Here is a 72089-nt window from a genome sequence, read left to right on the forward strand (position 1 = left end):
CTCCCTGACCTCAGTACTTAACCAGGAATCACAGGGAGAACTCTAGCACCAGGAAGGGAAAGCATGATTTCAGTTTCAGGCAGGTGAGCAAGGGCAGAAACAGAGAAAAAATTTAAGGTGATCATTGATTTAAAAGACCGGAGAAAGGAGAAATATAAAGGGATCTCCCTCTTGACAGACTATTATATTTCTGAACAATTCTGCAGTCATTAACTATGGACTATGGTTAACATGATGTGTTAATATAGCTTCATCTTTGGTAAAAAATGTACCTTTCTGTTGAATGATGCTGATAATGGGGGAGGCTAGACATGTATGTAGGCAGAGGTTATATGGGAAATCTCCATACATTCCTCCCAATTTTGTTGTAAACCTAAAAATGCTGTTAAAAAAAAAGTCTTAAAAAAAAGAATGTAAAGCAAATTATGAAGCCAAATTCAAATTGATTTATTTCTCCTTAAATCCAGTTCATTTTCCCTCTATAATTCATTTTTCTTTCATTGCTGAATAGAACTCTCCCTTCAATTTTGCTCTATAACTTATAGTTTACCTTAATATATGTAAAAGAATAATGATTCAGAAAGTCTATAACACAAAATTATGTATATATAGATGCACATATATGGTATATACGCGGGATCTTACACATGTGAATGCAGTGGTGGTTATGGTAAATAATGTTAGGAAATGTTTTAATTGGAATAAGGTGGCAAATGTTTGACTTGTAATTATTTGACTTGGGTGTGTGTGTTTTTAAAGGAGTTTGCAGCGTGGCTGATTTCTATTTGGAAAAAATTAGGTGATACATATTAATGAATTTCTCATTTCCTTAATATTATGAAATAATTAAGGATACAGCTAACTATGAGAAAACGAAGGACTGATTATTAAAGAAAAAAAAAGCTTTGACTTTATTCTTTACAGCTGAGTACATATAATACCAGTGTAACGTATAAAGTTATATCTTCTCTTTTGCCATTATTGGTAGAGTTTCAGAGAGCTGTAATTGTGAATTTTTAGTTTAATAATGCAAACCTGACAGCAAAAATGGACTCTGTCACTGTGTTAATGAAGACTTTTTGCAGAACTTGAAAGATAACATATCCAGCAATTGTGAAATAATGTGGATTCTGCAAAAATCAGTGAAAGTAAGCAAAATAGCTTCAGAACAATACAATGTGGGTCTCAGGGACAGAATATGGCTTGCTGTGCTGTTTATCCACTTGTCATAGATGATGCCATTTTCCTAACAAGTTAAGTATTAATGTCCCTAAAGCTCTTTCTCAAAGATAATACTATATTTCTTATGGGAATAAATGATTTTTTAATTAAAATATCTGCAATTCGATCTAGACATCAGAATGTGTTCTGCCTTCAGTAAGGGACTTCATGATCTTATCCAGATATCAGGAAAAGCTCCTGTCTGGTTTGTTGTCTGTTTGAAGGATAAAACTGACAAGTTCTTAAGACAATGAAAATTAATATAGAGCTAGTGATTTTTATTTTAAATAATTTAGACTACTTAAGGAAATTCATTTCAAGATAGATGCAAAAATTTAAAATGAAAATCTGATTTTTAAATATTTTCAGTAAGGGAGAAAATGCATCCTCTTATAAGCAAGCAAATAGGCCCACACAGAAATCTCTAATTTTAAATGAAGTGTTCAGACATTGGAGAGAGGATTCCTAGCAGAAAATGAAATATAATGAGTAACCTGAGTCTATAACTATAATATAAGAACGATTTATTGTATTTTTTTCTTCCCTTGAGCGTTTTTTTTGGTTAGCAAGCTGCAGATCGGGAGTGTGAAAATGAAAGTTTACCAAACTGAGGAAGAAGGCCTCTGTGCTTAAACAAATGTTAAATCCGGTCATATCATCCTCAGTTAATAGTTACCTTAAAATATAAGATAACAGCAGTGCTTGTGTTTTGTTTCAATTCTGCAATAACCCAAGAACTTAATAAAATTTTACCTTGAGCCACATGTAAAGGGACTGAAAAAACAACAAAACAAAAACAAAATTTTCACAACAAAGGATAATTAAAAAAAAAAGTGAGAAAGATCACAAAACTATGTCTATGTTTTAGAATATTTAACCTATATTTTATTTGCAATTGAAAAACGAATCCACACATGGATTTTAGTAATAGTCTAACAGAATAAGCATTAAACAATGAAAAAGAAACCTAATCCTTCTCTGCCGTGACTCTTTCAGACTTCTTTACCCAGAGGCAAAACAAACACCCTTCTTCCCTGAATACCCTTCCCCTTTCTGATCTGGGCTGCTATTTCTCTACCACACTAGGAATCAACCACCTCCATGCCTTTAGGGCTCTTCACAGTATTAAAGTAAGCTTCTCATCTCCATCAATCTTGGTTGCAACAATCCTCTTGTTTGTCATTATTTCCCTTGACTTGGATTTGATGAAGAGAGCCATCAATATACAATAAATCACCATTTTGTCAGGAACACCAGAGGTCTCTCTTTCAATATATTGATCAATATAAGGATAAATTACTAGTACATAATATTTTTCCTACCTCCTGAATAAGTGGATATAGTTCTACATTTATTCAAGTTTTATTTCATTTCCATCAGTAGAGCTTTAAAGTTTTTTCTCCTCTAAATTGCTTCATGGTTCTCATTCAGTTTTATTGCTAAATCTTTATGCTTTTGAACATATTTTGAATTGAATATTTTATTCTATTATATTCCCCAAATTGTTACTGTATGTGTATAATATACTTTTAAGTGGTAACTTAATAATGGACCCCTTGCAATAATTAGTCAATTATTTACAGAAGTTCTCTCCCTCCCCAACTGATGATTTAATTTTTCTAGATGTGCAGTAATAAATAAAGATAAACCTACTTCTTTGGGAGAACTCAATATCAATATTTAACATGGAAAATACTGACAACTACATGCCAATTTTATTTTTTATTTTCTACTAGGGATAAGTTTATTTATTTTTTAATTTATCCATTTGTTTATTTTTTTTTATTCACTAGGGTGCTGGTTGTGTGCCAGACACTATTCTAGGAGCTATTTACACTAAAGAACAAACATAAAAATCCCTAACCTCCTATATCTTATATTTTAGTGAAAGAGAAGCCAAATAAACAATGGTTAATACACAGTGAAAGGGAGAGATGCTGTTTTTTTGTTTATTTTCTTTGTGGGTTTAGTGCATGTTTTACAATTTTCTCTATCATGGTCAAGGAAGGCCTTGCTGAGAAGGTGACATTTGAGAAAAGACCTGATGAAGACAAGGAAAGGAGCTCTGCAATTGTCCAGGAAAAGAGATTTCCAGACAGAAAAACCAGAAAGTGAAGTCCTGAGGCAGGGGCATGTCTGGCAGGTTCAGAAAATAACAAATTTCAATGGGGCTGGAGCTGAGTGCAAGGGGTATAAACTAGGCAACATGTAACAATAGAAATCTAGAAAAATGAGAATAGGTTTTTGAAAAGAATAAATACGGTCTGTGGGCCCTTGCTTCAAATGTCAAACATAATGTGAATTGGCTTAGTTCTAGGAAGAATAAATTATTGGAAGGATGCTGGAATACTTTCTCTAACAAGAAGAATAGGTTGCATGAACCTGAACCAAGAGAATTGGGCATCTCCATCCTCCTCACTCTCCATCTCTCTTGTATGTTTCTCTCTGGATGTCTGCATCATTCTCACAGACTAGGTTCCTTCACAGCTCCACCATCAGAGAAGGACATCTTTCTTAATTTAGTTCTGATTTTTGAAATCACAAAAACGGTCTCTGGACTAACTTGAGACATTTATCAACTCCCAGACTGATTAATATGGTCAGTGGGTAGAGGGTGGAATGCTTTGTATGGTAGACCTAATAGCACTAAATGTTTAAAGTGATCATTAGGAGCTATTCTCTTGTGGAATGGGTACACTGCATATAGATTTTTACTACATATTGTTCAGATTTAACTGAATCCTAAGATAGTGTAAAACTTACATATATCCATTTACAATGGGTTCATATCTTCATATATTGCTGAATAATTCTCTGTACTCAAGTGGCTTCTAGATATGACTAAAGTCTTTGAAGATGTATCTGTAATCATTGAACCTTCATTCAAAGTAACTTTTTGACTGGTATCTTATTTCTAAGAAAGCTGAAGATAATGTTATTTCTGTAGAGAAATATTCTTAAGTAAGAAGTTATGTTGTGATTATTTTTGATTAATCAGAAATTCTCTTTTCTTCTCACAAATTTACTACTACAGTCCATGTATTATTTCTCTACCATGTCAGGATGCATTCTTGTTATTGCATCCAAAACAGTAAATACAATAAAATTGGCCTTTGCCCTCATGGAGTTGGACTGACAGATGATATTTAAGTACTGTGTGATTAGCATTACAAAAAGTGTTACAAAAATGTGATGTGTTGCAAAGAGAGAAGTATAGCATGACTGAGATTAAAATAGGAAACATTTTCCATCTATTTGTGTCATCTTTGATTTCTTTCAACAATGTCTTATAGATTTTGGAGTACAGGTCTTTTGTCTCCTTAGGTAGGTTTATTCCTAGGCATTTTATTCTTTTGGATGTGATGGTAAATGGGATTGTTTCTTGAATTTCTCTTTCTGATCTTTCATTGTTAGTGTATAGAAATGCAATAGATTTCTGTGTATTAATTTTGTAACCTGCAACTTTACCAAATTCATTGATGAGCTCTAGTAGTTTTCTGGTAGCATCTTTAGGATTTTCTACTTATAGTATCATGTCATCAGCAAATGGTGACAGTTTAACTTCTTCTTTTCCAGTTTGGATTCCTTTTATTTCTTTCTCTTCTCTGATTGCCATAGCTAGGACTTCCAAAACTATGTTGAATAAAAGTGGCAAGAGTAGACATTCTTGTCTTGTACCTGATCTTAGAGGAAATGTTTTCGGATGGAAATATATACCATATTCTTGGATTGGAAGAATCAATATTGTCAAAATGACTATACTACCCAAGGCAAATACAGATTCAATGCAATATGTATCAAATTACCAATAGCATTTTTCACAGAACTAGAACAAAAAATCTTAAAAGTTGGAGACATAAAAGAACTTGAATAGCCAAAGCAATCTTAAGAAAGAAAAGTGGAGCTGGAGGAATGCAGCTCCCTGTCTTCAGACTATACTACAAAGCTATTGTCATCAAAACAGTATGGTACTTGTACAAAAATAGAAATATAGATCAATGAAATAGATAGAAAGCCCAGCAAAAAACCCACACACCTATGGTCAATTAATCTATGACAAAAGAGGCAAGACTATAAAACGGAGGAAAGACAGTCTCTTCAATAGGTGGTGTTGGGAAAACTGGACAGTGACATGTATAACAATGAAATTAGAACATTCTTTTACACCATACACAAAAGTAAACTCAAAATGGATTAAAGACCTAAATGTGAGACCAGACACTATAAAATACTTAGAGGAACACATAGGCAGAACACTCTTTGACATAAATTGCAGCAATATATTTTTTGATCCATCTCCCAGAGTACTGGAAATAAAACAAAAGCAAACAAATGGGACCTAATTAAACTCAAAAGCTTTTGCACAGCAAATGAAACCATAAACAAAATGAAAAGACAACCTACAGAATAGGAGAAAATATTTGCAAATGATGTGACTGACAAGGAGTTAGTCTCCAAAATTTACAAACAACTCATTCAGCTTAATGTCATCAAAACAAACAACCCAATCAGATAATGGGCAGAAGCCTAAATAAACATTTCTCCAAAGAAGACATACAGATGGCCAAGGGGCACATGAAAAGATATTAAACATCACTAATTATTAGAAAAATGCAAGTGAAAACTACAATGAGATATCACCTCACACCAGTCAGAATGACTATCATCAAAAAATCCACAAACAATAAATTCTGGAGAGGATGTGGAGAGAAGTGAACCCTCCTACACTGTTGGAGGGAAAGTAAATTGGTATAGCCTCTATGGAGAACAGTATGGAGCTTCCTTAAAAAACTAATAATAGAGCTACCATATGATCCCACAATCCCACTCTTGGGCAGGTATCCAGAGAAAAACATGGTCAGAAAGGATACATGTACCCCAGTGTTCAATGCAGCACTGTTTACAAGAGCCAAGACATGGAAGCAACCTAAATATCTATTTACATAAGAATGGGTAAAGAAGATGTGGTACATATATACAATGGAATACTACTCAGGCCTTAAAAAGAATGAAATAATGCCACTTGTAGCAACATGGATGGACCTAGAAATTGACATACTGAGTGAAGTAAGTCAGACAGAGAAAAAGAATTATCATATGACATCACTAATATATGGAATCCAAAAAAAATGATAAAAATGAAACAATTTACAAAACAGAAACAGACTCACAGACTTAGAGAATGAACTTATGTTTACCAGGGGCGAGGTGTGTGGGGAGGGATAGTTAGGGAGTTTGGGATTGACATGCTCACACTACATTTAAAATGTATCACAAACCAGGACCTACTGTATAGCACAGGGAACTCTTCTCAATATTATGTAACAGCCTAAATGGGAAAAGAATTTCAAAAACAAATAGATACATGTATATGTATAACTGAATCACTTTGCTGTACACCTGAAACTAACACAACACTGTTAATCAACTATATTCCAATATAAAATTAAAAGTTAAAAAAAATAAAATAAAATAGGAAGCTTTTTAAAATGTATTAGCTTAAAATTAATTTTATCTTATTATTTGAAAGTAGTTATAATACCAATTCATGGGATTCTATTTATATTACTATTAAAATTGTAATTACTCATGTTTAACTATTCTAATCATTATTAATTAGTTAAGACCTTAGAGCACTCCACAGTTGGCATGTTTAAAACAATTATCATATAACTTTATGAATGTTACACTTAGGGAAGTGTAGAGTAGTAGTGTAAGATTAGAAAATAAAGGTACTTCAGGACATTGTGACACTAAAGTAATGCAACTTACCTTAATGTTTATAATATCTATAGTTAGTATAAGTGAATATATATGTGTATGTATATATATATGTATACATACATTTCCTATATTAGTCCTATTACCTTATTAGATGGAACAGATTAAAATATGCATATATCTTTAAAAGTTAAGAACAATGAAAAAAATGCATGCCATAAAGATCTGAAGGGATATCAGGTGATACTGCCATATTTCTATGTACATCCTAAGATTTTTTGGTGACACAATTGGGGATTAAATACTGACATGAGCATCAGCATCTACATTATTATAATTATCATCTAAAACACCATTGTCTACCTACACAAGAACCATTCTCATTTCTTCTATACCTAATGAATCTCAATTTTGCTCAGTTCTCAGGGGTCAATACCCTCATAGAAGGTGAGTCTATCCCTAGTCCTAAGGGGTGAATGCTGGCAAGTGTAAGATGGTTGTAATATACCGATCATGGTAATTCTGTTCCTTTTGCCATTGGTTGTCTAGGCATAGGTCTGTGATTCTACTCTGGGTAACAATTTGTTAGGGGAAGTCTACCAGATAACTTACTGAAAGTGTTTTTTCCCTACTCTGAAGAAGACAAAAACAGGAACGCTTCTTTTTCTGTTTAGGTATGTAATCCCAAGAGGAGGGGATAAAAATTCTAGTTAAGAATTGTTACAGGCACTTTAAGATTATCATGAGAGAAACGGAAAACACCCTGAAGGTGTCAGGACAGAAAAAGGTAAAGTGTTAAGGTATGTGATAATTTTGCTATTCCACAGACTTAACCATCTCTGACAAAGATTACTTCTGAATTTATTATTTATAATTAAATAAAACCAAATAAACTTTATTACTTAAGCCACTTCTAATCAAGAACTAAGAAACTTACTACTAAAGATCATAACTGATGTAACCATGGTGTTTGTTAAAAAAATTTCTATGTGCCAGATCCAGTGGTAATAGCTTTACATGGATTATCTCATTAAACTTCTTAAGTAAGATTATTATCCTATTTTATATATGCAGAAAGTGAGATTTATAGAGGTAAAATAGCTACCCATGATCACACACCAAGTAAGCAGCAGAGCTTTCAAATATAAATAAAGCTACTCTGATTCCAAAGTTATTCTTCTCTGAGAAAAATGACTTCTTCTTGCCCAATTTTTAAAATATACAGCACATTACATTTATATTTAACAGTTTTCAGTTTGTTTTCTTACACGGGAATACAAAATATAAAATCTGTTGTATTTTCAGAACCAATTTGGTTCAATGATATCTAAATTCCCACATATATGATCCTAGGTCTATTTATAATTCTATTTATACATTTCTATTTATACTTCATTTAGAGAAATTATCTAAGGTGTTAAACCACTTTATTTTTCAAAATAAAAATACTTCCTCGGGTTCCCTGGGGGCGCAGTGGTTGAGAGTCCTCCTGCTGATGCAGAGGACATGGGAAAGTGCCCCAGTCCGGGAAGATCCCACATGCCGCGGAGCGGCTGGGCCCGTGAGCCATGGCTGCTGAGCCTGCGCGTCCAGAGCCTGTGCTCGGCAACGGGAGAGGCCACAACAGTGAGAGGTCCGCGTACCACAAAAAAAAACTAAACAAAACAAAAAAAAACACTTCCTCATATTCATAACTATGTTTTATTATTGATCATTGTGCAAGCAGCACCTGGTCAAAATTGATGACAAAGAGCTATGTTTTTGTAAGTTCCTCTACTGTGTTCTTTTTCTTATTACTCCAATCCACTTTCCTTTTATAAAAAAAATAATAATTTATTTATTTTTGGCTGTGTTGGGTCTTTTGTTGCTTCACGTGAGCTTTCTCTAGTTGCAGTGAGTAGAGGCTTTTCTTGTTGTGGAGCACGGGCTCTAGGTGTCCGGGTTTCAGTAGTTGTGGTAAGCAGGCTCAGTAGTTGTGGCTCATGGGCTCTAGAGCACAGGCTTAGTAGCTGTGGCTCAGGGGCTTAGTTTCTCTGTGGCGTGTGGGATCTTCCCAGACCAGGGCTCAAACCCAGGTCCCCTGCATTGGCCAGCAGATTCTTAACCACTGCACCACCTGGGAAGTCCCCCAATCCACTTTCTGCATTGCTTCTGGAGTTATTTTTCTGACACGTACTCTATTCATCTCATTTTAGACTTTAAAATTTTTGAATATTTTCCCAGAATAAATTCAAGGTTCTTCAACGTGGCTCAAGAGACTTGTAATATAGCCTTAGCAGACCTTCCAGTTTTCCTCTGTGTCTCCCTCTGTATGTGTGTATATGTTTAGATATATGTGTTAACTTTCTACTTGTTTCTTTATTGTGTTCACATCCTTAGTACCTAACCTTATATCTGGCATATAGTAGGTGATTTGTAACTCTTTTTCGAATGAGTTCCTATAACAGAAAGCATTCATTCAATTCAAACCATATTAACCTTACACAGAGAATGCCATTTGGAGCCCAACCTAAGCATCAGTATTGCCAATTGCTTCTCATCTAGGAGCCAATTAAAATCAAATACTTTCTTAGTATTAGATGCAGAATGGGGCTATAAAATAGAATTCCTGTGTGAAGCATAAAATGTTGTGTTTTTTCTTCCCTGTGTGAGCTGTAAAACTTGACTTTTTAGAGTGTAATGGACAGGCAAAAGCTACTAACTGAACTGCTTACAAGAAGTCAATATCATCAGCGATAGAATAGGGGTGAAGATCCCGTTTATAAAAGACAGCTTGTGTATAAGGTAAGGGTTACCTCACTATTGGTCTATGGGGACTCTGTGCTAGTTTCCAGTGATGATTGTTGCCATGATACTAAACTTTGCACATAACAGGAATGAAAAATATTAACTGGTAATTCATAATGTTCTATTTAAATACTGAAACACCCTAGGATGTTTTTTGTACCAGCTTGTTAACATTGTCTACTCAAAATGTGTAGATTGATGTTAATATTTGTTTTATTATATCTAGTCACACTGCCTGGTTTTGCAGTATAAATGACCCCTCAATAACTTGAGCTTTGGCTGATAAATTTATGCACTTATCTGAATGACCTATTATCTGGAGACAAAGCACATCTTGTTGGACCAAGAGAGAATTCTAGAAGCTTCACTTACATGATCCAGATTTTACTAATATTTGTCTTATACTTCCTTACTTCTGTTGCTGGGAACCTATATATGCAACTACATTATATATACATGTATTCATATTCATTCTACTAAAAGATGAGTGGTGTTACCTTGGCAATAACGTTAAGTACTCAGGCTTAACCAGCATACCTATTTCTCTCCTGATTCACTGAGCTCTGAGAATCCTGTGACCCTAGTGCTCTGATAACCATGTCTTCATTCACTCTGTGATGTTGGTTGTCATTTAGGCCATCAAAATTATAGTATTATTTTCCTCATGAATAGCTCAGTTCACCCATTATCTGGAATTACTGAGGAGATTAACCTGCTTTTACAAACTGTTACTCTTAAAAGAGAACTAAATAAGTGTGAAGTGACTATATTTTATTCTCAGAATGCATTCTATTTGTGACAGTAATCATGCAGGTGGATTTTAGTTTCAGCGGCTTTTTGACTTTATGCAAAATCAAACAAAAGGGAACATGATGAATTCAATCATCAGAGAGTGTGGTAACATGAAAAATGAGTCATGTGTGATTTATATTCAATATTGAATAACAAAACTGACTGCATGCATTTTAAACCAGGTACTTAATTTGAGAAACTACAAGGGTATAAGAAAATAGTCAATATTTTAAAAAGTTATCTTATAACCTTTGGCAAAAACAAGGCTATATTAAATAAATGAGGAATGAGGTTCGTTAAGTTGAAAAAGATAAAAATGAACTTTGCCAACAGAATTGAAATGTAAACAACTTTCAAGGAATTTGGATTTCTGAAAGTTAAAAATTATATTATCAAATCAGTATTTATGTCCTCTATCCTGACGCTGTCAGCTATATAGAATCCTGGCTCTGCAGATAAAGTCTTTGGATCTTTATTTAGCAAAATAACATTAATGGGCAGGAAAACAATGTGACGGTCTAAAAATAGCTACACATAGTCACATTAAAAAAGGGCAGAAAATTACCTGAAGGAAGATACAATACAGATGATAAGGAGGAAGATATTTTAGATATTTGGAATATTTGGGGAGAATTGGGAAGAAAATGCTCTTCAAGGCAGATCACACACACACACACACACACACACACACACACATGCACACACACATTTTATTGCCTCTCATTTGATGTTCACTTCAGAAGTCAATCTATAATGCAACATTATGTAGAGTCTAAATACCTTTTATATATTTCTTGTTAAGTTATAACATTGGAGGATGAAAATCACCTCTTAAATCCAAATGCCCTGAAGTTTCCCTCCAATATTGAAAGGGAACATAATTTTTCAACATGTGTACCCGTTAAAACAGCTAGAATTTAAAATTGTGTGAATAATGCCAATTTTTCAATACTAGGATCACATTCAGTATGGTAAGATGTTTCAATAAAATGAAAGGCACAAATCACTTAGGACATATTCATAATCATTTTATCAAATTATGAGTAGACTTTACTGTAAATCTTGGCTTTTTTGTCTCTCTTATTTATGTTTTGCTTCTGTCTAATCTTGATTTATCTTTCTCATATACCTATTTCTAACCAAGGAAAGATACTAGAGAAAATTTTAAATAAATTCTCTTTCATGTTATTAAATGACATCACACTTTGGCATTTTATTCAGTCTTTTGTAAGAGTGTATATTGTTTTAATATTTTTCATTTTTGAAGTGGAGTCTCTTATTAACACTGTGTTAAGACTGAGACACAAGTTAGTATTTCTTCAAAAGGGTTACATTTTATTAAGTTTATTGCCGACTAAATATATCACTTTACCTAATATAATCCAAATATTTTACAAAAAGGGAGTATTTTGAGGGAATGAGATGTGCACTTCAATCTATGTTGGGTGTATGAGGAAACTAAAAGACAAGGGTGAAACTCTGCTAAAATTACTAAGTGGAATTCCATCCTTATAAATATCTCTAAAGAGGGTAGTGGGAAGAGATCATAGTGTTCATAATATGGGAGTGAGTATGCATCCTAAAAATCACTGATAGATAAAGAAAAAAAAAATCTAAACATAAAAAAAAATGTGGTTAGGTAGACAGGTATCAGGACTCTATAACGAAGTGGCAGTTTCTAGACATTTAATTTGAAGTGAAAAAAAGAGTACAGTTCTTAAGGAGGGCTAAGAAGAAAAGACCACAATCAAACAGGAACTCTCTATATAAAGAAGAAATACCTATACAGGCAACAACATAGTGAGAAGTTTTATTATTAGTGCTGATATATAAGAGGTGGCTGTGTATATTAGGTAGCTATCAGTATATAATAAACCACTCCTGAAACCCAGCAGTTTAAAACAACAATTTATTGTTGCTTACATATTTATGTGTTGATTGAGCAGTTCTACACATCTGAGCCTGTCTCAGCTGATTTCAAACAGGCTCTTTCATGTACCTGTAGTCAGCTGGCAGATAGGCTGAGGGCTAGCTGGTCTGGAATGGCCTCACCTAGGACAATTTGACATTTTTCCATGAGAGGTTTTCTTAGACCCCTCCAGCAAACAATCCCAGGTTTATTTTTGTGTTAATGGCAGAGATCCAAGAGTGGAAGCAGATACTTGTAAGTGCTTATTAAAGCTTCTACTTGTGTCAATTTTGTTATTGTCCCATTTGCCAACACATATGGCCAATCCCAGAGAAAATGTGGTAGGCCAATACTAAAGAGGATGAATACAGTGTTACCTGAGATATTGAGAACAATTAATCCAGTCATCCTCTCAAAATGGGTGTAAGGACAAAATGGACATTCAAATCTAAAAAATGGAGTGTGAAGTCAAGGCCAGATTAACAATAAACTGGATTTGATACAGAATCCCAGAGGGATTCTGAGAGTGCCAAATACCTCCACCAAAGAACCAGAATAACATTTTAAAACAGTTAGAACTCAAACAAAAGGTAGTGCTAAAACAATGCTATGGAGAGGAAGAAGAAAATTGGCCAGGAAAGGTTTCTATGAGACAACTAAATACCAAACACATTTTATCTGGTCATTTGTTTACAGAATTTTAAGGACACTTTTAGTAGATACGCGTGTCCTCTCTTTATGGGAACACAGGAAGAAAACATTTACTCTTCCCATTGTAAATGTATGTGGCCAATGGGTTGTTTTTATAAAACATTTAATTGCTAGTAAAATATTCTTATTATTCCCTTCACTTCTGCAAAAATCAGAAAAGATTCTTGATGGATGATAGTACCACAAGATCAGTGGGGCCTGAGTTTCTGCATAAAGAATAGTTGGTATGGAAAAATTTTTGTAATTACAGTAGACTTTCCTTGAATATAAATTAATATCTTTGTGTTAGGCTATTGAAATTTTTAGGGTTGTTAAAGTAGCCAAAGGTCTCTTGTAATCACTAATAAAGAAAAGCAATTAGCCAGATGAAATATTTTACAAGCTCACTGTTAACTGTTTTCTTATACAATATCAATGGCTATTCTTATTGCATAATATTAGAGGGTACATGGTGTATATATATATATATATATATATATATACATACACACACATATGACATTGCAAAAAACTTAACTATCATCACTTGGTTAAGGTAGTGTTTACTAGGTTTCTCTGCTGTAAAGTTACTCTTTTTCCCTTTCCCTACTCTCTTCTTTGAAACTGAGCCACAAAGTCAAACTCAGCCTCAAGAGAGTGCAGGCAGATAAGCCCAGACCCTGGCTGAGGGGATATATACACACACTATTGGAAATTCTTCTGTGAGAAGCATATAATAGTTTTTATAAGTTCCTATATTCAGTGTGTCAATATTTTGTTAAGAATTTTTGTTTTTATATTCATGAGAGGTAGTTTTCTTTTTCCCTTGAGATGCTTGTTTTTTTTTTTTTTCCTTGTTTTGGTATCAGAGTAACACTAGATTCACAGAATAAGATGGTGTTATGGGCTGAATGTTTGTCTTCCCATGTAGAAATCCTAACCCCCAATGTGGTGGTATTTAGAAGAGGCTTTTGGGAGGTGATTATCTCAGGAGGATGAAACCCTAATGAATGAGATTAGTGTCCTTATAAAGGGCCCCAGAGAGCTCTCTTGGCCCTTCTACCATGTGAGGACACAGTGAGAAGGTAGCCATCTATGAGTCAGAAAGTGGGCTTTTCATCAGATAACAAATCTGCCTGTGGCTTAATTTTGGATTTCTTATCCCCCAGAACTGTGAGAAATAAATATTGATCTTTTAAGCCATCCAGTCTATGGAATTCTGTTACAGCAGCCCAAACTGTTTAAGACAAAGAGTGTTTACTGTGTCTATATTTTCTGAAAGAATTTGTATATAATCTGTATAATTTCTTCATTGAATTAACAGTGAAGCCACTTGGGCTCAAGCTCTTATTTGTAGGAATATTTGAAATTCAATTCCATTATTTTTTACGTCTATTCAAATTTTCTGTTCATTTTTTAGTTTTAATGATTTGTTTCTTTCTAGCAATTTTTCTACTTTGGTTAAGTTGTCTATTTAGCATAAATCTGTCCATAATATTTTCTTATGATAATTTTAATTACTATAAATTAGGTAGAGATATTATCTCATTCCTCATTTTTTAAACATGTATCATACATTTTGTTGATTATTCTAGCTGAATGATTACTGATTTTGTTGAGTATTTCCAAGGATAAAACTTTAGTTTCATTGTGTCTTCATAGTTTCTATATAATTTTTCTGTTTTCTGTTTATTTATTTTGACCCTTATTATTTCCTTCTGTCTGTTTGCTTTGGTTTTACTTTGCTCTTGTCTTCAAAGTCCTTAAGGGGCTGTTTAGATGTTGATTTAATACCTTTCTTATTTTCTATAAGAGATACATTTAAAGTTTTTGATTTTCCTCTTACTATTTCTTTCATTGCATTTCATAAATTTGGATGCTTCATCTTCCTTCAATTTAAAATACTTTCTAATATATCTTCTGATTTTTTTTTGACCTGTGGGTTATTTAGAAGTGTGTTCAAGTTTGTTAATCTTTAAAATGTCTAATCTACTGTTAATTCCATCAGTGTATGCTGTATCATACTCATTGTTTTCATTTGAAACAATTGATTTGGAACATTTTACTATTTTCCATGCCTCTGCTAAAATTTTGAACATACTGTGTACAGTTATAATAATTATTTTAATGCTCTTTTCTATTAAGTCTAAATTTTGTGTCAATTCTAGGTTTGATTTATCAGTAGATTGACTAAGTTTGTTCCTCATTACAGGTATTATTTTCCCTTACCTTTGCCTGCCTTGTCATTTTTTTTTTTTGTTTTGCAGACTTTGTGAATTTTACCACTATTGGTGTTATATTTTTAAAAAATCTTTATATTATTGAGTTTGTTGTGGAATGATTTTACCTTACTTGGAAACAGTTATCTTTTTATGTCTTCCTTTTAAGATTTGTTAGTTGAGGGAGGAATTGGTATGTTGAAGGTAGGACAGAGCAGAACTCATCCTAGAGCTCATTATTTTCTTTCTGAATGTTCTCGGTAATGTCCTGTGAATCATGAGATTTTCTAGCCTATTTGAAGGGAATAGACATTTTTCCCAACCCTGTGTGAGCACTAAGCACCTTTTCAGATAGGGTTAACCCTGGAGGGAGGAGGACAGCTTTGTAGACTTCAAGTTCTTTCTTTGCTTGGTTCTCTCCTAAACCATAATACATCCTCTAAACTCTAGACAATTTAGTCTCCCCAGACTTTCTGCTCTGTCTCTTCAACTCAGAGAGTCTGCCATGCTCTTTTTGGTTTGACCGTCCTATGTCATGGCCTGGAAACCCTCTCAAGGCAGCAAACTGAGGCAATCATACTCATCCTCTCATTTGTTTTTCATACTTCAGAAATCACCAACTTTCATTGACTTAGTTCCGATGTCTTGAAAACCATTGTTTTATATATTTTTTGTTTTGGTTGTTTGAGACAGGAGGGAATATCCAGTTGTTAGTAATCCATCTTAGCCAGCAGAAACACTCTATTATTTCTTTTTAAGGATATAGATACTGGTATCTGAGGTGAAACCAGTGACAAGAATCACTGCAATTTTAACACTTTTCTTCCAACTTTCAGGAGGTTAGATTGATAGGGGTTCTTAATTTAGATGAATATATTTTAAATATACACTTTGATGTTGACACATATATTTAAATTAGTCATGTGTTTTTTTTCTTTTTTGTGTGTGTGAGTTAAGTATTAGAAGCCAGCAATACCTGTGAATGTATGGATGTTTTACCATAAAGCTGTTTTCTTAATCATTTCTTCAAAAAGAAGTCAACAAAGATGTTACTCATACCTGATACTTGACTAAACTATAGCACCAAAGTAAATGTTCCTTACTCTGATTTGTTTTCCTAATTAAATTATTAGAATTAGGGGAAGGATGACATCCCAAGTATTGTACTAGATGTTTTACATAAATTATCTTATTTAATTATTACAACAACCTATGAGGTAAGTTCTATTGCCCCCACTTTAGAAATGAAGAGCATAAGGCTTTAAGTGGTCATGTTCACACAGATAGTACATGTAGAACTTTATTTCAAATTTAGGTTTGTCTGATTCCAAAATTAATTCTCCCTTAAATTATAGCATATTTGACCTATTGATAGATTGTAAAAACATATAAAATTCATTTATTTTCATCTGTATTCTTAAAGTCATCTGTTTCATAAACATACATGACTATAGGACTTTCACACAACAGTGCCAATATTTTTACAGGAAAAGTAATTCAAAACTAATAAAAAATAACTTTGTATTAGATGCATGACTGTTTTTTGGTGGATGGGGTTTTTGAAAAAACAAGTGCATAAACAAAATCAATAGGACCAATAATATGCTTCTGGGATTCATATTTTCTTTAACCTTTAAGCAAAGAAGAACACCTGCCATTTCTTGGAAACTGTAGTTTAAATCATTTTAGTTATAGGTAAAAGATCACACAATGCATATTACAGGTTAATGTAGTTAGTAATTAGTATTATTGCATGTATTTTTAAATTAAATTTTATGATTCATCAATATTGAAATTTTACATATTGGAAAAGGTAATGCTATTGAATTGACTATTGGACAAATAAAATAATCCCCTCAGAATTTAATTCTCCAAAACTATTATAGCAGAAATTATGCTAGCTCTTCATAATATTTACTCCCTTCTCTTCCCTTATAACAGAATAATAAACTACAATATTTAGTTGGATATATTTACATTGGCTAGAAATAATACTTTTCCCACTCCCTTATGTTAGATATATACATATAGAAATATAGAAATGTAAGTGGGATTGTTTTGGGAATGTCATAAAATGGAGGAACACTTGTCCTTTTCCATTTTACATTTGGCTGTTCAGCATGTACATATGATGCTTCCTAACTCATTCTATAAGGCCAATATCAACCTGATATCAAAACAAGACAAAGACACCATAAAAAAGGAATATTACTGGCCAATATCACTCATAAACATAGATGCTGAAATACTCAACAAAATATTAGAAAACCAACTTCAACAATACAGTGAAAGGATTATGCATCATGATCAAGTAGGGTTTATCCCAGGGATGCAAGAAATTTTTGCTATCCACAAATCAATCAATATGATACACCACATTAATAAACAAAAGAATAAAAATCACATGATTATCTCAGTAGATATGTTATGAAAAAGTTCAACATCCATTTATGATAAAAACTCTCCACAAAGTGGATATAGAAGGAACATAACATAATAAAGGCCATATATGACAAACTTACAGCCAACATCATATTCAATGGTGAACAGCTGAAACCATTTTCTCTAAGATCAGAAACAAAACAAGTATGCCCACTCTTGCCACTTTTAGTCAACATATTATTAGAAGTTCTGGCCACAACAATCAGGCAAGAAAAATAAATAAAATAAATCCAAACTGTTAAGGAAGAAATTAAAATGTCACTGTTTGCATATAACATGATATTATATATAGAAAATCCTGAAGACACCACCAAAAAACTTCTTAAAACTCATAATGAATTCAGTAAAGTTGCAGGATACAAAATTAACATACACAAATCTGTTTTGTTTCCATACTCGAACAACAAATGATCAGAAAAGGAAATCAAGAAAACAGTCTCATTTCCAACTGCATCCAAAAACAAACCCAACAACCTAGGAATGAATTTAACTAAGGAGGTGAAAGACCTGTACTCAGAAATCTATGTCTCTGATGAATGAAATTGGAAACAATAAATAAAAATGGAAAGATATATCATGCTCATGAAGTGAAGAATTAATATTTTAAATTAATTAATAACCATGCTACACAAGGCAATCTACAGATTCAATGTAATTCTTATCAAAATGACAATGGCATTTTTCACAGAACTAGAACAAATAATTCTAAACTTTGTGTGGAATTACAAGACACTGAATTGCCAATACAATCTTGAGAAAGGAGAACAAAGTTGGAGGTAACACTGTCCCTGATTTCAAACTATACCACAAAGCCACTGTAATCAAAACAGTATGGTACCAGAATAAAAACAAATACATAGTCAATGGAACAGAACAGAGAGCCCAGAAATGAACACACACTTATATGGTCAATTAATTTACAAAAAAGGAGGCAAGAATATACAATGGGGAAAAGACAGCATCTTCAATAAATGATATTGGGAAAACTGGGCAGCTACATGCAGAAGAATTAAACTAGACTGCTTTCTCACAGCATGTTCAAAAATAAACTTGATATGGATTAAAGGTTTAAATGGAAGATCTGAAATCAAAAATGTTGCAGAGGAAAACATAGGCACTATGCTCTTTTACTTTGGTCTTAGCAGTATTTTATTTGGATATGTGCCATCAGGAAAGGAATAAAAAGCAAAATTAAACAAATGTAATTACATCAAACTAAAAAGCTCTTGACAGCAAATTATCAACAAAATGAAATGGTCATCTACTTTGTATGAGAGAAGATATTTGCAGACGATATATCTGATAAGGGCTTAAGATCCAAAATATACAAATAATTCCTACAACTCAACATCAAAAAATAAACAAATAGATAACAACAAAAACCCATTGAAAAATGAGCAGGGGATTTGAATAGACATTTTTCCAAAGAAGATATATGGATGGTCAACAGACATATGAAAAGGTGTTCAACATCACTAATCATAATGGAAATACAAATCAAAACATAATGAAATATTACCTCACACCTGTCAGAATGGATATCCTCAAAGAGACAATAAATAACAAGTGTTGATGATGATATAGAAAGAAGGGAATACTTATGCACTGTTTCTCGGAATGTGAATTGGTGCAGCCACTGTGATATACACTATGGGAGCTCTTCAAAGAAATGAAAATAGAACTATTATACAATTCAGCAATTCCACTTCTGTGTATTTATCTGAAGAAAATTAAAACACTAATTTGAAAATATATATGCATTCTTATGTTTATTATATATATGCAATTGAATATTTCTCAGCCATAAAAAAATGGAATTTTGCCTTTTGTGACAACATGGGTGGACCTAGGGGATACTGTGTTAAGTGAAATGAGTCTGATAGAGAGAAAGACAAATACTGTAAAATTTCACTTATATATGGAATCTAAATAAACAATATATATTTTTAAATTAACGAACATAACAAAACAAAAACAGAATCATAGTTACAGGGAACAAACAGTCGGTTGCTAGAAAGGAGGGGTGTGGGGGGATGAGTAAAATAGGTGAGGGGAATTAACAGGTACAATTTCTAGTTATAAAATAAATGAATCGAAGAGGCAAAATGTACATTGTGTGGAATATTGTTTAATATTACATAATATTGTATGGTGATGGTCAAAAGGTACAAAATTTCTGTTATAAAATAAACAAGTAGTAGAAGTGTAATGTGCAACATGATTAAAAAAATTAACACTGCTGCATGTTATATATGAAAGCTGTTAGGAGAGTAAATCCTAAGAGTTCACATAATATATTTTCTTTATCTTAAAGTTGTATCTATATGACATGATCAACGTTCAGTAAACTTAATGTGGCACTCATTTCATCATGTATGTAAGTCATATCATTATACTGTACACTTCAATCTTTTACAGTGATGTGTGTCAATTATATCACTATAAAAATGGAAGAAGACCTCTTAGAATGAAAAGAGAAGATACACAGTGGAAGAAGCAGATATATGCAAAACACATATTTGACAAAATACTAGTGTCAAGAACATGTTAAGACCTTTCAAAACTCACTAGTATAAAAGGAACAAAAGCAAAAAAAAACTTTAAAATTAGAAACAAGATATGAAAATATATTTCCTTGAAGAGGACATACAGATGAAAATAAAGCACATAAAAGAGGTTCATCTTTATTAGCAATTAGAGAAATGCAAAATAAAAACCAAAATGAGATATCACTACATAACTATCAGGATGGATTAAAAAAAAAGTGATGGCAAAGATGCAAAGAAACTAGATTATGAATGCTTTTGCTAATGTATGCTGTATAGTGCAGCCATTCCAGTAAAAGAGTTTGGCAGTTTCTTTATTTTTCTTCAGTCTTATTGAGGATTTACTGTTTAACCAAATACAGCATGTGATTAATGTAAATAGTTTGGTGAGTTTGATCATAAGTATAAATTCTTATTACCATCACCACAATCAAGGTAATAAACATATCCATTACTTCCAAAAGTTTCCTTGTATACCTTTGGGGTTTTGGGGTTGTCTTTGTTGCTTTGTGTGTGTGTGTGTGTGGTAAGAGCATTTAACATGAGATCTACCCTCTTAAAGAAAATTTAAGTGCACAATATCTTATTGTTAATTATAGGGAGCTTTTAATGAAATTAATATACTACTACTATACAATCCAACAAATGCACTATTAAGCATTTATCCCAATTAAAGACTTAGACTCACACAAATATCTGTGCATGAATGTTTATAGCTATTTTATTCATAATAATTAAAAACTGAAAACAATTCAACTGTCCTTTAACAGGGTAATGATTAAACAAACTATGATATGTCAAACCATAGAATACTATTCAACAATAAAAATGAGTGAACTATTGATACATGCAACATCCTGGCTGAAACTCCAAAGAATCATGTTAAGTATAAAAAGCCAGTTTCAAAGGGTTACATACTATATGATTCCATTCATGTAAAATTCTTGAAATGACAAAATTATAGAAATGGATGACAATTTTGTGGATATCAGGGTTTAGAGGAGATAGAAGCAGGATGAAAAAGAGTATTAAAGGCAACATGAAACACCTTTATGGTAATGGAAATATTGTGTATCTTGACTGTATCGTTTCAATATCCCTCTTGTGAAATTACATTTTGTGCATGTGAATTTACAATTATCTCAAGATTAAGAAAAATATATAAAACCATGTCTCCTATATGTGCCTGCTGTGAAAACATGTATCTTGTGCAATAGGAATAGGTAAAGTTTGCCCTTCCTCCCAAATACATATCCAATTCAGCCACAGGTTCCAACAAGGTGTCTGTTTGTCTAATTGTTACATCATTCTTCTCTCTGAGACATGTAGCTTTATCTCATATGTCTTTAATTCAGCTATGTATTTAAAATAGTTTTTGTTCTATCTTATTCATCATGTCAGGTGTCTGTAATAAGATTTTCCCCACATTATTGTAGACCTGTAGATTGCTGGATTTGGACAGCTATGAACTTATTTTACGTGAATTATTTCTTATACAATTGAAGTTAGAGCAAAATAAACTTCCAAGGATATGACTATTTGTCACTGAGGTTAGGATACTATATTTTTTTCCCATTTTTCTCAGTTTTATTTGGAAATGATACTTTATTGTTGCTATAAATTTATGATAGAGATATATCATAAAAATTCTCAATTTCCCATTCAAAGTTTCAAGAACTCATGTCAAATTCATGATAAATATTCCAACCAAAAATGGTTAAAACATTCATTTGTAATCCACCAGAGGGCAGAGAGCAGAAGCAAGAAGAATTACAATCCTGCAGCCTGTGGGAAAAAAACAAAACAAAACAAAACAAAAAAACACATTTACAGAAAGATAGACAAGATGAAAAGGCAGAGAGCTATGTACCAGAGGAAGGAACAAGATAAAACCACAGAAAAACAACCAAATGAAGGGGAGATAGGCAAGCTTCCAGAAAAAGAATTCAGAATAATGATAGAGAAGATGATCCAGGACCTCGGAAAAAGAATGGAGGCAAAGATTGAGAAGATGCAAAAAATGTTTAACAAAGACGTAGAAGAAATAAAGAAAAAACAAAGAGAGATGAAAAATACAATAACTGAAATGAAAACTACACTAGAGGAATCAATAGCAGAATAACTGAGGCAGAATAACGGATAAGTGATGTGGAAGACAGAATGGTGGAATTCACTGCTGGGGAACAGAATAAAGAAAAAAAGAATGAAAAGAAGTGAAGACAGCTAACAGACTTCTAGGGCAACATTAAATGCAACAATATTCACATTATATAGGGGTCCTAGAAGGAGAAGAGAGAGAGAAAGGACCAGAGAAAATATTTGAAGGATTATAGTCGAAAATTTCCCAAACATGGGAAAGGAAATAGCCACCCAAGTCCAGGAAGCGCAGTGAGTCCCATACAGGATAAACCCAAGGAGAAACACACTGACACACATAGTGATCAAATTGGCAAAAATTAAAGACAAAGAAAAATTATTGAAAGCAGCAAGGGAAAAATGACAAATAACATACAAGGGAACTCCCATAAGGTTAACAGCTGATTTCTCAGCAGAAACTCTACAAGCCACAAGGGAGTGGCATGATATACTTAAAGTGATGAAAGGGAAAAACCTACAACCAAGATTATACCCAGCAAGGATCTCATTCAGATTCATTGGAGAAATCAAAAGCTTTACAGACAAGCAAAAGCTAAGAGAATTCAGAACAACCAAACCAGCTCTACAACAAATGCTAAATGAACTTCTCTAAGTGGGAAACACAAGAGAAGAAAAGGACCTACAAAAACAAACCCAAAACAATTTTAAAAATGGTCACAGGAATATATATATCGATAATTACCTTAAAAATGAATGGATTAAATGTTCCAACCAAAAGACACAGGCTTGCTGAATGGAAACAAAAACAAGACCCATATATATGCTGTCTACAAGAGACCCACTTCAGCCTAGGGACACATACAGACTGAAAGTGAGAAGGTGGAAAAAGATATTCCATGAAAATGGAAATCAAAAGAAAGCTGGAGTAACTATACTCATATCAGACAAAATAGACTTTAAAATAAAGTATGTTACAAGAGACAAGGAAGGACACTACATTATGATCAAGGGATCAATCCAAGAAGAAGATATAGCAATTATAAATATATATGCACCCAACATAGGAGCACCTCAATACATAAGACAACTGCTAACAGCTATAAAAGAGGAAATTGACAGTAACACAATAATAATGGGGGGCTTTAATACCTCACTTACAGCAATAGACAGATCATCCAAAATGAAAATAAATAAGGAAACAGAAGCTTTAAATGACACAATAGAGCAGATAGATTTAATTGATAATTATAGGACATTCCATCCAAAAACAGCATACAACACTTTCTTCTCAAGTGTGCACAGAACATGCTCCAGGGTAGATCACATCTTGGATCACAAATCAAGCCTCAGTAAATTTAAGAAAATTGAAATCAAATCAAGCATCTTTTCTGACCACAATGCTATGAGATTAGAAATGAATTACAGGGAAAAAAACATTAAAAAAAAAAAAAAACACATGGAGGCTAAACAATATGTTACTAAATAACCAAGAGATCACTGAAGAAATCAAAGAGGAAATAAAAAAATAAATGAGAAAACTGACAATGAAAACATGACGATCAAAAACCTATGGGATGCAGCAAAAGCAGTTCTAAGAAGGAAATTTATAGCTATACAAGCCTACCTCAAGAAACAAGAAAAATCCCAATTAAACAATCTAACCTTATACTTAAAGGAACTGGAGAAAAAAGAATAAACAAAACCCAAAGTTAGCAGAAGGAAAGAAATCATAAAGATCAGAGCAGAAATAAATGAAATAGAAACAAAGAAAACAATAGCAAAGATCAATAAAACTAAAAGCTGGTTCTTTGAGAAGATAAACAAAATTGATAAACCATTAGCCAGACTCATCAAGAAAAAGAGGGAGAGGACTCAAATCAATAAAATCAGAAATGAAAAGGAGAAGTTACAACAGACACAGCAGAAATACAAAGCATCCTAAGAGACTACTACAAGCAACTCTATGCCAATAAATTGGACAACTTGGAAGAAATGGACAAATTCTTAGAAAGGTATAACCTTCCAAGTCTGAACCAGGAAGAAACAGAAAATATGAACATATCAATCACAAGTAATGAAATTGAAACTGTTATTAAAAATCTTCCAACAAACAGAAGTCTAGGAACAGATGGCTTCACAGGTGAATTCTACCAAATATTAGAGAAGAACTAACACCTATTCTCAAACTCTTCCAAAAAATTGTAGAGGAAGGAACACTCCCAAACTCATTCTATGAGGCCACCATCACCCTCATTCCAAAACCAGACAAAGATACTACAAAAAAGGAAAATTACAGACCAATATCACTGATGAAAATAGATGCAAAAATCCTCAACAAAATACTAGCAAACAGAATCCAAGAATACATTAAAAGGATCATACAGCATGATCAAGTGGGATTTTTCCCAGCGATGCAAGGATTTTTCAATATATGTAAATCAATCAATGTGATACACCATATTAACAAATTGAAGAATAAAATCCATATGATCATCTCAATAGATGCAGAAAAAGCTTTTGACAAAGTTTAACACTATTTATGATAAAAACTCTCCAGAAAGTGGGCATAGAGTGAACCTACCTCAACATAATAAAGGTTATATACAACAAACGCACAGCAAACATCATTCTCAATGGTGAAAAACTGAAAGCATTTCCTCTAACATCAGGAATGAGACAAGGATGTCCACTATCACCACTATTATTCAACATAGATTTGGAAGTCTTAGCCATGGCAATCAGAGAAGAAAAAGAAATAAAAGGAATACAAATTGGAAAAGAAGAATTAAAACTGTCACTGTTTGCAAATGACATGATACTCTACAAAGAGAACCCTAAAAATGCCACCAGAGCACTACTAGAGCTAATCAATGAATTTAGTAAAGTTGCAAGATACAAAATTAATGCACAGAAATCTCTTGCATTCCTATACACTAATGATGAAAAATCTGAAAAGGAAATTATGGAAACACTCCCATTTACCACTGCAACAAAAAGAATAAAATACCTAGGAATAAACCTACCTAGGGAGACAAAAGCCCTGTATGCAGAAAACTATAAGACACTGATGAAAGAAATTAAAGATGATACCAACAGATGGAGAGATATACCATGTTCTTGGATTGGAAGAATCAATATTATGAAATGACTATACAACCCAAAGCAATCTACAGATTCAATGAAATCCATATCAAATTACCAACGGCATTTTTTACCGAACTAGAACAAATCACCTTACAATTTGTATGGAGACACAAAAGACCCTGAATAGCCAAAGCAGTCTCGAGGGAAACAAATGGAGCTGGAGGAATAAGACTCCCTGACTTCAGACTATACTACAAAGCTACAGTAATCAAGACAATACTGTATTGGAACAAAAACAGAAACATAGATCAATGGAACAAGATAGAAAGCCCAGAGATAAACCCACACACCTATGGTCAACTAACCTATGACAAAGGAGGCAAAGATATACAATGGAGAAAAGACAGTCTCTTCAGTAAGTGGTGCTGGGAAAACTGGATAGCTACATGTAAAAGAATGAAATTAGAACACTCCCTAACACCATACACAAAAATAAACTGAAAATGGATTTGTGACCTAAATGTAAGACTGGACACTATAAAACTCTTAGAGGAAAACATTCGAAGAACACTCCTTGACATAAATCACAGCAAGATCTTTTTTGATCCACCCCCTAGAGTAATGGAAATAAAAACAAAAAATAAACAAATGGGACCTAATGAAACTTAAAAGCTTTTGCACATCAAAGGAAACCATAAACAAGATGAAAAAAACAACCCTCATAATGGGAGAAAATATTTGCAAATGAATCAACAGACAAAGGATTAATCTCCAAAATATATAAACAGCTCATGCAGCTCAATAGTAAAGAAACAAACAACCCAATACAAAAATGGGCAGAAGACCTAAATAGAGATTTCTCCAAAGAAGACATACAGATGGCCAAGAAGCACATGATAAGCTGCTCAACATCACTAATTATTAGTGAAATGTAAATCAAAACTACAATGACGTATCACCTCACACCAGTTAGAATGGGCATCTTTAGAAAATCTACCAACAACAAATGCTGGAGATGGTGTGGAGAAAAGGGAACTGTCTTGCACTGTTGGTGGGAACGTAAATTGATACAGTGATTTTGGAGAACAGAATGGAGGTTCCTTATAAAACTAAACATAGTATTACCATATGATCCAGCAATCCCACTACTGGGCATATACCCAGAGAAAACCATATTCAAAAAGACACATGCACCCCAGTGTTTTTGCAACACTATTTATAATAGCCAGGTCATGGAAGAAGCCTAAATGCCTTTTCACAGACAAATGGATAAAGAAGTTGTGGTACATATATACAATGGAATATTACTCAGCCATTGAAAGGAATGAAATTGAGTCATTTGTTGAGACATGGATGGATCTAGAGACTGTCATACAGAGTGAAGTAAGTCAGAAAGAGAAAAACAAATATCGTATATTAACGCATGTATGTGGAACCTAGGAAAATGGTACAGATGAACGGGTTTGCAAGGCAGAAGTTGAGACACAGTTGTAGAGAACAAATGTATGGACACCAAGGGGGGAAAACCGAGGTGGAGTGGGGATGGTGGTGTGATGAATTGGGCGATTGGGATTGACATGTATACACAGATGTGTATAAAATAGATGACTAATAAGAACCTGCTGTATAGAAAAACAAAACTAAACTAAACTAATACTAAATTTTCTTTGGGTTATTTGTATGGAAATATGTTAATATAAATGTTTCAGACATTACATTAAATTTGTAAAAATCTTATATGTTTTGGTATAATGTTATGTCATAATTCTAGTTATTATTTTAAAATGTATATCTCAGAAATAACTAAATTTCCTTGTCAATTGCATTATTATGAACTCTCATCAAATCTTTATCTGTGGTCATTTTTAAGTCTTTTGTCATTTACAGACAGTTCTGGGTGTATTCTGATGTTTTTGCAAAAATGTTCCTGTAAAAGGGTTACATCTTCAAGGAATTCATGGAAAAGACTCTGACAAGTACAGGTTTCTGGTAACTGACTCTACTGCTGAACTGAATGAATAAGCCTTTTCAGAACTCTAAGGGAAAACTGATGAATTTATAAAAGTGCTAACAAAAGATCAAGATAAAAGAAATATTAATTTCATTGGACTGAGTGAACTGATGAGGATGATTATAATTTTTGTGACTTTCTGTTTGAATAAAACAAAAAAAGTATTAAAAAACAAAAAAAGACATTCATTTGTGAGTTTTAGGAAGTATTCCTCTTCTGTGTCTGTCAATAAAAGAAAAAGAAGGTTGATCTTGGTGAATTGAATTTACCAGTTTTTCAAAAAAGATAGAAATGGGGAAAAATAATTTACTGTACTGAATTGAAAATATTTGAACTTCTTTTAAAAGTATGTAAATATTATGATGCTTTTCCAAAGTATTATTAATAAATATAATGGTAGTCTGAAAGATGTGAAAATTTGTACTTTAAACTTACCCTAATCTAATACATACCAAATTCAAGTACATTTTCTTTCAAAATACACCTGAAAATTATTATGTTTCCATTTCCATGCTAGAATATTAATAGAACAAAACAAGTAAGACAATGTTCAGATGAATATTCTACTTATTTTGCCCAACCCTATCTTAGAAGCTGTAGAGGCATTAAAAGGTTTAAAAGACCTACTCTAAAAAGCTCCATGATACTAGTATAAAAAAGGCATTAACCTTGCAATGTATCAATTTAATGATCAGATGATATTTATGTTATGATTCAAGTGTAATGTTCATAAGGTGCTTAAAAGTGTTATTTGGAATCTTGATATGTATAGTTATAAAATGTTCATTTTATATTATTTAAATAAAGATTATAATGATATCATGGTCTTAATGAACTTGTTTTAACAGGTTTACTCTCTATCCTTTGAACTTTTAAGCATTCCACTTAAACCAAAAACATTTGAACAGAAAGAAAATATATTGATTTCTTGTGTTCTAGACAAAGGCTAATCCTCAAAGAGAAAAATGCATACTTTCTGTCCTTAAGGAGTTTATAGACTATTGAAGAGCCTAGAGGAGTCATTTCATTTTTCCTCTACTGTGTATCACTCAGAGTCCTGATTGATATAAGCTAAAAATGGCTATTTGGAGGAAAATTTAAGAAAATTACTATTTACACAGGTTTGGGCAAGGTGGAGGGAATCTACAAGAAGTAATACATTGAAACCCAGAAGTCATTAACCTGCTAGTCTTCAAGCCAGGGTAAGGAGAGAAGCAGCAACTGGAATCCACAGTCAGGGAGAGCTGTGTAGAGAGGGCTGCCTGGCCTGAAGCTTTTCCTACTCACCAGGGGACTCAGTCAGGCTACTGCAATCTTGCCTGCATGCAGGAATTGGAGAAATACATTTCCAGATCTCACTCTCCTTCCTCCCCAAGGCTGAACCCAGTGAAGAACCAGAGGGCAAAGAAGTCCACCAATGTAATTCTTATAGATCAATATCTCATGGCACAAAGTAGGGAGAGGAAAAGGTGGACAGTGGATCTAGGGGTGGTAGACAAGGATATCCAGCACTCACGGTGATGTATTAATGACCTTAATATGCTTTGGTTAGTAAAGATAACTGTGCCTGATTCAAAAGTAATCATAGCTTTATGGGTATCTGGGACTCTCGCTGTATTCTACTTACTTCTCCTTAACCAATATTCAACACTTCATCATATACAAAACCAGATTTAGGATTTCTGGTCTGAACTAAAATAATTCAATTCCACTTCCCTTATTTTTAAAATCGAGACAAAAATTATATCTGAGCTTTGTTATCTTAAGGTCAAAATCAAATGAGGTAAAATATGTAATATATTCATTGCATAATTTACCTCACCCAGTTCTTCCATTATAGAACTAAAAGAATGCAGTCTAATATTAATAAATGATAGCACCATTAAGAATTAAGTAAATTAAGCTATCAGCAAGTATATCAAAGGCAGATGATCTTTGAATTAAATCTCTTCCCTTTCTACACAGGAATAATATTCAGTTCACTGAAACTAATTTTGTCTGGTTGATATTTTGCTGTATCACAAGGTCAAGTTTATTGACAAATAATTTATCTTACTGAGAATCACTAAATTTGAAGCTGGATATCATTAAAATCAAGAATTGGATGACATTTGGTGTTGAAGAAGGAACAATATATGGGGAATATCAAACGTTGGATAAAAGTCCTTCTCTATTAAATAACTTCAAGAGCTTGAAATAAAAGTTTATAATTACAACTTTCAAAAATTTAAATTCAGATGACCAAAATGGACTACGGTGGCATAAAACAATGTTATTAAATGTTTTTTTCTGGATTCAATGCAGTCAATGCACTAGAAGTTTTTTTTTTTTTTAATGTGAATGTAATGACTTAAGGCAGGTTAGTTTTTATTAAATGTAGATGTTAAAGAACCAATACACACACACACACACACACACACACACACACACACCCCTTAACAATATTAGAGTTGAGGGATATTAATCTATTTTTTCAAATTTTCAAATTCATGACTAAATTGGCATAGAATCAAAAGAGAGTAAACATGATTGCAAGTTTAAAAAATCTCATTTATTTTTTATTTTCATGGGGCTTGTAAAATATGAAAATTACTAATGCTGTTTAAACATTTCCAGAAATAAATACATAGAATTTCATTTTACTTTTTTCTGTCATGCATTTGGGTGGTTTGGTATTTCAATTATTTCTGATATGTTATATGCCAACTAATATCTTGCAAAACTTGCTTGGAATATTACACTTTCCTTAGGCTTTTTCATTTTGTTTTATTACTCATTTCCATTCCCCAAAATATTTGACATCTATAGTGCTGTAACTGCAATTTAAAAGGAATCCATTTGCGACAATAAGAATAATAAATTCTTGTATTTGAACAGAATTAAAACTTTAAAAGCATTTCCATTTCAAATAAATGTTTTATCCTATTGTTATAATGAAATATTTTATGTATTATAATTTTCTTCTGCCACAAGTAATTCTAATAAACCCAGGAATCTACATTATTGCTTTCAATTCAATTTTTTCATTGTTCTTTTTTATAAAATTTATTTTCTCCTACAAACAATTTGCCTGGTCTTTTTAAAATACATGTTGTCTCTTCCATATTTCTACCTTTCTACTATGGATATTTCTACCTTTCTACTATGGATAAGAAAAATATTATCCATAAGATTGTGGTTTTTCCCCCTTTCCTGTTGATTATATGTTAGAAAGTGTGTGCTTTGTTTATTTTATTTATTTAAATCTATAGATCACCTACTATCTTCCCTTTCTATAAATTTTTCATTGACCCAAAAAGTTATGTTATTTCCAACCAGAGGCATTGTTTTTGTTTTTGTTTTGTTTTGGGTTTTTTTTTGTTGTTGTTGTTCTGAATATGTTTATATTTAAATATGTCTCAGATAATAAAATAGAAAGAATGCTTCATCTGGTGCCAAAGTGGGAACAAAGTCTTTCTAAATTGTTGCCCCAGGCACTGTGGATTTCTAGCAGGGACTCTCTGGGACTGTTGTCATCATTCATTTTTTCCTAGCTGCCTGGGGCTGCACTTTCTTTGGTAAGTCTCTGCCTCTATGTCCTGAGTTGGGGCCTCTCCTCCTAGGGGCTGTTTGAGGGGTGCTTCTCTTGAGTTGGAAATTAAAGTTTGGGTTCCCCAGGACCCATGGTCACACTCATTGTCTCTGGATCAAACCTGGGTGCTGTGGCAGTGACAGTGTAGGTCCCTGGAAGCAGCAGCTGGAATTAATCTCCACGGTCACCTGAAGTGACATCTTGGTTAATCCCACTGACAGAAATGACAGCGTCTGCAAGATTATTATACTTCTCATCCCGCACCATTCCCCTTATGCCTATTAAAATAAATTTTAAGTAATTAAAAAAAAAAAAGAAAGAAAAATGAGAACAACCAAACCAAAAAACAAATCCACCAATGATAACAAGCGCTTAAAACTATAATAAAAAATACCAAAATAAACAAACAAAAAATGGACAGACAGAACACTAAGACAAATGGTAAAAGGAAATCTATACAGACAAAATTACACACAGAAGCATATGCGTACACACTCACTAAAAGAGAAAAGGGAAAAATATATATATATCTTTGCTCCCAAAGTCCACCTCCTCAATTTGGGATGATTCATTGTCTATTCTGGTATTCCACAGACGCAGGGTACATCAAGTGATTGTGGAGATTTAATACGCTGCTCCTGAGGCTGCTGGGAGAGATTTCCCTGTCTCTTCTTTGTTCTCACAGGTCCTGGGATTCAGCTTTGGATTTGGCCATGCCTCTGCATGTAGCTCACCTCAGGGCATCTGTTATTCACTCTTTGTTTATATTTTCCTAATGTTAAAATTTTATGTCCCTATTCTTTATTATTGTTATTGATTAGTGTTTATACTACATAGTCTAATTAAAAATAACATTATAAAACAGACTTATAAGGAAGTGAAATTTCTGTCTTGAGAACACTTGATATGGTAATTTTGGGAAGGACTTTTTTGATACAAACATATTCTGTGTATCCTCATGATTTTACCAAGGTAATTATTTTTGGAATTATCCTGAATGGTATAATGCAACATGTCTTCCAAAATACCCCTGATAATGTCTACACCTATATGAGTGCTATATTCATGTTGTTTCGTGAAGAATTAAGACAAAATTACTGCTGCTAAATATATACAGAGGAGAAAAAAATCCACCTTTGGGTAGATATTCTTTACTACTAGAAGGATCATGTAAATGTTTCTCTTAACTAAACAAAAGTAAAATAAAGGAATGTCCCATTATGTTATTTAAATGTTGAAACCAAATCTTTTGTAATTTTATGAAGGCTGTAGTTCTCCAAGGTCCAATGGATTACAGAGAAAATAGATGGTTTGAATAAGGAAAACAATGGCCTTCTAAGAGAGAAAGGGCAGTAACATGACCCTTGCTTTCTAGAATTTAAAGTTAATAAAAAAATCTTTCAGAAAAAAACATGAGTCTTGTGATAAAATTCTCCTAGAAGGAATGAACACAAAAAGCACTAAAGTGTAACTGATCAGGACAAAAGACATGTTCTGACCTGATGACCTGGACTTTGCACATGTACCTATAAGTTGATTACAGAGGATTTGATTTTATATATTGGGTGGCTTATTCCATTCAGAACACAGATATTGTAGCATTGTTTCTGGCTTTCAAGAACACAGAATTAAGATAAAGTTATTAATGGATAGGTTAGGTGATGATGTAATAATACACAATCAGAAGCTCAATGGCTTAAAAGAGGTTTTATAACTACATAGGCAATGCTGGTTGGTTGGGGCATCTGCTTATCTTAACCACTTAAAGGGTAGGCAGATAAAGTCCCTATGTCAACACATGCTATAATGACTTCCTCAGCAAAGGAAAAAAATGATGGAAAATTATTCACTTCTTAAATGATTTCACTCAAAAGTGACAAATATTACTTATATTTCTCATATTTCATTGGCTAAAGCATGTCATATGGCCATGCTTAACTCTAAAGGTTCAGGAAATTCCAACCCCAGGTTGTGTATTGAAGTGGAAAACCAGAAAGATTGGTGAACAGCACTGCTGATTCTTCAGCATTACACTGGTAGACATTTTGTAGAAATTACTTGACATTTTGCCTATGATAGACACATAGTTGTCTAGACACCACTTAAGTCCCTTTACAGTGATATGATTTAGTGAAACTGGAAGAATAATCCAACAATTTAAAGATTCTGTTTCATTTTTGTGTTTAATTTAAAACATTTTCCCTTTTGTCGCTAAATTTTATTTCTGTACACTTAATACCATATCACATGAAATAGACTATGGCATCAGGAACTATTTTAAGTGTTGTAAAAAATAAGTAAATAAAATAATTTAAAATAATGACTAAATTTACAAAGTCAGTTTGGGAAAATAATGATTGACATTGGAAACCTCTTTTTTCAAAGTGGCTAAATTGTTGTAGTCCAAATTGTTAATAAATTGTACACAGGAGTGGCAGGCTTAAAATACAAGGGTAATTATGTAGAGAATTAATAATGGAATCAAAATGATCCTTGCCATTTCACTGTTAAAAGACATTTTATTGTTAATACTATTCAGATTTTAATCTGCCCTATGACCAAGAGGTCCTTAACGTTTCCCTCAGATTGACTAAACTTTGTACAGTCTTCCTGCCTCTAGACCTTGACTCTACTTTTCTTAGACATTTACCTTAAAAAGCTTGTAAATTATTTTTCTGCATCTTTGAAATGTAAATTTTTTAAAAGTCTCTTGTCAGTTTTACAACCCAAGCATGTCTTTCAAGGACCTGGTAGCCATCTCTTTGAAAGGTAGTTATTAAAGATGGCTTCCCTGTTTCCCAGTCTCTCTGGGATGGTAAGAGTCTAATTTCTTTTAGAGCCCTACTCCAACTTGTAAAACCATCACCTATCATAACAACAGAAGACAGTTTACTTTTCCTTTAGGTAAATCCAATTAGCAAAACTGGATGCCCAGTGGTCTCCCTCTCATCCCAGAGTTTAACACTCACTGTACTTTGTCCTTTCAGCAGAGTTGAGTTCAGACTTCCTTCTAGTTTCTCTAATTGTATTTCCTGTAAATACATTAGAATTTATTTTAAAACTACATTTAAGGTCAAGATAAGTTTACCCCAATAGTATGTATTTGTTAAAAAATAAGCTATTAATAGTATTATTCTCAATGTTGTGATCTAGTGAGAAAATGTTTTCTTTGAATATCTCTTACATTTTCTAAAGTCCAAATAAGCCTCTCACCATCTCCCATCATAATATTTAAATGTACAATAGTTTAAATAGTTTGGATATTTGGGTTTTCATTGTTAAAAAACAGTAAATTCTTCAAAATTAATTGTCATATACTTAGCATTATTGATTCATTTCTTTTATTTAAGGAATTTTCATTCTTGCAGGTCATTCTACCTGCTTTTATATCTTCAGATTTAACACAGTGACCAGAATGGTTTGGATGCTTAACATATAAATAAATGAAGGAATAAATAAGCCGTCATTTATATAGTTATGCTTTAACCATATGGCAGCAGACGTTTTTCAGAGTTTATAATGTCTGAAATAAAGACCATTAAAACATAAAGCTCTTCTGTCACATGTGAAGAATAAAATATTAACTATTAGCCAAAGTTAGATCATTGATTTCTTTCTGCTATTGACCACAGAAAGTCTACTGAAACCTCATAAATAACTGTCAAACACTGATTCGCAGAATACTATCCAACTACACGGTAATTTATGTTACAAATAATATGATACAGTCTTTCTTTTAATACTAATCAATTTGTGTCTTTATTGATAAGCCATATGATTCATAATGAAAAATATATTCTCATTGATGCCATTATTACAAATCTGTGAGCTTTGGGGAGTGAAGAGGTGGTTTAATCTTACAGGTGTCTCCTAATACCACACTGACTAAAACTGTAGACATTAGAATTCTCTCTATTTTTGTTACTGTGTGGGTCAATAAATAAAACATATTTTTTGCAAACTTGATTGCAGATCATTCAAATTTTAGCATGGAATGACTTCACCTTGAATTCAATTTGTCTCTGTAAATTTAGATTTACTCTTATTTAGGGTTTTACAAAATAAGCCCTCACTGAATATTAGAGTAAAAAGTTTTTATAATATTTTACAATGACTTTAATTTTTATATCATGTGGCATATTCAATATCATGGCAAGCACATGGTAAGCATAAATTACCAAAAAATATTTTTTACCATAAACATCATCAATTAATTTTAACACACTTTTATTATAATCATTTCTATTTAGTTTAATTAAATTTGATGAGCAAAGATTTTAATTCAAAAGTTAAAGTGTTTATTTTCATTGCACTGATGTTCATGCTCCCTGAAGAAGAGAATAGACTTAAATATTTTAAATGAATCCTAAAAATCTTGTAGATAAATATTATCTTACTCTGACCCAAGGATAATGATATATTCTGATGTTCCATAAACTGCAGAATGATCCTTCCTTTAATAACAGAAGTATATCAACTTCCTAAATTTTTCTTTGACATATTTGCTTCATTAAAACCTGTAAGATTGTGTAAAGAATTGATGTTCTGCTTCAAAATATTTAGCCTTTAATTCAAGCCAGACAAAATGATTATACAGAGGACTTCTTCTAAGTCTATCAATAGGTAGGTTGTGAGTCAAGATTGGTGAGTCATATGAATGTTTCTAATCAGAAAACAACTCTTAATGATCACATACAATAGAGTCAATCCCTCCATAAACAGCATTTGAAACACAACCAGAAAATCATCACCTCATGAAAGCATTGTGAAGATTTTTGACTGTAAAATGATCTATGAAAAGATAGGAAAATTAGAATGCTTCTGTATATAATCTCATATTTACATAGAAATATGAGACTAGAATAGTGTTTATAAATAAAAGAAAAATTAAAGAGTAAGATGTCTAAAATTTAGAGAGAAAGCTAAGTCTTCCCAATAACACAGAATGAGATGAACTAAAGAGATGAATTATAATGCTCTAGTACAATGTGAAACTTTTTTATTACCTATTGCAATATTAACTAAAATTAATGCAGGATGCTTATTCTGTGATCATCTCATTTAAGCCTATGAAATCTTCAACTTTAGGATTATATAACCTAAACACTAGAAGGGATGTAGACCCTAAATTTCTTCTGTCACATTTCTTATTTATGACCATAAACCCTCTTGATTAATCCCTCAGGAAATTTATGTCAACAAGATAATTCGTTCCACTTCAGTGTCTTCTAAAATCATGATAAAGTTCGTTAATATATAGAGTTCAACTCTGTCTTCTAATGTCATTCTCTCCTATGACACAGATATAGTTCTTACCAAATATGGCACTCCATAGTTAACATTTCCTAGTGTCCTCAAAGTTTGATATAGCTGTGTGGCTACTCTGGCTAATGAGCTGTGGGCAGAAAAAAAATAGTGTGTCCCTTTTGGGCCAATGCATGGAAGAGTCAGAGCATGATTTTCCAACTCTCTTCCTCTGCTCTAGGCACCTAAAGATCACATGTTTCAGACAGGTGTCTACAAAATGGTAAAGAGCATCTATCAGCAGGAGTACTTGAATGACCACATGGAGCAGAGCCCTCATAGACACGAACTGACAAGTATTAGGATCAATTAATCATTTTTTTGGGTTAAGCTACTGAGACTTTCAGGCTTTTTGCTGTTGTAGCATATCTGAGCATATCCTAACCTATCCTACAATCTCTTGCCTAAGGCATTTGCTGGAACCTCAGAAATGAAGTCTAATAATTTTTCCATGTGGGGTTCGGTCAGGTAATTGGGGACAATGACCTCCCTAAGTGTCATGTTCTAGATAAGCAATGTTAAAACAATAGTCAGATCTGCTAAGTGATGTTGTCATAACAAACAACTCCCAAATTTCAGTGTTTGCAACTACAAAAATTTATTTCTCTCCCAGCACCTGTCAGTTTGGCTGCAGGGTGGCAGTGGCTCTGATGCATAGGTCTTTTTCAATGAAAGAGAAACCCTTTAGGGACTGTATGGATGAAAGACAAAAATATTGGGGAAGCACACACAGGTTTTGACGTTTTTGCTCAGGGTTAACACTTGTCACTTGCACAAGTTGCTTTCAGAGCCAAATGATCAATTCTGGAGTAAATGGAATATGAAGTTTAATCACTTCACAAGGAGAGGTAAAAAAAATAATAATAATAATTGGGAGCAATAAGAAAATATGCAACCTTTAGTTTCTTTAATTATTTGCTTCTATAGACATTGCCAAATATTATACTTGGAACATGGTGGTAAATGTCTTGAGTCAATGACTTTTATCTCTCAACATTCTGCTTACTCCAATATTATTGTTCCTTAACAATTTGCCTCTGAAAAACGTATTTTTGCATCCATTGTATTGAGAGTTACTCTTGCCAGAGAAGAGTAGAATATGCCTTAAAATTCACTCCTTCTGGACTATACATTGTCTTTTAATGAAATTTAAGACATATTAACTTTCTAATCACCCAGATCATATTATATTACTGACACATGTAATTATAAGTTCAACTTAAAAGCCTAATATTTTATATTGTCCTCATACTGTTTTTCTGCATTTAAATCATTAAACCTTAAGAACAGAATATAGTGTTTATTCGTATTAAATTGTATCTAGTTAGATTGAATCCATTTATCCAGACTGTTCAGATTTTTTGGCATCATGATTTTGTCATCCGATATATCCCTCTTAATTTTGAATCACAGCCTTTCTGGCCATTCCCTTGAGCCCTAAGTTTGGTAGGAATACAAAACTGAAGATTGTACAAATGTTCCTATCATAGAAAATTCTCTAAAAGATGGCATCAGTCAAATGTTGTCTCAGAATGTTTTAGACATGGTTCCCCAAATACAGATACTTTTCTACATCTGGCATATAAGTGAAAAACTGAACAAAAGAAAGACAGAAATTTGGCTCTTTATTAAAACTAGATGCCCCAGACATAACACATTTTCTTGTCTCCGTGGTGAATTTTGGATATGTCTTTTTTATAAACCTGTTGGAACAGGGAGGGATGTAAAGAAAATAATTATGGTTTAGAGATACATATAGCACTTTAGTGATAACTTCTGTGCATTTTTGTTTATGGAATATGGTAATAATCTAATCTAATTTTCCATGAGTAGCCAATTATCTGAGTGTCACTCACAGAATAGTCCATGATTTTCCACCGATTTATGATATTTTCTTGCCATCTTTGTCATTATACTGTAATCTAGGTAGAAGGAGGCACATATTAACAGGTTGTAAGAATCAAAATGTGAAATTCTTGGGTGAGGGGGCATTGTTCTGTTAACCACACTTTTATAAACCTGTTCAAGTTTATTCACATTGCTTTATGTGATTACTTTTTAAATTAGTCAAGAGAAAAGGTGAAAAAATATGGAATCCTACTGTTTTCTTGTAATTATTTATATAATTATGTTTATTGACACTTCGTGTGTGTGTGTGTGTGTGTGTGTGTATTTGAATTACTGTCTGGCGCCAGCTGTTTTCAGCTTGATAAACTTCCTTTTGTATTTCTTGTAAGACAAATTCAACTAGTAACAGATTCTCTCACCTTTTGTTTATCTGGGGAAGTCTTTATTTCGCCTTCATTTACATGGATCTTTGAGCTATCCTTCTTGGAGTTTGATGAGCTTCTTAGATATGTAAATTATTTTTCAATAAATTTGGGTAGTTTTCAACTATTGTTTCTTTGAATATTTTTCTTCTCTTTCTGTCTCTCTCCTCTATTTCTGATACTACCATTGCGTGTATTTTGGCATGCTTAATGGTGTCCCAAATTTCCCTGAGGCTCTCCTCATTTATCTTCATTCATTTTTTTCCCATCATTTTTTTGTATCTTCAGTTCACTTACTCTTTCTTCTGTCAATTAATAGCTACTTAAAAGCCTCCCAGTGATTTTATTTTTCATTTCAGTTATTTACTTTTCAACTCCAGAATTTCATTTGTTCTTTTTTCTAATTTCAATTTCTTTATTGATATTCGCCATTTTATGTGACACTGTCATCATACTTTGATTTATTTATTTAATCATAGTTCCATTAATTCCATAAAATGGCTTATAATAGTCATCTTGAAGATTTTTTTTTTCTAATAAATCTGGACATCTGCTTATGCTCATAGGAAATTTCTGTTACCTTTACAGCATATAGGTTAAATATTCCTGTTTCTTAGCATGTCTCATATTTTTTTGTTAGAAACTAAACATTTTAGATATATATTTTAGCAACTCTGGGTACTGGCCCCACCATTCCTCCAGTCTTGTTATTGTTTTGTTTATTACATTAGTGACTCACTGGATTATTTTGATGAAGTCTATTTCTCCTCACACAGAGTTGATCCTTAGTAGGGCACAGTTTTGGGTATGCTCACATTCATCCTGAGATAACAGTGATTTTGGTAGGGATCTTTTCTTTTCTTTCCCTGACTGCGTTCACCTGCTAAATTCCACAAATGATGATAGTTCCTTTGGGAGGACATTGGGAACTATGTATTTCATGACGTGCTTTCCCCCTACATCCAAGGCTCTGGAGCTTGGCATGAAGACAATGGCAAACTTCTCACTGAGTGACGCCCACCTGCTAGAAGCAAAGCACTTGATGGGGGGTTGAAGTGGGAAGCCTCTCAGCTTATCTCCCTTGACGTGGAATCACTGTCTCATGAGCTGAGGCAAGGATGATCAGGGTCCCAGTATTCAAAATGGTGAAATGCCTAAAACAGGGCTTCCATTCCATGAGTGGTGGCTGGGCAGAAAAAGTGAGCCCTGCTTCTCCATTGTATTCACTGGAATTTAGCCTCAGCAACAGATAAGACAATTGAGAAATGGGGAGATAGGGAGCTCTGTGTTCTTGTCTACAGCAGTCAGGATTGGATGCTGTGCCTCCCTGGCCAAGGAGGTGGGGAGGAGAAGATTATTCTTTGTTCAGCTACCACAGACTCTTATCTTTCTTACCAAGTTTTCATAGATTTTCTTGATTAGATGTTTCTTCACTAACCAGCTGCTCTTAAAACCACTTCCAGAGGTTTAAATTATTGTTTTTCCAGAGTTTACACCAGTTTCACTGAGTGATCAGTCAGTAGAACTTCTTATGCTTTCATGCCAGAAGTTTATCTCCATGTATTTTAAAATAGTTTTAACCGTATTTGATAGTTTTCTCTCTCTCAGTCTCTCTGTCTCTGTTTCTCTCTGTCACTGTCTCTCTCTGTATATTTCCCTATAGCTTTTCCTCTCCTTCTTTACCTCTTTTTGCTTTTCTTAAATTATATAGAGAGGAAATTTTGTTGACATATTCTGTCCTTCCATAAGACACAGTCCCAAAGCAGGTAGTATATGGGTGGATAATTGTTTCTGTACCTTGCTAATATAGGTGATTTATAAAAAGGAAAAAGGAACGAAAAAGAAAGAGAAAGAATGAAAACAAGAAAGAAAGAAAGAAAGAAAGAAAGAAAGAAAGAAAGAAAGAAAGAAAGAAAGAAAGAAAGAAAGAAAGAAAGAAAGAGAGAAAGAGAGGAAGAGAGGAAAAAGGGAAGAAAGAAAGAAAGGAAAATAGAAAAGGGGTGAGGGAGGGAGCCAAGGAGAAGAAAGGAAGGGAGAAAGACCAAATGCCAGTGGGAAATTTGACTCATCCTTTCATTCAAAAAATGTGTCTACTTTCCCTACTGCCCTCACTAAAGAACTTCCAGACACAAGTCAGTGCCAGTGTTTTATTTGTCTTCATTTTATGGATGTGGGAAACTCATTCTATGCTCCAATTTCATAAAGCCTTTCTGGTTCTATTTGTCTATGTCATTTAGAACATTTAATTCCTGTTACCTAAGAGAATGAAATTGCTTGAATATCTCTGTTGGATCCCAGAGAACAACAGTCATGCAAATTCAACCTCAAGTAACATTCTGCTTCTGTTGCATAAAGTTATTTATCTAGCCTTCAGTAGAGTTGCATGTCTTTTAGTTTGCTCATTTTTATATTTTCTTGACAACCTATATGTGGAGAAGTTGGGAAATTTCACAACTAAATGTAACATACATTTTGCTGTTAAGTGATAATTTCATCTTTCCTTTGACTTTAATATATATAATTTAGTTTTTTTAAAAAAAGCACAAACTTTTTTTTTCAATCTTAATATATATGATCTACTAAGGGAAAATAAAACTTCATAGGCATTTTAGAATTTTATGTGCTTACATTTCCTTCTCTGTGGGATTTTATACCACTTTTGAGGATTTTTTTTTCTGTTTTTGACTATTTTTTTTCTATCCCATAAACTGCCTCAAATAGAGATAATTCACTGACAATTTTCTAGCACATTACTCAACTTTTTCTTTAATCTACCTCAAATCCAGTGGTCTACATCTCTTCATTTCAGTTTCCTACCGTGCTCACTTTACCCCTGCACTCGTATCATTAAAATGGTCATTCATTTGCCATCAAAACCCTTTTACTGACCTAACTAACTCAAACTGTCCATCCCTTTAACTCATTTAACTCCCTTCTCTACTCCAAACATCTATTCATCAGCTTTCTTAGGGGCTGTCATATTCAATAACTACTACAATTCCACTTTTCCACACACCAAGCTTACAGTAATTAACACACTCAAACATTTTATTCAAATTCTGAAGTGTCTGTTATATCTACTATTTTAATTATATTTCCAATGACACTGTCTTAAAATAGAAACTCATTCCTTCTTACTTTCCTTATTGAACAATCAAGACTTCTTGCCTTAAAATATTTTCTGTCAAAATATCTTCCATAATTTTGATAAAGTGGATAAAGTCATGGAAATCCTAACAGTATTAAATGATCTTAAATTTTAACTGCTTTACTCAGATTATCTTTTTAAATCCTCTCTGTAACCCCATGTGATACACGGCATTCTTAAAACCATGTTCAATGTGAGGAAATAAAGGTTCATAAAGAATTAAGTAACTTGCCTAAAATCATAAAGATGAAACTAATTGTCAAGGTCTTTGAGCTATCTTCTGTCACATCAACTACAAAGCTTCTCAGCCACAATAAAATATTTACACTGGTGTCCTTTGTATAATTTGATTTGTATTTATTTTAATCCTTTATTATATTCTGCTTTATAGTAAAACTATTTGTGCACATGAATTCACTATCCTTTTAGTCTCTGATGGATAAGGGTAGGAATCATGTCTTAATAGTTTACTCAGTGTGTATTAAAATGATTTGATGTGGTTAGAGTCACTCAGTAAGAGTTAAATGATTCTTTAGCATTAAAGACATTTTGAGACTATTGTTAATTAGTAGCTTAAATTATTTTCTAGTTTTGCACTAGTTGACTAACTTTTTCCTTCATTTGGGAGAGACATTAACTTCATCATCTTGGCCTGTTTTTAATTGTGTAATTATGAACTCCCTGCCCAAATTTAGCCTGAAGCTTTGGTTGGTTAAATATGTTTTGTAGCTTTCCTTAAAGGACTGTTAAATAGGTATCCCTGAATTAACCATTATTCAGTGATGGGTAAAGAGATGTGCAAGGGCTTATGCTTATTCTTGTAATCACTATAAGGATTTTTAAAAAATATCTATACTTAGGAAAATTATCTAATTGTATATTCTATATCTGTTTATCAATTTATTCATCTACCTTTTTAACTCCCCTGATTAGCTAGTATCTCATCTGTCTACTAATTATCCACCTGTTTGATAAATGATTGATCAATCTATGATTTATCTATCTTTCTATGAATGAGTGTAAAATTACATGACTTTTATTCAACTATTAAAATAAAATATAAATAAATACATATAGTAATTATCTTTTCTCACTTAAGTTGAAATAGTAGAGAGCTCCCATTCCATTCATTATGAACCCAGCCCTAAAGTCATTAGAGCTTCCAGGAGTTATATTTCCATCTAGAATATTTGATTAGAACTCTCTTGTTTCAAGCAGTCACTGTTGATAGCCTAGATATATAAGCCTACATGATCCTTTTAAAAGGAAGGAAGCCTCATAGACTGTGCTAATAGGGAGTGGGAAGTTTTACTGATACCTGAAGCATTAGGATCTAGAGGCCAGCTTCTCCAGGTGAAATTTTTCTCTGAGATCTTTTCTCTTTATGAGATTCTGCATGGGAGTAGGGTTTATGGGACTTATTGCTCAAAATATATACAAAGTTGTGGATTATTCTAAATTCTTGCTGCATACTTGAAAACCAACCATTTTTCAAGGAGGTATCTACATTTAGTCTTCCATTAACTTCCCTCTATCATTTTCCAATCTGGGAAATTCTATCTATTTTTTCTTCAAAGAACTTAGAAACATAATGTTGATCTTTCCTGAGGGGAGATCAGAGTAGATGAATTGGATTCTCAGATAAACTAGCTCTCTTTTGTCTTATGTAATCATCCTCTTACATGTGTACACATTAATGTATTTATTCATATGTCATCTTGAACAGATTAATACATTCATCAATAATATCAACCGTGTAGTATGTATGTATGAGTGTTTACGTTTGTATGTGTATGTGTTACATATAGTATTTTGTGGAGATTTAGTTGCTCTAGACAGAGAAGGAACTAAAGCACTTATCATCAAGAGAGTTAATGTATAGTATAGATTACTGTGTCGGAGTGGACAAAGAGAGTGAAGAAAATAATGGAAGTGGTTATCAAGAAAAAGTGGAGGAGTCATACGATAGTTCCATTTTTAGTTCTTTGAGAAACCTTTATACTGTTTTCCACAGTGGCTGGCTACCATATGATCCAGTAATTCCATTCCTGGTACATATTTGATAAAAACAAAAACACTAAATTTGAAAAGATACATGCACCCCAATGTTCATAACAGCACTATTTACAATAGCCAAAATATGGAAGCAACCTAACTGTTCATCAGCAGATGAATGGATAAAGATGTACCATATATTTACAACGGAATACTATTCAGCCAGAAAAAAGAACAAAATTTTGCCATTTTGTAGCAACTGAGTGGGCTTGGAAAGCATTATGTTAAGTGAAATAAGTCAGAGAAAGAGAAATACTCTATGATGTCACTTATATATGCAATCTAAAAAATACAACAATAATGACTATAACAAAAAAAGAAGCAGGCTCACAAATAGAACAAACTAGTAATTACCAATTGAGTGGGCAATATCAGAGTGAGGGAGTAGGAGGTACAAACTCTTGGGTAGGTTACAAGGATGTATTCTACAACACAGGGAATATATCCAACATTTTCTAATGATTGTAAATGGAGTGTAACCTTTAAAATTATATAAAATTAAAAATTTTTAAAAATCTAAAAAAAATCAGAGGAGGATGCTAAATGTTACAGTGGAGAGGATGATGATTGGAATTTTGGTGATGTAGATAGCAGTTTATAAAATAGTGGCAATCAAAGAAAAACAGTAATACTAATATTACAACAAAGAGAAAAGGTGGCTCTAGCCTTGAAAAAATGATTGAGTACTTAAAAGTTGAGTTTGGGAAACCACCAACATTGTGCAAGCATATACACATGTATTTAGTAAAAGCATCATTGCCAGTGAAATGAATATTTAGAATTGGTATAAAGGAGTATTAAATCAGTCTGAGCTGGAGAGAAAAGAAACTTCAAGTCCTTTGATTTTTAAACCAAATATATAAGATTTATATGTGTGTATGTGTCATATGCCTATTTGTATTACTGTTCTATTGTTGGATAAAAAAAATCTGCCACAAACTTAGCAGCTTAGCACAAATTTATCTCACTGTTTCTGTAGTTCAGAAGTCCAAGCACAACTTAAATTGGTTCTCTGCCCAGGGTGTCTCAGGCTTAAGGTGAGGTGTTGACCAGATCTTGGGGTCTCACATGAGCTCACTCAATTAGTTAGCAGAATTCAGTCCCTTACATCTATAAAACTCATGGCAACTTCCATATCTTCAAGATGAACAGGAGAAAATCTCAATTATTCTTTGAATATCTTCTTTTTTTTTTTAAGGAATCTCAGCTGATTAAATCAGACTATCTAGTAAATATCCCTTTTGATTAACTCCAAATCAAATGATTTGTCATTTTAATTACATAGTAAAATTCCTTTTGCCATGTAACATAAGCATGGGGTGAGAACCACCTTATTCACAAGATCTCTGTGAATCCAAGGGATGGAATTATACAAGGCCTTTTCTCCAAAAGTTGGTGATCTTGCTGGCTAGTTTAGAATTCTGTCTGCCACGCTCTGATTGCCTCTTGTTGTAGACACTCTCAATGCCCCTCTCATATCTCTCAGAATTCACCATTATTCTACTACCTGCAGATAGTGTCCTACAGCAAGTACTTTTTCTGCCAGGTTTCTACATTTAGGTCCACTTATTGGGTAGACTAGAATTCCTAGGAGTTAGCACCCTCATTTGCTGCTCTCAGTGAATGATGAATGGGAGTTAAACTACAAATACTAACATTTATGTGGTCCTCAAATATAAATAATCAATGTTTCATACAATCTTCCTGAATTTTTAAAGATGTTGAACACTAGATGTCCACAGAGATAACTTCATTATTAACATTACACCCTGAACAGGTTTTCTTCTCTTTCCTGTCTCATCTTTCCACTCCTCTCATGGGTTTCTTGGGATCATAACCCAAACAATCCACTTGCCCTAAAATTCTGATTCTAGGTCTTCTTCTGGATGTAACCCAACCTACTTCAGTGAACTAAGATTTAAAGTGCATTGACCACATTGAAAAATAATGTATATATATATATATATATATATATATATATATATATATGAGTTTGTATTTAATATACACTGTAGTATATTATATCTATCTATATACTCATATATACTTACATGAGTATACATGTATATACTCATGATTTTTCTGAACCAGCATTTTTCTTTAAGTGTCCCAAATTTCTGTAGCCTGTATTCATAATACAACATTTTACATCATGTTTGACTATCAATATACACCTAATTATCAAAATAAATATTCTATCTATTTACTGAAAGTCTACACAAAACTAATATTCCCATGATATTAAATTAGTATCACACATTTCACCATTTCAATAAACAGTACATAACGGTATTAAACAAAATGTACTTTCACACATAAATATTTTAGTTTACATAAATTTTGCTACTAACTTTATCTTCTGCTCCTCATAGGCTAGAATTTTATTGTATCTATGTACTATTGATTAAATGTTTATTCTTTTTGTAATAAATACATCAATTCATATATTCCTTTACCACATATATTCCTCCCTTACAAAAATGTATTAATTTTGTTGTTTCTTAGCATTATTTATAACCTAAGATGATAAATTTCTCCCATTTCTTAGTTATTGGACATCATTTATGAATCATCTTCTTGGTGATTAAAGAATTTTCTAGATAGACTTGTTATATGAAATAATCATAACATAAATTGCATTTATAAATTGGTTATAAATTAATACTTAAGCAAGAACAGTTTGAATGGATACAGATAAAGAATATTTATCATTATTAGATATTTATCAAAAACATTTGATCATCTACAACATGTAAGACAGCAAACGCTGCATTTTTTTTCAGTTATTGGAACAATAAAGAAATCTATGTGAGAATATTTTATTGATTAGAATTACTTTTGAATGTGTAATATAGAGCACTTTCTGATATTTTGCCTTACAGATACAAGAAAAAAAGCTAACTCTCAGGTAAAGCTATTGAATATTTGATAAAACTTTGTTATTTAGTATAAGAACATATTATTATGTTGTTGGACTATTTCCTATTTCACTTGGTAAGAAAACATTTGGACAAGAGAATCTTACTATTTGTTTCAGAATTCAAATAAAATTAGGTTAAAACGAATATTTATAGTTACAGTACTATTAGATGATAGAATTTAATCATGCTGCTGTTTCAAACTACCATTTTGTAGCTTAAAGTAAGAGTAGTATAGTTAGTGCATAAAAGTAAATATTTTTCATTCACATATGCAATATAGATGTATATAAATACCTATATACTATAAGTTTACACACAGTTATTACAATATTTGAAAAGTAACTTGATATTTATAAACTATCACCATTTCAAATTTCCTTGTTTGTATAATTTAGGGATATATTCTTTGCATCTGATTCTACCATATATCATAGGTACATATAATATTTTCTTTATTTTTTAAAATGAAGATATATAAACTCTCATAATCCAGGTAAATGAGATCATTGTACATTTCCTTTCAGACATGTTTTATGGAAAGCAGAGGAAGCATTCAATCTATATGTGCTGTACCATTTTTAACTCCTTTTTAGAGCACAGATTTTAAGAGTAGTCTGTTCTCACTGTGTCTAATTTCTCTTGCACAATTCTGTGTTTCTCCTTTAATAACTTATTTGGAATTTTATTGATATATAATATACATATAGTAAAGTGCAGAAATCTTAGGTGTAGAGCTTGAGGAATTTTCGAAGAATGAACAAACCTGTATAATAATCACAAAGTTCAAGAAGCAGATTTTTACGGGAGTGCCAGAGCTCTTTTATGACAGTCACTTCCTTTCCACCAAGGCAAAACATTGTCCTGACTTCTGTCCCCATGAATTAATTCTGCATATTTTTGAAGATACCGAGTAGTATGTAAATGGATATACAGTGCATATCCCTGGCTTCTTTTACTTTACACCACCTTGTTGCGTGTAAATGTAGTTAATTCATTTACTTTGTTGTTACTATTCAACTGTATAAACATACCACACTTTCTTTACCCACTCTACTGTTGATGGATATTTTGCTTCTTTATTTTTGGGTTTTTTTGAGATCTAGTATGAATAGTGACACTATACAAATTCTGAAATATTTGGTGTAGGATAAATATATGCTCAGATTTATTACATACTGCCTGCTTTCCAAAGTGGTTGTACTAATCTAAGCTTAACTGAACAGTGTGTGAGAACTCTATTTGCACCGCATTCTTGCAAACACCTAATACTTACTGTCTTTCATGTTAGCAACCCTGGTGGGTTTGTAGTGGTATTACACTATGATTTTAATTTGCATTTCTTTGGTGCTTAATGAAATGGAGTGATTTTTTTTTTAATTTTAATGGCATATATTGTTTTCTTTCTAGTTGTACAAGGAATATATGTTCACTGCAGACAACTGGAAATACATAAATGCATAAAGTAAAAATTAACAATCACCCATAATTCCCACCCTCCAGAGATAATTATCACAAGCATTTTGATGCATTTCCCAGGGCATGTTTTTCTTATGACTCTTAGCCATTTGGATATCCTCTTTGGTGAAATATTCTTGAAGACATTTTGTAAAATTGACAAACTGATTCTAAAATTAATATGTACATTTAAGTGGCAAGATGAATCAAAGCAATCCCCACAAACTAAGAAAGAAAGGAAGAGAAAAAAGGAGAAGAGAAGGAAAAGAAAGAAAAAATAAGGATAAAAAGAAGAAACCTAGAGATCAAGACACATTATAAGCTATACTAATTAAGATAATGTTTTACTGATAGGGTAGACATACAGACCAATATTACAAAACAGAGTCCAGAAATACTATACTTATATGGTTACCTGATCTATTACAAAATCTCAGTGTAGATTAGTGACGGAAAAATGATCATTTTTAATTAAATTGTGTTTGTTCAGTTGAGTATCAATATTAAAAAATAAATTTAAACCTCTAAATCATAAAAATATAAAAAATAACTACAGACAGATGTATATCTAAAAATAAATATTAAAACAATAAAATTTTTAGGAGAAAACATTACTGAATGTTTTCAAAACTTTGCAATAAGCAATGCTTTCTTAAACAGTGCACCATAGAGGAAAACAAATCAATAAATTAAACTACCTTAAAACTAAAAACTTTTGTTCATGAAAACAAACCATTAAGAAATTAAAAATTAAAAAAAAAAATAAAAAGCATAGTAGAAGATACTTACAATACTTACATGTGACAAAGGATTCATATCCAGAACATATAATGAACTCCTATTAAATAATAAGTGAAAAACAGGCAATCCAAAAACCAGTGGCTGCTATACATTTTAAACTTTTAAAACCAGTTTTGTTGTTTTATAAAATTATTGTTTAAAATCTCAAAGCTATTTGCAATATAGTTACTGATTTATATTAAGGACCTATTAAAGTTCTACTTGCCTATGTGAAACAAATTTCAGAGAAAATTTGGACTATCCTAACATTGTCTATATGCTGCTTTACTAAAAATTGTTTAATTTCCTTTGGGTCACAATGTGATTCTAAATTCATAATGTGAAGTTCACAAGGTTCAAATCAGAACTGACTAAAACCTATGACACCCAGGCTTATAATATCAGGTTTTCAGCAAGAAACTTGAGATTTCTGCTGTATTTCAGAGAGCTGAGAGACAGCTTTTCAAAGTATCTTTTAGCTGGTCTATTAGAACTAATGTCACCAGCTGTGCTTTCTGTTCAACTCTACTCAGTACAGATAACAGAGCTCTACTCTCTCCCATGCATTTATAGGAACCTATTCAACGATAATGCCAGGGATCTTGCTTATCCTTATTATCCCCAAAACTCAGTGGCATGGCAGTAATTCCATTTTCTGAATACTCTGTCTCTCTCAAAATATTTAATCATCAATATCACTCTCATTATTCCATAAACAATAAATTCACAAAGCAGTAAAATAGTCAAGTAAAAATATTATGTAAATATAAGCAGATACATGTGACTCTCAATGTTATCCGGGCTTGGTGAGGTGCAGAATAAATGATGCAGTGGAAAAATTCTACATTGAAATAGATTTGGTCCAATATTTTCTACCATTTAAGTATCTTAAGCAGACTTGGTGATTGTTTAGAACTTCTTTTTTTTTTTCCCAAACAACTCAGAAAATTACAGTTGAAAAAATAGAATTGAATTCAGAGACTTAATAAATGTTTATAATATATCCATGAGCTATCAGAATGATAATTTCAATTTTTATTAATTTGGAGATAATGATAAGTCTTGAGAAAAAAGTTAGGTAGTTTAAAATAAACATAAAGTCTTGATACATTGTCAGAAAATGGATTTTCCTACTAAATAACAAAGTGCTATAACAAACACGCAACCTAAAAGCTAGTTTGAACAAAGAGTATATGCATAAAATTGTGTCGATATGATCTGTAACAGTATTTCATTAGCTGTACTGTCAATAGCCGTTTTAAGTCAGGTTTACAGTTTAAACTCATATGTATTTTTAAGTCATATTTTGGATTATCATGTACTTTACTGAGCTTCAGGTTTGGAATATAATTTTTGATTTAACTATAAATGAACAACTAAGAATAATGGATCTAATGTTTGTTGACTTCCTACTTTGCCAAAACAGTGTGAATGCTGTGCATTAATTATTTTATTTATTTTATTCTTAATACAGCTAGATCATTAGGAGTGTGATTCCTATTTCCTAGAGGAAGTAAATAAGAGGCAGAGAGGTGAAGAAATTACCCTATACTGTGTTACTCAGTTAGTAAGCAGAAAGGTTGATATTTATGCTCAGCTAAGGTAAATTTCAAAACCTGTGGTGTTTCCTTTACCAAACACAATAGAGTCAAGTCTTTAGAAGACAATCATTTGGCTGCTTAACAGGAGTGATTTGGGATAGAGTATAACAAATAATGCAAAATACTTAAAAGTGTTATAAAATGTTGCAAGCTACCTTTCTCTCTGGTTGATCTACATCTTGAATTAACACACTGTCGTACTTTGCCCATTGTTTTTGACTCAAACTGGAAATAAAAAAATGGAAAGTTTGACATATTTATTTGTAACTAGATAAAGGGAAGAATATTTTCCCTAAATAATTATACTCTTTAAGTAAAATCATTAAGAAGGAAATTATGAGTGCATAAAACTGTAAAAGTTTAACAGAACTTCACATTCTGACTGTCACGCATAAATAGAAAGAAAACCTTTAGAATCTTTTCTCATATATGTGGGCTTCTTATCACAACACACTGCTTGGCAAGTGTCATTAATACAAAAATTCATACATATTAAAAATCCTGCTGTATTTAAAACTCTGTATTCTATGCTTACATGGATAGACATATGGGTCATTAGGTTGAACTTTAAAAAATACATTAATCTTGCAATATTTATGTCTTTATTGAAAAGTTTTTGTTTTTATTGTGTGTACTTCATTCTATTTCTGATATTTCTCTTTCCAAATATATAACAATTTTGTCTTCCTAAATTAACAAAACATATCTATTTCTGATTAAAACTAAAGTCAAGGGTTTGGCTTAATTATCCAAATAATTAAAGACTATTTTATTATTAGAGGAGGATTAAGTCTTAGTAATAATATTTCATTTTTCAAAACTAATCTACTCCATCTCTAGAATCTACAAATACATACACAATTTTACTATAAGAATGACATGTGAACTAATGCACAGTCCACCATGGTCTACAAGATGGCTGATTGATTTTCAAGGGAATGTGAATTAATATTTATTTAGTAGCAATGTTTTGTTTGGTACTAAGCTTTAGCTTCTTCACTTTATTTAATACACTGAAAGCCCTATGAGACATGTGCTATTTTATTGTTGCCATGTGTAGCCATGTATTCAATTAGCAGTTACCACCTTAATTAGATAAATAGAAAATAGTAAATTAAGGCACTCAAAAAAAAAAAAAAACCCAAAATCAGTGAACAATTGTGGTCTTATTCAGCCTTCGTTTCTTAGTATTAGTAATTTCATCAGTCATCTAATAAGGTGAAAACCCAGGAGAAGACTGTTAATAAATCAAGTCAGTGGACTATGATAATAATTGATAATAAAATCTTAATATATTCATTTTTGGAACATGGTAAGCCTATAATCTAGTCTTTAATTTATTTCCAAATGTATTCAAGAATACATTCTTTCTATATCACAAACATACACATATACAAAAGGGACATGCTTTTCTCTTACATTTCAATTAGTACCAGTGGTCTAGAATTTTATATAAGATAATAACTATCTTTTACTGGGATACATATCCTAAAAAAACATATTTGTCACCACCTAGCTAGAAAGATGTACATTTAAAGCCTTTAAAAAAATCAACTGATACAATCTATCAAGATATGTGAATAGCAAGAACTGTAATTAGTGGTTTAATAAGTCTAATTATTATAACATTAAAAGATAGCTTTTAGAAGAAATTGATATACTAGATTTATATGTAAATCAAAAGGACAAGAATGGCCAATTATATTCTCAAGAAGGACAAAAGTTAAGAATCCATAAGATATCAAAGATCAAGATTGATACATGAAGTATCAAAGAAAGATCAATCCATGAGGTGTCAAAGTTATCAAGATCTATATAGAGATAAAAAAACAATATGGTATTGTTACAAAGTTGGAAATAATGGATCATTGGAACCAAATAAAGTTAAGAAATGACCCTAATTGGTCATTGCCTGATATATAACAAAATGACACTGTGATGCATTAGGAAAATAATGGCATGTTCAATAAGAATGCTGGGTCTATTGAATATTTTATGAGAAAAAAAATGTATCTTACATTATAAACAAAAATTGCTTTCTGATGTATTGCACATCTAACTGTGAACTGCAAACAATAAAGCTGTTAAAAGAAAAAAAATTAGAGGCTATCATTATTTTCTATGGTAGGTAAAGAAATACTAAGCAAAAAAGCACTGACCCTAAGTAAGAAATTAATAAGTTAGGCATTAACATTAAGGGTTTTGCTCTGCAAAATACAGTAACAGAGAGAAAAACAAACACAGAGTGGAAAAAAATATTCACAAAGTATATACCTGGCTAAAAAATAATGTTTCCAGGGTGTGTGTGTGTGCGTGTGTGTGTGTGTAAAATCTACAAATTAATAATAAAATGAAAGTCAAAGAAATAGACAATGAATAAAAACTGTAACAAGCACTTCATATAAGATGTTCTGCATCAGCTAAAAACATATTAAAAGTTGCTTAAAAATGACTAGTTGTTTAGGTAAATGTCAGTTAAAACCATAAGACACTATTCCACCAAATAAAAATGTAAACAATCCCAAGATTTGGAAGAGATGTGGAGAAACCTGAATGCCCAATCTCTCTGGAAGTTGGAGGGAGTGTAAATTGAATGATACAAAGGTTTTGCCTTTTCTTTTGAAGATGAACTTAACTCCATGATCGAATAGTTTCACTCATGTGTATACCCAACAAAGATGGCTATACATGTTCTCTAGAAGACATGTATAGTGATAGTCATTCCAGAACCTTTCTTTAGAGCCAAAAACTAGAAATAAATTTTTCATCAGCTTGAGAATGATTGAATAAAGTAGTTTATGTCTACAATGTGATACTGAAGTATTAAGAATTAACAAACTACTATACAAAAATACAGGATGAATCTCATAAACACATTAAGTTAAAAAAAGATGAAAGATACACATAAAAGAGCCAATTTTATATAACCTTCATCATATAGAGTTCAAAAAAAGGCAAAATAATTTAAGTTTGGGATCTCTGGATCGTTTATCCTCAGGGTTAGTGAATGGAAAGTGGTGAGAGAGATCCTTCTGGGGTTCTGGTAATTCTCTAATTGTTTATCTATGTGCTGTTACAGATATGTTCACTCTGAAGAATTTAACTGATTTATACATTAGACATACATATACATTATACATACATACTTATACATAAATATTAAGATCTGTGTATTTTTATTCTCTGCGTGTTATATTCCTATAAAAAGTTAATAAAAGTGTTATTATTAAGGTATAAAAATATATCTGAAGGTCTGAAACTTGGGCTTGCTAAGGGGATGGTATGCCATGTAAATTTCTCCATTTTATAGTAAGTACTAAATGTTCTAAGGTTATTACCAGTTATTTGCCCCTGATGAGAAAGCAGGAAATTAGCCAGAGTATTCAGAAATATTGGACAAGCAATTGTAAAGGAGATGTCTCTAAAAAACTGACAGGACACTCACTCTGATCTGCAGGTTTTCTTTTCTGTAGAGCACCTTGTTAAAAACTTCAAAGTCGGGAAACTGTGTACTTCTGATTGCAGTCGCTACCGTGTCCTTAGGTCTGTTGGAATAAGTTAGTTACATTACCATCAGCATTTGCAACTTCATACAAGGAAGGTTTGAATATATTGCAATGAAATAGCATTATAAACCTTATAAAAGCACATAACATGCAGTATAAAGTGAATCTTAAGATGTAAAAATAAAATATGAAATTTATTCAGGAAAGATGTATTTGCGAACAAACTTGACTGTTTGCTTTGAGTGGTAGCAGACTTACCTCTTTGTTTTAAAACATGTGTCTTGGGTTCGTGCCCCGGTCTGGGAAGATCCGACATGCTGCAGAGCGGCTAGGCCCGTGAGCCATGGCTGCTAAGCCTGCGCGTCCGGAGTCTGTGCTCCGCAACGGGAGAGGCCACAACAGTGCGAGGCCTGCGTACTGCAAAAAACAAACAAACAAACAAACAAACAAAACATGTGTCTAAGAAATGTATCTATTTAGAAGCACTTAATCCTCTTAATTCTAATTCTATATAAAATAAAGTAACTTTAAAAAAGTTACTCTAATTAGTAACTCCTTGCATGGGACACAGGAAAAAGCCTGTTCCTGCACTCCACCCTGTAGTCAAAGTCTAATTCAGAACTTCCATATGCTGAGACAGATTATATTGGCTATTAATTAAAATCAGGTAAATCTGTTGCACTATACTGTAATCTGGCCATAGATAATTCATAGGTTGGTTCTAATCATAGATTGTGTACAATAAGAAAGGATTCATTCCTCCAAGTTAGAAGGTTTCATGATCCCACTTGCTTGTTTGTGCTCCAGGCCAAGGAGACTGAAATTCACAATAGAACTCTCCAGTGGACAGGAGGGTAAGCTATAACCACTAAGGAACTGTGCCAGTCATAACAGTTGAAGATGAGAAAAAGAGAATGTGATATGTGTGCTGTATAAGAAAATTTGAGATGCTTTTGTGTACATTTAGTATCAGAAAAGTGTCATAAAAAATACCTTAAGATATGATTCACTGAAAAGTTGGCACAATGGACAGGATTGTTACAGGTCCTGAGAGGGGTTGCAGCCTTACAAAGAGACTTCCATTATTGATAGGATAGACTGAAAAAGCTTTTGTATGCACACATGATATTTTCTACAGGATTTTTAAATTATACCTATTAGGATGCATTTGTTAATAAAAGAGCAATTATCTCAGAGTGAACTGACCAATTGATGTTTTCTTTAGAGCATTACACTTCCCTTAGGACAATCTTCCTATCTAATGTTTTCAGTTGTCTCTGTCATTTCCAAAACACGATGCTTCATCCAAAGCAAACTAAATCGTCTTTGAGTCTACCTTGTGCTGTTCTTTATCTAAAGAGATAACACGTGATGAGTTGAAAAATAATTGGTGCTAATGAATAAACGTCTTGTTTTTCAGTCTCTGGACAATGTTAATAGCAGTTTGAAAGAAGAGCAACCTGAAGAATCTCAACACTAAATTAAACACATAGGCAAGACCAGATGCTGTGACAAAGACAAAACTTGACAGGAAAGCTCAGGTGCTTCCAAAAGGAGCCCAGCTGTTGCAGTGCCAATACTTCAACATGTCTGATGACAGGCTAGGTAAGAAAGGAAAGTGAAAGGAGAAATTCACATGTAGACTCAGAAAAAGTTCAGTAATATCCCTTTTCTTGTATTCATTGGAAGCCAAAAGCAACTTCTCCTCCTTGTGGATTCTAATATACAAATGGGCTTTATGGGCTATGCTTTCTCTTTAGGTGTATTCAAAGTAAATGCATTTCCTGGAGGGTGGTTTTTGTTCATATTCCGTATCACTGGGTTGCACTTTAAAATGTAATAATTCAAGAATTACTTTTGCCAAATTCAGAGACTTAAGCCTTACACTATTTCTACTGGTTATTTTAAATCATAAAATTCACTTAATGTGTCTGGATTTTCTCATCTATAAATCCATGATCCTCGTACATTTGGAAATCAGGAGCCCCTCAAAGAATGTTAATACAGGATACCGGCATACATTTCCAACTTTTATTTTATAGATAAGAGCATTTTAAAACCAACCAATATCTGAGACTATTAGTTTAGGCTCCCACTCACCTCTTAATTTTTCATATTATACCTAGCTCAGGCTTAAAACCAAAAAGAAAGTTACCACAAAACAAGTCAGTTTTACCAACAGCTCTCAACTCAGACTTGCAGAAATTCCCTTAGATTTTTTTCATCTCCTAACTAGTAACACAGATTTACCATGAAAGCCCACCACCTCCCTTTATTTTGTTGTTGCTATACTGGAGTAGAGATCTGACAAGGGAAGTACCTTCAATGTTAAATGAAAGTACTCTTTCACATTTTAAAGTTGGTCTTCAAATATACTTAGTGTGAAATGAACTGAGACAAAGGAAGTTATTAGGAACCTTAATTAGGAATTTGAAAATATAAAAATGAATCATATTTATATTATATTATGATTTTATTTTGTTTTATAGAATAATAAAATTATAAGTCTATGCAGCAAGTATAGCTACATGTAGTAATTACTGCGAGCTAGACATGGTTGCCAACCAGAAAATGTACTACAGTAACAAGTTGTCAGGCTTTTTTTTTTTTTAATAAATTTATCTATTTATTTATTTATTTATGGCTGTGTTGGGTCTTCGTTGCTGCTGATGGACTTTCTCTAGTTACAGAGAGCAGGGGCTACTCTTCATTGCAGTGGCTTCTCTTGCTGCAGAGCATGGGTTCTAGGTGTGCAGGCTTCAGCAGTTGTGGCTCCCGGGCTCTAGAGAGCGGGCTCAGTAGTTGTGGCACACGGGCTTAGGTGATCCGCAGCATGTGGGATCCTCCCGAGCCAGGGATCGAACCCATGTCCCCTGAATTGGCAGGCAGACTCTTAACCACTGCACCACCAGGGAAGTCCCCAGGCTGGGGTTTTGAAATAAAGATAGTCCTATTTTCAAAAATTATGCTTCTAAGTAAATGGTTTAAGTCTCTTAGATGTATATAGTTCTAACACATTTCTATTATACCCATGTATTTTGGAAGCATTAAATGAAATCAAAGTTGTTTTAAAAAATGGCTCTACAATCAATCAAACTTACAAAATTTAAAATTAATGTTTGCTTCCTCAGTTACAATGCATGATAAAATGATTTTATAGCCTCACTTCATATGTGAGTCTATTAAAGTCCATTGTTTATATTGAATTTCCTAACTAGATTGCAAGCCTTAGGAGGTCAGGAGAAACTGACACTTTCATGAATTTATACTAAATTTCTATTTATAGTCACATAGTAGGTATTCAGAAATTTTTTGTTGGTTAAATGACCTTTTAATGTTAATCTTTAAACCTTGAAACCATTTTGATTTTTCAGTGATTTCTTCACTTTATATTCCTTTTCCCTCTCCCTGCTATATTATCAACTCAAACACATGTCATACTTCATGTTTCCAAATATAGTTTTTTTTGTGGTTTTTTTTTGTCTATTCATCCTGTCTCTTTTGAGGACAATTTTAAATCACACAGTACTTTAATGGAAAAGTTCAGAATATTTTTGATGGTAATCCCTCCCTAGGTGATGTATACAAATTTTTAAACAACCATCTATAAAATGGTTATGAACACATATTCTTGATAAACCAGCAGGAAGCATATGTATACATTTTTGAATTGTAATGCAATAAGAAGTAGAATGGAAGGATTTAACAGTATTCTTCAAAATGTTTCACGGGCGTTTTGCCAAAACGCTTAAGCAAATGGCTTTTTGTATCCTTTTCTACTGAGTCAATATTAGTAATTTTCATAAAAGCATCTTACACAGTCAAGAGAGTCGTGAAAGCATTTTTGCCATGAACAGAATGAGCTTATGTAGGATATTGATTCTTCATGTCAAACACAGCTGGAGTGTTTCACCAGTAATTCCAGATCTGACATATAAAATAGCCTCACTATTCCTCATACCTACTGAATTAGAATAAGTTTGGTTAAGAGGTACCTTAAAGAGATGCTGCTTGAAAGCTGGGTCCATGTAGCACCAAGGGAGATGGAACGGGTGTTATTAGTCATCTTCTAAAATACCCTGCTGAAGACAATCAAAGCTGTTTTCCTTTCCTGATGCTTTACTGGGACCAATAATTCTCTTCTGACGAGCCAGGGCACTGTTCCTTTCCCTTGGTCTCACTGCAGATGACTGCAGAGCACACCATTCTCTGTGAAGGGACTAGGCATCTGTTACAAACAGATGGGCTACCCCAAGTAACACATAACAGGTAATAGCAAAGCACAAAGGATATTCCCAATTCTCAGGGTTGATTTAGTTGGATGCTCCTTTTCTGAATACATTGCTTACTTTTGTGGGAGTTTACTGCATTTCAGAAAATTGTCATGAATCTAAGGACATTTTAATGGTTCTTAATGCTTTGAGGTATGCATTAGGGGTTTTTGATTTCTGGCTTATAGTTTGTCTTCAGGTTTTCCTTAATGTTTGCTATATGATAATCGTTAACTAACTCACTTACAATTTTGTTTTCATCAGCCACTTATACCTTCAGAATTTCAAAGCTTATTTTTTCCTTCGGACTTACAGATAATATGGAAGTGAGGCATTCCTATGTTTTGTTCTCTGGGATTTTCAGGACCTAAGTTGTATATTTATATAATTTCTTCTCTTTATAATTAAAATCTTGACATCACACTTTTCATTGAAAACAATTAAATGAATTGCCAAATTGTATTTATAAATATCTCCCACTGAAAATAAAAACTATATAAGAAATGTCAAATATATAATTTATATCAGGGGTTTTAGAGTTAACAAAGTAACAAATTTATAATTAAGGAGTTCACTTTTTACTTCTGTATTAATAAAATGCAGAACTGAGTTTTGTATAAAAGCAGAAATATATGAGTGGCCTTCTTTATGTTATCTACAAAAGTACTTCCCAAAGATTTTAAAGTGTATGAGCTTGGAAGAAAAAAGACAAAAAACTGATATGCACTTTTCTCTGGCTTTCAAAGTTTAGGATCATCTGTTACCACTGATAAAATACAGCATGGTGACTAGCAATGGATTATCCCAATTCCTTCCACATTATCCTGTTTCATTTTTACTGAATATTTTCCACCATTTAAAGTCACGTGAAATTAAAATTTCAGTGTGGGAAGGAAAAGAGCATAGATATAAGGCAACATTTTCTGTGGCTGCCAAATTCTATATTCCCAATAGCAAGTCATTCTTGAGGGAGGAGTAGAAGATTAGTTGCATTCATGTTACCATATGACAAACTGTCACTTTATGAGAAACAGAAGGTATTATTTTGAATCCACAATTCCATATATATTTCATGTGTTGACCTTAGAAAAACATGTACAGTTTGTCATTTCCATGACATTGTAGAAACAAATCTACACCCAGTTGAATAGATTTAGACTTGTGAATTGTGTTTCATAAAACTTGTGAAAAGGAAAAAGCTGTGACATATGTAGCTACAGAGAAGCATATACATTTTATTAATCTTTAACACTTAACACTTTGGACTCTGTTAACTAAGATATGATTCCTAAGTGATAAGTATACTAAACTTATTACATAAAGTTTATGATAGTAAATGAAAGTCTACATTTTCTTTTTTTAATTTAATTTTTTATTGAAGTATAGTTGATTTACAATGTTGTGTTAGTTTCAGGTGTACAGCAAAATGATCCAGTTATACATACATACGTATATATGTTTGTATATATGAATTAGTTTACAGATTATTTTCCCATGTAAGTTATTACAAAATATTGAATACAGATCCCTGTGCTATACAGTAGGCCCTTGTTTATTTTATATATAATAGTGTGTATATGTTACTACTAAATTCCTAACTTATCCCTCCCTCCACATTTCCCCTTTGGTGTCCATAATTTTGTTTTCAATATCTGTAAGTCTGTTTCTGTTTTGTAAATAAGTTCATTTGTAATTAGAGTTTATTTTTTAATTAGATTCCACATACGAGTGGTATCATATGATATTTGTCTTTCTCTGTCTGACTTCACTTAATATCATAATCATAATAGGAATCATTATTCACTATTCTCCCATTCTTCACAGCTGTCTTTTAGTTAACTGGGAATAAACCCTAAGATCAGTTCTCTTACCTCCAGAAATTTCCCAGTGGCTGTCTGGCTGCTAAAGAGACCCAGACTCTCTCCTTTCTTTGATATAGTGTGAAGTGGAAGATGCAGACTCAAAGTTTCTGTCTTCCCCTCTGGGGTGGAGTTAGATATTCATCAGGAGGAGTGAAGCTCTTTATCAGGAGCCTGTGCTTTGCCCAGGTAGTGAAAGACCAAGGGGTGCTCAGGGTTTGGAATGGACTGACAAGCAACTTACTGAAGATAGTTCCATACTTTGGAGTTAGGGTTAGCACCTTTGATTTCTGGAAGAGAATCTGCCTTTATCAAAATTATTACATGGTGTCTCCTCTGAGCTATAAATTAACCCCAAGGGGTAGGTCAGAGTTTCCACTATAGGAATTACAAGAAGAATTTAAAGAAGTTCTTTAAAACTGGAAAACATCTTTAAAAATGTAATTTTGTAAAACTGAGCAGAATTAAAAATCCACTGACTAAAGATGTGTTAGATCATAGATAAATTTAACCTTACAGTTGTACTTATCCACAGAAAACAAGAGATTGGATGCTCCTGTCTACTGCCCTTGGAAATGAGAAGGTTCCAGCTTCTCTGATCTCCAGCCTAATGTTCCAGCAAACACCTGCACCTTGGGAAGGTTTCACAACACTACTATCTCATGATGGTACCCAGATAGATTTTATAACAAATGCCTGAAATGCCTATTAGTAATTAAACATATAATGTGCTTTATGGATATAAACCAGACACCAATGTAAAAACATTGCCATAACACCTAAAAGCAGCATGTGGTTGAAGTAGAATAGCATATAGCATTCCATACTTTACCATATGCACATGGTGGCAACTGATGCAAACCTTGAACTAACCAACATGAGTCTTGTTTTATACAACTTGACCCAAGGTTTCCCAATAAAATTGTTCTTGATCTCATATTCTTTCTTGACTTCTGAGTGCACATAACAGTGTGTAAATTATGCTCTATTAGAAACTAAGTGAAAAAATTTAACACTTAAAATTTCCAAGTCATTTTTTATCTAGATTTAAAGAACCGCAGACTTAGACTTTTACATTTCAGGAAAGCAGCTTTTATCATGACGGGTTAATTATGCCCCCAAGACCATCTTCTGATTGATTTGCACTCATCAGTTATCAAATGACCTAATTTCTCTGCATTTTTAACTTGCTTTGTGTCTTACTCTGAAAATACGTTATTTAGAGAACTTAAATTATTCTCACAATTTGTCCAGGTAGCCTACAATGCGTCAGGTGAAACTTCTGACACATAAACAAAAAAACAAAAAAAGTAACTGACCAAAACATTTTCAGATCATCATTAGTAGAAACTTTTAATCAAATTTCAGGTTTTTACCCCACCTTGGAATTCTAAATAGTTTATAAAACTCTACCTTTCAAATGGTGGTTATCTGTGTACTTTGAAAGTATTAATAGAAAATATCCAATTATCAATTTTGACCATTTTCCTAAAATATGAGGGTTTGCACACTTGATTAAAGGTTTTTGATATGTTGAAACTATGTTTTCCTATTAAACTTATTTTAGAAAGGGTTAAAAATCTTCCTCTCACATTCATGGAAGTATTAATAAATACAGAAATAGCCAATAAGTACATGCAAATGTTTTCAATAACAGTAGTCATCAGTGAGATAAATGTAGAGTGGGATACCATTTCACAAACTAGAATGGTTAAAATAAAAAGCACCCTGACATTACCAGATGTTGGCAAGGATGAAAACAAGTTGAATATTTGTATATTCTTAGAGGGAACATAAAATAATAAAACCATCTTGGAGGACTTTTTCGTGATTTCTTAAAAACTTAAACACATATCTGGACAATGATTTTGCAATTTTATTGTAAATGTTTTCCAGGAGAAATAAAACATATACCAACAAGAATGCCTATAGTAGCCTTATTCATAATAGTACAAAAAGAAAAAGAAAAAAATCCATCAATAAAATATTAGATAAATACATATTTTGGTATATTCATGTAATAATAATACAAGAGAATGAACTACTGATATATGACAGCAACATGGATTAATCTCAAAATTACTATATCAAATTAAAGGAGACAGACAAAAAATAATGCATCCTATCCAATTCCATTTTTGACTTCTTACCCAACCAAGTGGTTACCTCTTGGATTAGAAGTGTGTGAAATGGAGTACAACAGAAATTTCTGGGTGATGAAAATGTAATAAATATTTTACTGAGTGGTAGTTTCATGTATTTATGAGAATTGTCAAAACTCATCAAGTTGAACACTTAAGATCTGTACAAGTGATACAATTAACACTCAGTGTAAAAAAGTCCGTAGCAGAGTAAACATTTCCTATGTTTTTATTTTAATGCTATATTAGAGTCCAGAGCATGATATAATATCTCTAGGAAGAGAGGTAAAAATGATAATTTCCTTGGACCCTTAAGTACAAAGGGATGACTTTATTAAAATAGATAAAGTACAGAGATAGATGTCAGTGATCTGCACTTGTCCAGATGAACATCATCTACTTCAGGACTTTGGTATGTTACACTATTGCTCTGGAGATTATGCTTGTCAATTTTGCATTCATAATAAAAATTTAAAGCTCAAGTACCACTTTCCTGAGTTAATCTGTGCCTTATGACGTGCTTGATTTTATTATTCAGATTCTATTAATTTTTTCAAGTATGCCCAGAATAAATAGCCAGAGTAAGCTTGTTGCACCAAAAAGAAAAAATATAGGTATTTAAAAATGTTGCCCCTTTCATTTAGCATTTTAATTAGAACAGGAAGAAAACAAGAGGTTAGCTTAATTCAGGAAAAGTCCACAGAGACATCAAGGAATTTATGCCTCTTTCCGGATGCTCTTATATTTTTGGCCAGGCAGGCAATAGCCTCGGCACAGGCAGAAGCAGCTCCCAAATATGACCGGTGAGGCATGTTATATCTTAAACAATAATCCTGCCCTGCTGTTGGAAAGCCTCCCAAATGTCACCAGCAGGGAACATTAGATTTTAAATAACAACCATGCCTCTCCATTTAGAAAATAAATCAGTATTTAAAATAAACCTGTCCATGCAAGTACGCTGTGATTAAAATTAAGTGAAATTAAGTATAATGTGATTGGATTTTTTTTTTTGGCAGTTTGTACAAAATATCAATTTCTGGTGTAACCAGGCTAAATGTACTTTCTTGAGACATCATGCATGCAAGAAGTGTTCTGGCCACTAGCTACCCTAAGGCTTTTTAATTCTACAGTACTTGCTGATTTGGACTGAAAATGTTATGCAGGTTGGTTATATTGAATAAAAGACTCATTTGCATATAATTATTGATTGTTTGTTGCTCATTTTAAGCTAAATACAGAGATTTTCCAGGAGTTCACTGCTTAAATCTATGCATTTTTATTGTGTATATAATGTTTATAACAATACCTTCAATTTATATGAACCACTTCTGAGAAGCTCAAACTTACTAATACATGATCAGCACTATTTTCCCTTTTCAAAGGGATAGTGATCTATAATGAGTATATGAAAAGTATATTTAAATAATCTCAAATCAATGGGGGTATAATTAGAGCCCTTTCCCAAACAGCTGATTTGGGAAGGCCACATTGCTTATGTGCTGTACTTTGCATAAGAGGTTTATGTAGCTCATGTAAAGTTGTAATTTTAAACATAAGAAGATCCAAGAGCCTCCAGAGACAGTTGTGCCAGAGTTCACATCTAGTAGCCATATACACATGAACTCTAAAGAGTCATGGACTCCACTCACCTAAAATACTACAAAGTAGTAGTAGGAGTTGGGGACTGTTGGAGACACCATATATTTGCATGTCTAAATGTTGTCCATCTAATCCTGTCTGAGGATAAAGTCACTGTGTCCATAGAAGACACCCAATTAAAACTCCCCTCACAAAGGGGTAACATTACCCCATAATAAATCTGAAGAATAAGACTGAAGCCCAACAAAGATAATTTTGATCTGTGACATGGCAATGAAGGAGTCACATATAGGCAGAACAGTCCAGAGGGGATTCTGAATGGCTAACAGACACTAAGGTGAACTAGACAACAAAGATTTGGTGTCTGGTTAGAAAAACTCAGCTAGTAATGGGAAATGCAACAGGTGTAAGAAACAGGCTTAACTCACTCGGCACATTTATCAGAATTGGCCTGATTAGTTAATGTTCTCTGTACCGGTTTTGAGTTTCCAAAGAACTGATTGTCTTTTTCCCTATTGTGATATAATGCTTCTGCTCTTCTGTCTCAACCCTTCACAATCTCATTGATAAGCAGGGCCATGTGAAATTCATAAGTAGCCAAGAAGTCTTTCTAAAGAAGACTGTGAATAAGAATAATGTCTAAACACCTGGCCCTGCTAATATAGCTGACCCGTTAAATTAGTGAATACTCTAAAATATGATACCTATAATACCTCGTTATTCTTAAAATCAACATGGATACTGCCAAACATTATGAAGAGGAAAAGAGATAATTACCATGCATATTTAAAATGTACTGTAAAAATAATCTGATAAATATATTTCTCTCCCTTCTAAATTATTTGGTGCTGTGTAGATTCCCTCTATTAGAGAGACAGTTATTTTTATCATGATTTGGCAGTATAAATGAAAGTTAACCTACAATGGAAAAAGTAGGAATCTTCAGATTTCTGTAATTCCTCTTTAATTCTGCATATTCTCATGGGTGTATATTTATACAAAAATGCTATACATATATTTCAATTATTTAAGATGTATAAAATAAAATATATAAAACAGAAATTTAGAATTATAAATATATCACTTTATTAATGGGAAATTTTGTCTTCACCAAAATAATATTATTATCTATTAATTATTAAAATGTTGTAATTGAGTGTTTTATTATTTTCAAAAATACGGATCTGTGTTAGTTTTGTTCTGATATTTGATTTTAATATCTATAATTACTGGAAAAGATATCTCACAAATATAGATAACTTCAACTGATACAAGCTTTACAAACTACAATACTCATTTTACCTTTCAATAATTATACGTAGTGTGTGTATGTGATTCAGCAATAACTTGCCTATGAATGACGTGCTTGTCATTTCACTGGTGGTTCTGCCTCTAAAACCTTATGACAGAATCCTTTATTGCTTATAGGTTTGCTTTACAGTCTTTTTATTTTTCCTGAATGCCAGTCAAAGCAGTAACACTATTAATAGCGTCACTGTTTTAGTTTTTCCTTAAAATATAGTTTTCATCAAAAAAAGTGCTTTTCAATTGAACATACACTTTCCCAAGCATATCCTTTCCTTGAGAATGACATGAAAAAAGTAGATTTCATTATTACAAAACCTTCAGGGGAGACGTTCAAGATGGCGGAGGAGTAAGAGGTGGAGATCACCTTCCTCCCCACAAATACATCAAAAATACACCTACAAATGGAACAACTCCTACAGAATACCTACTGAACTCTGACAGAAGACCTCAGACTTCCCAAAAGGCAAGAAACTCCCCACATACCTGGGTAGGGCAAAAGAAAAAAGAAAAAACAGAGACAAAAGAATAAGAATGGGTCTCGTTTATGGCTGAGTAATATTCCATTGTATATATGTGCCACATCTTCTTTATCCATTCATCCGATGATGGACACTTAGGTTGTTTCCATCTCTGGGCTATTGTAAATAGAGCTGCAATGAACATTTTGGTACATGACTCTTTTTGAATTATGGTTTTCCCATGAGGTGGATGGACCTGGAGTCTGTCATACAGAGTGAAGTAAGTCAGAAAGAGAGAGACAAATACCGTATGCTAACACATATATATGGAATTTAAAAAAAAAATGTCATGAAAAACCTAGGGGTGAAACAGGAATAAAGACACAGACTTACTAGAGAATGGACTTGAGACTATGGGGAGGGGGAAGGGTAAACGGTGACAAAGCGATAAAGAGGCATGGACATATATACACTACCAAACGTAAGGTAGATAGCTAGTGGGAAGCAGCCGCATAGCACAGGGAGATCAGCTCGGTGCTTTGTGACCGCCTGGAGGGGTGGGATAGGGAGGGTGGGAGGGAGGGAGACGCAAGCGGGAAGAGATATGGGAATATATGTATATATATAACTGATTCATTTTGTTGTGAAGCTGAAACTAACATACCATTGTAAAGCAATTATACTCCAATAAAGATGTTAAAAAAAAAAAAAAAGAATAAGAATGGGACCTGCACCTCCTGGAGGGAGCTGTGAAAGAGGAAAGGTTTCCACACACTAGGAAGCCCCTTCACGGGCAGAGACTGTGGGTGGTGGAGGGGGGGGAAGCTTCAGAGCCGTGGAGGAGAGCACAGCCACAGGGTTGCACAGGGCAAAGTGGAGAGATTCCGGCACAGAGGATTGTGCTGACTAGCACTCACCAGCCCGAGAGGCTTGTCTGCTCACCCACCGGGGCGGGTGGGGGTTGGGAGCTGAGGCTTGGGTTTCAGAGGTCAGATCCCAGGGAGAGGACTGGGGTTGGCTGCATGAACACAGCCTGAAGGGGGCTAGTGTGCCACAGCTAGCTGGGAGAGAGTCCGGGAAAAAAGTTTGGACCTGTCTAACAGGCAAGAGACCATTGTTTCGGGGTGCGCAAGTAGAGGGGATTCAGAGCACTGCCTAAACCAGCTCCAGAGATGTGCACGAGCCGTGGCTATCAGTGCAAACAGCAAAGATGGGCATGAGATGCTAAGGCTGCTACTGCAGCCACCAAGAAGTCTGTGTGCAAGCACAGGTCACTATTCACATCTCCCCTCCTGGGAGGCTGTGCAGCCCACCACTGCCAGGGTTCTGTCATCCAGGGACAACTTCCCTGGGAGAACACATGGCATGCCTCAGGCTGTTGCAATGTCATGCTAGTGTCTACCTTCACAGGCTTGCCCCACATTTCTACTCCTTCCTACCACTGGCCTGGGTGATCCAGAGCCCCCTAATCAGCCACTCATTTAACCCGATATTGTCTGGGTAAAGAACAGTTGCCAGAGGGCGACTTACATGCAGAGGTGTGATCAAATACAAAGCTGAAACCCAGGAGATGTGAGAACAAAGAAGAGAAAGGGAAGTCTCTCTGTGCAGCCTCAGGAGCAGTGGATTAAACCTCCACAATCAACTTGATGTACCCTGCATTTGTGGAATACTGGAATAGACAATGAATCACCCCAAAATTGAGGTGGTGGACTTTGGGAGCAACTGTAGACTTGGGGTTTGCTTTCTACATCTAATTAGTTATGGTTTTATTTTTATCTTAGTTTAGTATTTATAGCTTATTATCTTTGGTAGATTGTTTATTGATTTGGTTGCTATCTTCCTTTTTTTTTTCTCTCTCTCTCTCTATAATGTTTTTATTTTCTTTTTATCTTTTTGTGAGTGTGTATGAGTATGCTTCTTTGCATGATTTTGTTTGTATAGGTTTGCTTTTACCATTTTTCCTAGGGTTCTGTCTGTCCATTTTTTTTTGTTTTTTTTTAGTATAGATTTTAGTGCTTGTTATCATTTGTGGCTTTTTTTTTTTTACTGGTTTGGTTGCTCTCTTCTTTCTTTTTTTTATTAGTATTTATTTTTTTAATTCTAATAATATATTTTTAAAAATTTTTACTTTAATAACTTTATTTTATTTTTCCTCCCTTTTCTTCTGAATCATGTGGCTGACAGGGTCTTGGTGCTCTGGCAAGGTGTCAGGCCTCAATCAGTGAGGTGGGAGAGACAAGTTCAGGACACTGGACCACCAGAGAACTCCTGGTTCTACATAATATCAATCGGTGAAAGCTCTCCCAGAGATCTCCGTCTCAACTTAAGACCCAGCTCCACTCAATGACCAGCAAGCTCTAATGCAGGACTCTCTATGCCAAACAACTAGCAAGACAGAAACAGAACTCCATCCATTAGCAGAGAGGTTGCTTAAAATAATAATAAGCTCACAGACACTCCAAAACACACCACCAGACATGGTCCTGCCCACTAGAAAGACAAAATCTAGCCTCATCCACCAGAAAAAAGACACCACTCCATTCCACCAGGAAGCTTACACTACCCACTGAACCAAACTTACCCACTGGGGGAAGATGCCAAAAACAATAAGAACTACAAACCAGCAGCCTGCAAAAAGGAGACCCCAAACACAGAAGTTAAGCAAAATGAGAAGACAGAGAAATACACAGCAGATGAAGAGCAAGGTAAAAACAAATGAGACAAAACAAATGAGGAGGAAATAGGCAGTCTACCTGAAAAAGATTCAGAGTAATGATAGTAAAGATGATCCAAAATCTTGGAAACAGAATAGAGAAAATAAAATAAACATTTAAGAAGAACCAAAAAGAACTAAAGAGCAATGAAACAAGGATGAACAGCACAATAAATGAACTTAAAAATTATCTGGAAGGAATCATACCACAATAACTGAGGTGGAAGAACAGATAAGTGACCTGGAAGATAAAACAGTGTAAATAACTACCTCAGAGCAGAATAAAGAAAAAAGAATGAAAAGAATTGAGGATGGTCTGAGAGACCTCAGTGACATTAAACACACCAACGTTCAAATTATAGGAGTTCCAGAAGAAGAAGAGAAAAAGAAAGGGATTGAGAAAATATTTGAAGAGATTATCGTTGAAAATTTCCCTAATACGAGAAAGGAAATAATCAATCAAGTACAGAAGCACAGAGAGTCCCAAACAGGATAAATCCAAGCAGAAACATGCCAAGAAACATACTAATCAAACTATCAAAAATTACAAACACAAAGAAAATCTATTAAAAGCAGCAAGCGAAAAACAAAAAATAACTTACAAGGGAATCCACATAAGGTTAACAGCTGATATTTCAGTAGAAATTCTGCAAGCCAGAAGGGAGTGGCAGGACATATTTAAAGTGATGAAAGGGAAAAACCTACAACAAAGATTACTCTACCTAGCAAGGATCTCATTCAGATTCAACACAGAAATTAACAATTTTATGGGCAAAAAAGGCTAAGAGAATCAGCACCACCAAACCAGCTTTACAACAAATGCTAAAGAAACTTCTCTAGGATGGAAACACAAGAGAAGGAAAAGACCTAAAACGACAAATGCAAAACAGTTAAGAAAATGGTAATAGGAACATACATATCAATAACTACCTTACATGTAAATGGATTAAGTGCTCCAACCAAGAGACATAGACTGGCTGAATAGATACAAAAAAAAAGAGCCATATATATGTTGTCTACATGAGAGCCACTTCAGACTTGGGAACACATACAGACTGAAAGTGAGGGGATGGAAGAAGATATTCCATGCAAATGGAAATCAAAAGAAAGCTGGAGTAGCAATTCTCATATAAGACAAAATTGACTTTACAAAAAAAGACTATTATAAGAGACAAAGAAGGACACTACATAATGATCAAGGGATCAATCCATGAAAAAGATATAACAATTGTCAATATTTATGCACCAAATATAGGCGCACCTGAATACATAAGGCACATGCTAAGAGCCATAAAAGGGGAAATCGACAGTAACACAATCATAGTAGGGGACTTTAACACCCCACTTTCACCCATGGACAGATTATCCAAAATGAAAATAAATAAGGGAAGACAAACTTTAAATGACACATTAAACAAAATGAACTTAATTGATATATATATATATATATATATATATATATGACATTCCATACAAAAACAACAGAATACACTTTCTTCTCAAGTACTCATAGAACATTCTCCAAGATAGATTTTATCTTGGGTCACAAATCAAGTCTTGGCAAATTTAAGAAAATTGAAATTGTATCAGGTATCTTTTCCGACCACAACACTATGAGACTCAGTATCAACTACAGGAAAAAAACTATACAAAATACCAAAAAAACGAGGCTAAACAATATGCTGCTAAATAAAGAGATCACTGAAGAAATCAAACAGGAAAACAAACAATATCTAGTAACAATTGACAATGAAAACACGACAACAAAAAACCTATCGGATGCAGCAAAAGCAGTTCTAAGAGGGAAGTTTATAACAGTACAATCCTACCTCAAGAAACAGGAAACATCTCAAATAAGCAACCTAACCTTAAACTAAAGCAGTTAGAGAAAGAAGAACAAAAAAACCCAAAGTTAGCAGAAGGAAAGAAATCATAATGATCAGATAAGTAATAAATGAAAAAGAAATGAAAGGGATAGCAAAGAGTGATAAAACTAAAAGCTGGTTCTTTGAGAAGATAAACAAAATTGATAAACCATTAGTGAGATGCATCAAGAAAAAAAAGGAGAAGACTCAAATCAACAGAATTAGAAATGAAAAAGGAGAAGTAACAACTGACACTGTAGAAATACAAAGGATCATGAGAGATTAGTACAAGCAACTATATGCCAGTAAAATGGACAACCTGGATGAAATGGACAAATTCTTAGAAATGCACAACCTGCCAAGACTGAATCAGGAAGAAATAGAAAATATGAACAGACCAATCACAAGCACTGAAATTGAGACTCTGATTAAAAATCTTCCAACAAATAAGAGCCCAGGACCAGTTGGCTTCACAGGTGAAATCTATCAAACATTTAGACAAGAGCTAACACCTATCCTTCTCAAATTCTTCCAAAATATAGCAGAGGGAGGAACACTCCCAAACTCATTCTACAAGGCCACAATTACCCTGATTCCAAAACCAGACAGAGATGTCACCAAAAGAGAAATATACACGCCAATATCACTGATGAACATAGATGCAAAAATCCTCAACACAATACTAGCAAACAGAATCCAACAGCAGTTAAAAGGGTCATACCCCATGATCAAGTAGGGTTTATCCAAGGAAGGCAAGGATTCCTCAATATAGGCAAATCAATCAATGTGATACACCATATTAACAAATTGAAGGATGAAAACCATATGATCATCTCAATAGATGCAGAAAAAGCTTTCAACGTAACTCAACACCCATTTATGATATAAAGCCTCCAGAAAGTAGGCATAGAGGGAACTTACCTCAACATGATAAAGACCATATATAGCAAACTCACAGCCAACATCATTCTCAAAGGTGAAAAACTGAAACCATTTCCACTAAGATCAGGAACAAGACAAGTTTGTGCACTCTCACCACTATTATTCAATATAGTTTTGGAAGTTTTAGCCAAGGCAATCAGAGAAAAAAAAAGAAATAAAAGGAATCCAAATTGGAGAAGAAGAAGTAAAGGTGTCAGTGTTTGCAGATGTCATGATACTATACATAGTGAATATTAAAGACTCTACCAGAAAACTACTAGAGCTAATCAATGAATTTGGTAAAGTAGCAGGATGCAAAATTAATGCACAGAAATCTCTTGCATTCCTATACAGTAATGATGAAAAACCTGAAAGATAAATTAAGGAAACACTCCCATTTACCACTGCAACAAAAAGAATAAAATACCTAGGAATAAACCTACCTAAGGAGACAAAAGACTTGTAGGCAGAAAACTATAAGGCACTGATGAAAGAAATTAAAGATGATGCAAACAGATGGAGAGATATACCATGCTCTTCTATTGGAAGAATAAACATTGTGAAAATGACTATACTACCCAAAGCAATCTATGGATTCAATGCAATTCCTATCAAACTACCAATGGCATTTTTCATGGAACTAGAACAAAAAAATTCGAAATTTGTATGGAAACACAAAAGACCCCAAATAGCCAAAACAATCTTGAGAAAGAAAAATGGAGCTGGAGGAATCAGGATCCATGACTTTAGACTATACTACAAAGCTACAGTAATCAAGACACTATGGTACTGGCACAAAAACACAAATATAGATCAATGGA

Source organism: Aethalodelphis obliquidens, unplaced genomic scaffold (genome assembly GCF_003676395.1).
Source record: "Aethalodelphis obliquidens isolate GAN/ISIS:26980383/991018 unplaced genomic scaffold, ASM367639v1 scaffold68, whole genome shotgun sequence".
Lineage (NCBI taxonomy): Eukaryota > Metazoa > Chordata > Mammalia > Artiodactyla > Delphinidae > Aethalodelphis > Aethalodelphis obliquidens.